Genomic DNA, 72,089 nt, shown 5'->3' on the forward strand with positions numbered 1-72,089 from the left:
TTTGAGATGCTAACAAGTACAGGGATCCTGGGATGGGTAGAGAGTAATTAAAGGGAAGTTCTAAAGCACACCTAGTGTCTCTGTGACTTGGTGGGACATGGGTGGGACTGGGTGTGATTTGGGAGGGTGACCCCTCCCTGTTTTATCAGCCATCTCAACCACCCATACCCATTACCTTTGATCACCTCTCTTCCCCCAGCTCTCCTGTATAAAACTAGGAGTTGGGGACCACCATTTTGTGTCTTTGCTCCCATTTCCTGTATGGAGAACAGGAAATATCTTTCTCTTTCTCTGCTCCAACCCCATTGCTCTCACCGTAGAGACAACCCACTGCTTTCAGTCAGCTGAAAGTGTGTTCCTCTCCTAAAAAGCTTTACTGTTACTTTTACTGAATCTACGCATCTTGCTTGAATTCTTCTCCTGACAGATGCTAGAACCAAGGTAATTTTCAAGGCCATTTTTCCAGTAACACTATGTATGCTACAAATAGCATAAAGATGCTAGAATAGCAAAGACAGACAAGCAAACAAATGTCATCAAAGGTGGTTAGCTGGTTTTATTTAACCCAAAGCAAGCTTACTACTCACTGTTTTCCTTTCCTGAGAAACACATATATTTCAATCCCACAGTGCCACAGGAGAGAGAGTTAAAGAAACTCAAAATATTTCATTACTACTAGTGAGGCAGGAATAGCCAAGGCAATACTCAGTCAAAAGAACAATGCAGGAGGTATCACAATACCTGACTTCAAACTATATTACAAAGCAATAACAATAAAAACAGCATGGTACTGGCACAAAAACAGACATGAAGACCAGTGGAACAGAATAGAGGACCCAGATATGAAGCCACACAACTATAACCAACTTGTCTTTGACAAAGGAGCTAAAAATATACAATGGAGAAATAGCAGCCTCTTCAACAAAAACTGCTGGGAAAACTGGTTAGCAGTCTGCAAAAAACTGAAACTAGATCCATGTGTATCACCCTATACCAAGATTAACTCAAAATGGATCAAGGATCTTAATATCAGACCCCAAACTCTAAAGTTGGTACAGGAAAGAGTAGGAAATACTCTGGAGTTAGTAGGTATAGGTAAAAACTTTATCAGCAAAACCCCAACAGCACAGCAACTAAGAGATAGCATAGATAAATGGGACTTCATAAAGCTGAAAAGCTTCTGTTCATCAAAAGAAATGGTCTCTAAACAGGGACTTGTTTCTCTAGAGCGACTTTATGCTAAGAGAAAGAACACCTGTCGCATCATCCATCCATGTGAGATATGCAGAACAGGCAAATCTATAGAAACACAAAGCAGATTAATACTGAAGAGCTCACTTAAGACTGAAGTTTGCAGGAAGCAGAGACTGATTGCTGATGGATTTGGGGGGACAGTGAAAATGCTCTAAACTGAAGTAGAGATCACTTAACTGTAATACGTTAAGAAGAATGTGCTGTACTCTGCATTGGGTGGATCGTGTGACATATGAACTGTATCTCAATGAGCCAGTTACAATGGAAAGAGGTCATTGGTGTCCTTGAGAATATCTGCGGTGATCATGTCTGTCCTCTGGAGATGATAGAAGACAGTGGGACAGGTTGCCCTGGAAATGGCTTCCCTAATCTCGGTGAGAATACTGGGGGGGGGTCTCAAAGTGGGAGAAGCTAGCTGGAAATATTTGTACACCAGACCGATGGACACCTTTAACCAGTAAGCCAGGATCAGAATAATAATCAGAATATCTTACCTCAAAATTCAAAAAAAAAAAAAAAAGAAAAGAAATGGTCTCTAAACTGAAGAGAACACCCACAGAGTGGGAGAAAATATTTGCCAGCTACACATCAGACAAAGGACTGATAACCAGAATATAAAGGGAACTTAAAAAACTAAATTCTCCCAAAACTAATAAACCAATAAAGAAATGGGCAAGTGAACTAAACAGAACTTTCTCAAAAGAAGAAATTCAAATGGCCAAAAAACACATGAAAAAATGCTCACCATCTCTAGCCATAAAGGAAATGCAAATGAAAACCACACTAAGATTCCACCACACCCCTGTGAGAATAGCCATCATCAGCAACACCACCAACAACAGGTGTTGGCGAGGATGCAGGGAAAAAGGAACCCTCTTACACTGTTGGTGGGAATGTAGACTAGTACAACCACTCTGGAAAAAAATTTGGAGACTACTTAAAAAGCTAGACATCGATCTACCATTTGATCCAGCAATACCACTCTTGGGGATATACCCAAAAGACTGTTACTCCAGAGGCACCTGCACACCCATGTTTATTGCGGCACTATTCACAATAGCCAAGTTATGGAAACAGCCAAGATGCCCCAGCACTGACGAGTGGATTAAGAAAATGTGGTGTCTATACACAATGGAATTTTATGCAGCCATGAAGAAGAACGAAATGTTATCATTTGCTGGTAAATGGATGGATTGGAGAACATCATTCTGAGTGAGGTTAGCCAGGCCCAGAAGACCAAAAATCGCATGTTCTCCCTCATATGCGGACATTAGATCAAGGGCAAACACAACAAGGGGATTGGACTTTGATCACATGATAAAAGCGAGAGCACACAAGGGAGGGGTGAGGATAGGTAAGACACCTAAAACACTAGCTAGCATTTGTTGCCCTTAACGCAGAGAAACTAAAGCAGATACCTTAAAAGCAACTGAGGCCAATAGGAGAAGGGGACCAGGAACTAGAGAAAAGGTTAGATCAAAAAGAATTAACCTAGAAGGTAACACCCACGCACAGGAAATCAATGTGAGTCAATGCCCTGTATAGCTATCCTTATCTCAACCAGCAAAACCCCTTGTTCCTTCCTATTATTGCTTATACTCTCTCTACAACAAAATTAGAAATAAGGGCAAAATAGTTTCTGCTGGGTGTTGAGGGGGTGGGGGGAGAGGGAGGGGGTGAAGTGGGTGGTAAGGGAGGGGGTGGGGGCAGGGGAGAGAAATGACCCAAGCCTTTTATGCACATATGAATAATAAAAAAATAATAATAGTGAGGTAGGCTAGAATTAGAGAAAGTTCGGGACTCTTCTATGACTTAATATTGTAATTCAGGTTGGACTTCCTCTCCTTCGCTGAGCCTTTTCCATTGCAAATGTGTGTAGGTTATTCATATCCTGGCTCTAGAACAAGTAAAACCACCTTCACCTGGCCCGGGACCACCAGGCCCACCCCCATTCATCAATTATTGGTTGGGAATCACCAGGTTCTTCCCATCCCACAGGCTAGCAAAAGTTTTAAAAGTACCTGAAAAAGAGAAATACACTCTGCTTGTAGCTTCCACCTGGTCCCACGAAGGCAGGCTAAGGTAGGGCAGGTTCAGACCCATAGAAAAACATTACATCTTAGATTAACCATGCTTTGGCTGAAGAACCACCCTCACCTGGCCGGGAAATCTGACCGTTACGCTAGTCCTTAAGCGTAGTCTTGTGCCAGTGGTTAGGAATATTTTGCAAGGAATTCCTGCTTTGGATGACTGGATCCTGCCAGGATCACTAGCTACCTTTTAATTTAGACATAGGTTGTCCAGGGGGAGGTAGGAGAGGCAGGGAAGTGAAATGGCCTTGTTCTGTCCCATTTCCTTCCAAGGGGAGAGAAGGGGCTGTCATCTGTGAGGTTCACAGTGCAAAATTAGCACAGGTTACCAGAGGCCAGGTGAGGCCTGTGTTCAGTCTTGGGTGTTCCTTACGTCTGCACACTCAATCCCTCTTTTTGTTTCAAATCAGCACAGTGGGCGTATTTTCAACAAATATTATTCCTGCCCTGAAGTGGCTGTCAACCCAGGGAGAGAAATCAGACCAGCTCTGGCGAGAACCACCCTGGCTTTGTTCATGAGGTCAGATGCCTCGGCCAAAAGTATACAAATCTACTTCCTTCTCTGCCTGCAGAAACCAGTGTGAAATGCCCTTCCCTGAATCCCCCGGACTGGCCCAGCCACCGTGGGGCTGGCGGAGCCAGTCTGAAAGCAGACTGCCCCAACTGGAGCTTCTGCTGAGTCCTTGCAGCTGCTGTGCCCTGCCCAGGTCTGTCTGCCTCCCCTGGAGGCCACAGCCTTCTGAGCTGCCAAGCTTTGTATGCACATATGAATAATAAAAGAAAAAAAAAATTGGGTTATTGTGATTTTGGTGTGGGGCATTGTATCTTATGTTTTGCTACTGAGTTATAGTAGTTTTTATATATTTTAGAAATTAACCTCTTATGTGATATATGGTTTACAAATATATCTGTCTGTTGCCTGTCTCTCTCTCTCTCCCTTTTTTTTTTTTTTTTTTTTGCAGGACTGGGGTTTGAACTCAGGGCCCCACACTTGCTAGAGTCACTCTGCCAGCCTGCTCTGGTTATTTTGCAGATGGGAGTCTTGCGAACTATTTGCCCAGGCTGGCCTCAAACTGCAATCCTCCCAATCTCAACCTCCCAAGTAGCTAGGATTACAGGTGTGAGCCATGGGTGCCCATCTCATTTTTGCTTTTTGTTATTGTTGTTTCTGATTTTGGTGTTGTATCCAGAAAATTATTGTCAAGAACAATGTCACTGCCAGGCACTGGGGATTCACACCTGTAATCACAGCAACTCAGGAGGCAAAGATCAGGAGGATCTTGGTTTGAAGCCAGCATGGGCAAATAGTTTGTGAGACCCTATCTCGAAAAAAACTATCACCAAAAAAATAGGACTGGTAGAGTGGTTCAAGGTGTAGGTCCTGAGTTCAAACCCCAATTCCGCTAAAAAAATGGACTGGAAGGGTGGCTCAAGCAGTAGAGTGACTGTGTAGCAAGTGCAAAGCCCTGAGTTCAGTCCCCAGTACTGCCTAAGAAAATATTAGTATTTTGGGCTGGAAGTATGACTCAAGTGATAGAGCCAAAAAAAATTCTTTGTCAGGCACCAGTGGCTCATGCCTGTAATCCCAGCTACTCAGGAGGCAGAGATCAGAGGATCATGGTTCGAAGCCAGTGGGACAAATAGTTCATGAGACCCTGTCTCAAAAAACCCATCACCAAAAAAAGGGCTGCGGAGTGGCTCAAGGTGTAGGCCACACACACAAAAAAAAAAAAAAGAAAGAGAAAGCCAGCATGGGGAAATAGTTCATAAGACCCTATCTTGAAAATATCCAACACACACCCCACCCCCTAAAAAAAATAATAGGGTTGGTAGAGTGGCTCAAGTATGCAGCATTTGAGGCCCTGAGTTCAAACATCAGTACCAAAAAAAAAAAAAGACTTGACCAGGCAAAGAAGATGTGTAGATGGCCGCAAGCACACAGAACAAGTCTGAGTATCTCTAACCATCAGGGAAATGAAAGCAAAGCCACCTGAGTCGCCGCCTCACTGCTGTAAGATGGTTTTTATCAAAAGTCAAAAGCTAAATGTTGACAATGATGAGGGATTGGTAGTCTTGTGCACTGTTTGTGGAAATGCAAAAATGGCGCAGCTTCCCTGAAAAACAGTATGAGGATTCTTTAACAAATTAAAAATAGAATTACAATACAGTACGGCAATCCCACTTCTGGGCATTTATTCGGAAGGATTCAAATGAGGACCTCCGGGAGCTATTAGCATTGCGATGTTCATTGTGGCATTCATTATTCACCACAGCCAAGATGGAAACAAGCGAAATGCCCATCAATGGCTATAAATGGATAAAGAAGGTGTTGTGTCTTCATACGATGGAATATTATGCAGCTTTGAAAAAGAAGGAAATCTCCATATATGACAACATGAATGAACCTGGGGGATACTATGGTAAGCCATCCATAGGGAAAAACACTGCTCTTAAGACGCAGAGGGGAGAATGGTGGCTGTCGAGGGCTGGGTGTGAGTGGAAGGGGAGGGTCCTAGGTAATGGGCAGAAAGGCTCAATTATGCAAGGTGAGTGCATCCTCGAGTTAATTGTACACTTACACTTTATGAAGAGGGTAGGTCTCATTTGAAAATCCTTAAAAAGTTTAAGTTCCGCTTGTTCCTCGACCCATTTGGAAGTCTGTGCTCTCAAGCAGATTCTGTTGAAACCAGAAGGCAAGGTTCTGCCCTCAGCGAGGTCCTAGTCTTCCGGGAGAGTCCTCTGGGAACATTTTCAAACCAGCGAGGCTGACTGACTGTTTAAGTAGCGGTGAAAGTGACAGCCGCTGTGGTCCTGTTGCCTTGCACATTTTGTGACACTGTCACTTCACTTCCCGATTTCCCTTTGACGTCCTCTGGATGTACTTTTGAGGATGATGTCTAGGGACATTTAAAACAGTGTTTTGCTGAGCATAAGCCAAATCTATTCCCAGAATTTCTGTGCCGATCAATTATTTATCCCCTACAAATGCTGAGATCAAAAATGAAAAAAAAACTGTATAGTTCAGCTTGACAGGAGGTCTTGGGAGACCAGCAGGAACAGAAACTTGCAAGTCTAAAATGAGCAAAGAGGGTAAAAATGAGCTTCCCAAATCCACTATGCAAAATCTATCAAGGCCAAGGTTATTTCTTTGCCACGAGGAGTTAACAACAAATGTGTGACTTATGAGAATTTGTAGTTACGTGGAATGTCTTTTAACAGGAGGAGCTTTGGGATTCTCTAACGTAACTGTAAAGTGCTGTGCTATCTGTCACGTCTCCCCTCCCTTCTGTTCAATTCAAAAGGTGAACAAATTCTCTGACTTACAACTTTAAATAGCATCGCTTTATCCTTAAGCTTCTCATATTTGTATGCATGCATAAGTGATTAAAAAACTTTTTTTTATTGTACTGGGGTTGGAACTCAGAGCTTCACACGTGTTAGGCAGGCGCTCTACCACTTGAGCCACTCTGCCAGCCTTTTTTTGTGATGGGTATTTTTTGAAATAGGGTCTTATGAACTATTTGCTCGGGCAGGCTTCGAACCGTGATCCTCCTGATCTCTGCCTTCTGAGTAGCTAGGATTACAGGCGTGAGCCACCAGTGCCTGGACTTTATTTTTTACAACGATTTTGCATTCACAGAAGAACTGAGGAGTTCCCACGTATCAGACACCCAGTGTCACTTATTCACATCTTACCTTGGCGTGATAGATTTGATAGGTTTAATACACCAATCTTAAGCAGCACGTATTGCTAACTAACATCTATACTTTGCTCGAACATCCTTCTGTCCCGCCAGCATCCTTCTTCTGTTCTAGGACCCCATGCGGGAGGCCATGTCACGTTTCGTTATTGTGTCTCTTTGGGGTTCTCTTGGCTGCAATGCTTGTACCTTGTTTTTGATGACCTTGGGCGTTTGGAGCTATTTTCTAGGACGCCCCTTCACTGGAACTGGTCTGAAATTTTTCTCAAGATTAGACTGGGTTTTGAGGAGACCACAGATGTGCTCTCACTTGTCATGTCAAGGGTACATGCCATCTGCACGCTTGCTCACCTGGCTCACCTGGCCGACGGGGTGCTTGCCAGGTTTCTGCACTGTGAGGTCAGTCTGTCCACACTGCGTTGTTTGGAAGGAAGTCACTGTGCACATCCCACACGTAAGGAGGGGTCATGCTCCACCTTGACAGCTGGATACCTACGTAAGCTATCTGAAAGCCTTCCGTGTCAACTTCGATTATTAATTTATTAATCAATTACGATTAAGTTACCCCATCACTTACGCACATAGGTCTGAAACCGAGGATACTCACCTTACACTTTGGGTGGTAATCAGTGTGCTTATGTCATTGTTCAGGCCATCCATGTTTTGGCCGTGGCCCCCGGGCACGTGTGGCACTCCTCCATCACTGCGTGGACTTCATCCCATGCTGTCACTGAAAGTGCCCCAGGCTGGCTTGGTGTCCTTCCTGGTAAAGTCGGTAGGTCAAAAACCCTGCTTTCACCTTTGTCGCTCTGAAGTCGTGCCAGGCCTGCTTCAGGATCCAGAGCAAAAGACCACCATCTTTACCATAAGCTACTTGATGGTTGCTGGCCCTAAACGTGATCCTCTTCCCTTGTAATCCCTAGTAGCTGGGATTAGAAGAGAGCACCACCACACCTGGCCATTTGTTTTTTACTCTTTTTTCTGTTACAAGCAGTGATGTAGTCCACATCACTGCACACGGCTTCCTAGACACGTGTCTGAGTATTTCTGATGGATGGGGTCGTAGGAACGGAGGGACCTGAGGAAACTGGTTGTGCTCTTATAAATCTAGGAGTAAAGATCTGACAAATTGACAGTGGTGAATCTATTTTGTCAGCCGGCTCTTATTTGATTTTTGACAGACTCTTCAGTGCTTAGTTTACTCACAGTCCATCATGGCTCTGACAATTCTGTGATGCAGGGAACTTAGCATTCTGGGAGACTTATCTTTCTCTGGGCCCGTTCTCTTATCTCCCCAGACAGTTTTAGCTTTTCTCTCTCTCTCTCTGAAATCCTGCTATTTTTAGGTCTAGGACACCATCCGAATGGACCCGGGTTTCCTCTAAGATACAGTCATCCCTGCCCCTTTCCACTTCTCAGAGGGAGGTTTTATGTGGCACTCTCTGCAACAATTTGATTTCCAACACAGCGAGGAAGGGAAGAGCTGACGCCCTGCTTTCAGCAGTGAGGCATCCATCCGTGAACAGAGAGGCCAAGTCTGGCCTGGTTCCTGGGCTGGTTTTGCATCTTGTTTTGGGAAAACCTGGCTCTTTTTTCCCGTGTAGGTTGGCAGTCTGTCTCCTCACCCTAACTGTAAGCCTCCCCTCCCCCACTTCTGCTTTCCCAACAGCTTCCCAGCATCTCCTCTCTACTCTATATTTCCAGAAATAGTGCCTATGTTTTTGACAGAAAATACCTGTTCACCTCTTTCTTTAAATATAGATAGTACTTTGAGAGGTGGGCATGGTGGCTTACATCTGTAATCCCAGCCACTTGGGAGATGGATATCAGGAGGATCATGGTTCAAGGCCAGCCCAGGCAAAAACTTAGTGAGACCCTGTCTCAACAAGCAAGCTGGATATGGTGATTCAAGTCTGTAATCCTAGCTGCATGGGAGGCATAGATAGGGGGATGGAGGCTAGAGGCTGACACCAGGCATAAATGAGAGAACCTATTTGAAAAATAACTAAAGCAAACAAGGGCTGGGGGAGTGGCTCAAGTGGTAGCATGCCTGACTAGCAAGTGCAAGGCCCTGAGTTCAAATCCCAGCACCATCTATATAGAAAGAGCTATCCTTCTAGACCCTGTTGGAGTATATCATGAATTCCTATGCTGCATCCGGTCTGCTCCCATGTTAGAAATATAACATCTGAGCCCACCAGGGCTGAAAATTGCCTCTTTATACTTTCGGTTTCTCACACACAGACTTGGAAATCACCAGAAATATTGTCTCCTTTACAGCAGCTCGGTCACTGTGACCAGCAAGCGCTATGCTTATAGTGAGATCACCAAATCATGTTGAGGGATTTTTCTCCTTCTGTGAGCCATTCCTCCTCCTCCTATTACTATTATTATTACTATCATCATTATTATTATTATTTGTGCCACTCGAGTTTGAACTCAGGGCTTCATGCTTGCTAGGCAGGAGCTCTACCACTTGAGCCACTCCACCACCCCATTTTTGTATTACGTTTTTTTGAGACAGGGTCTCAGTGAACTGTTTGCCCAGGCCAGCTTCAAGCCTTGATCCTCCTGATCTCTGTCTCCTGAGTTACTAGGATTACAGGTGTGAGCCACCAGCACCTGGCCTAAGCTATTCTTAAAAGTATGTTTTTTATGTTGACATGTCATGTCAATTGTAGAAATAATTTAATTTCTCAGTTTAATTCATAGTAAATAACAATAGATACAATTCATATTAAACCCTTTAGTAATTTTTTTTTTTTTAGCAGACCTGAGGATTGAACCCAGGGCCTCACACATGCAAGGCAAGTGCTCTAGCATTGAGCTACAATGATAATTTTTTTTTTGGCAGTACCAGGGCTTGAACTCAGGACTTATCCCTGAAGTCACTCCACCAGCCTGTTTTTTTCATTAGATATTTTCAGGATAGAGTCTTGAGAACTATTTGCCCGGGCTGGCTTTGAGTCGAGACTTTCCTGATCTCTGCCTCCTCAGTAGCTGGGATCACAGGCGACAGCCACTGGCACCCAGCCCCCTTGATAATTTTTAAAAATTTTTGAGGTTTCTGGCCCCAAAAGTTTGAGAACTGCTACACTGAAATGATTATTCAAGTTCAATTTGGACGGTTTTTATACTTTACAAAGACAAGAGAAGTCTGTTCTTTCCATGCAAACCTATACAATAAGTTTTATTTTAATGACAATTGTTATTTATGTCCATGAGTAAAAATAAATGAAAAAGAGAACTAAGCGCTTACCATAAAACTTCAAAGGGACACACAAGCGGATAGAAGAGCTGTCTCTAAGAAGGGGAAAATCCGGTACAAACTGAAGGGTGTATAATTGTGGATAGAAAGAATTTTAAGCTGGGTGTGGTGACGCTTGCTGTAATTTCAGCTGCTCAGGCAATGGCAGTCAGGCAGAACAAAGTGCAAGACCAGTTGGGCAAAAACATTAGTGAGACCCCATCTCCACTCATAGGTCATGTGTTGTGGTATGACCTGCAGTCAAGCTAGGTGGGAGGCTTAGGCAGAAGGATCATGGTACAGGCCAACCAGGCAAAAATGTGAGACTCTATCCAAAAAACAACCAAACAGCAAAGAGGAGTGGGGTTGCTGCTCAAGTGGTAGAGCATCCGCCTAACAAGCAGGAGGCCCTGAGTTCAAACCTCACTACCGTAAAAAAAGTTATAACTTAAAAATATGACCCTTTTAAAAAAGGGTAATGTACTGGGTGCCTGTAATCCTAGCTACTCAGAAGGCAGAGATCAGGAGGATCACAGCTTGAAGCCAGCCTGGGCAAATAGTTTTCAAGACCCTATCTCTAAAAAACCCATCTCAAAAATAGGGCTGGCAGAATGACCCACGGTGTAGGTCCTGAGTTCAAGCCCCAGTAACGCAACAAAAAGAAAAAAGAAAAATAATACCCTTCCTCTATTTCTTTAATTACCCTTTTTCTTATTGAGACAGGATGCGACCATGTATCCCAGGCTAGCCTTGAACTAGAGATCACCCTGCCTTGGACTCCTAGACACCGGGATTATAGATGTGTGCCACCACGCCTGGCTTTACTCTTTTTTTTTTTTCTATTCATATTAGTGAGGCAGCATGGATTTTTATTTTATGTGATGGATTCTAATCTGTGTCATTATTTATTTTGATGCTCAAACTGTTCTAGGTTTAGTGAGCCGGAAACTCTTCCTCTGGTTTTTGTGTCCCTTTCAACACCCCCATTATTTTGGGGATATGTCTTACTTTCTGGCACCACAGATCTTCTAAACTGATCTTGTATTTCCTGCCCTGCATTTTCCCAAAAAGTCCTAGTTTTTTTTAATATATAAAGCCTAAGGACAACTTTGTTGAGATATTGTTTACATACAACAAATGCCAGAAATCTCAAGTACTGTGTACAGTCCCATTGCTGGGTGCTGGGATGGAACCCAGGGCCTCGTGCATGCCAGGCAAGCACTCTACTACTGAGCCACTTCCCCCGCTCCCTGTTCTTTTTCTTCTTTTGGTGTAAATTGAGGTTTGAACTCAGGGTTTTGCACTTGCAAAGCAGGCACTCTAACCCTTGAGCCACACATCCAGTCTGCTTTGCTCTGGTTATTTTGGAGATAAGGATCTCTCAAACTATTTTCCTGGGCTGGTCTTGAACCAAGATCCTCTGGATCTCAGCCTCCCAAGTAACTAGGATTACAGTCATGAGCCCCCGGTGCCTGGCTCCCTCGTTCTTTTTAATGGCGCAAGGTTCTTAGCAGCAAACTCCGACTACTGGCTGTGCACACCGACACTGCAGTGCCACGGTTTTCAGGCCTTCTTGGTGGACAGAGCAAAACGATGTGTGCACGTGTGTATCTGTGCCGATTTCATTATAACTAGCAGTTCTTACTGATACCTCATATTCTAATCTGAGACGGGCTCCTTTCTTTCTTTGTAATTCCCATGGACAGTGAGAAACTTGGCTCTCATTAGCTATGGAACATTTATTTATCTGCTGTATTTTATTTTATTTTTGCCATGTTGTGCTGCTGTGGCTCATACATGAGACCTCCTACATGTTAGGCAAGTGTTTTACCACTGGTTACATCCTCAGAACAGTTGCTCAATTTTAGTTTTTGTTATTTTTTTTTTTGGGAGGACTAGAATTTGAACTCAGGGCTTCTCACTTGTAAAACCAAGTGCTTTACAATTTGAACCATACTTCCAGTCCATTTTTCTCTAGTTATTTTGGAGATGGGGGGGAGGTCTCCCTGGGCTAGCCTCAAATTTTGATCCTCCCAATCTCAACTTCCCAAGTTGAGATTCCAGGCGTGGTGCCTGGCTTACATTTGCTCAATTTTATTTTATTTATTTATTTTTTTAAAAAGTTTGGAAAAAGTACTTAATGGCAATAAAATATTTATCACAAAATATTAAAAGAACAAAACAGAGTAATAAAATATATGATTCAACATATTTTTTCCGTATCTACAGATTTTTATTATATTATTTATTATACTGGGGCATATTGTGACATTTACAAAAGTTCTTACAATATATCATAGCATTTGCTCATTTTACTTATTTATTTATTTTTTAAAAAATTTTTAATCATTTTTACATTTACTTACATGTGTATACATTGTTTGGACCACCTCCTCGCCCCCCCTGCACAAAGTGAGGTGCTTTCAAATGGTTGTTTTTCTCTTTTTTTTTTGGCAGCACTGGTGTTGAACTCAGAGCCTTATGCTAGCTAGGTGGGCGCTTTCCCCATGAACCACTCCATCAACCCTCTCAATTTTAGAACATTAAAAAAAAAATTACATAGGCTGGAGGTGTGGCTTAAGTGGTAGAGCGCCTGTTTTGCCATCATGAGGCCCTGAATTCAAACCCCAGTCCCACCAAAACAAAACAAAACCCCAACAATTACAGAATTGCTAACACAGGTCTGGAGACTTGGCTTAAGTGGCAGATCTCCTGCCTAACGAGCATGAGGCCCTGAGTTCAAACCTAGTACTGCCCAAAAATAAATGAACAAGAACAACAAACCCACTGAAATCTGTCTGCCATGGAATAAAATGTGCTTACAGCTCCCTTGCTTGTCTTTCATCTTGGAGCACGGGGCAAGCTGCAGTGTCCCAGAGTTACCCAGTTCCTTCCCTCCCCTGCCCCCAAGGTTATGCTGGACTTCTTTGTTTCATCTTAATTCTTCTCCTGTCCTTGCTGTTTGTTTGTTTGTTTCACCTAGGTTGGTCTTGAACTCCCAATCTTCCTATCTCCCAGTGGGCTTGTTTTTAGTATGTGAAATGGTGACATTATTCTCAAAGTCAGGACTATTTTTGAACAAGTTATACTTAGAGCAGTGTCCCTCACCACATCCCTTTAATCTTACTACCCCCCCTCCCTTTTCCAGCACATTCCTTTCTGTCCTCTACAGATAACTAATCTTGGTGCTGCCTGATCTATTCCTCCAGTGTTTCTTTTTGCCCAAGTGAACAAAACACGTTTCATTTTCCTTTTTTTAGTACTAGAGTTTGAACTCAGGGCAAGTGAACAAAACACGTTTCATTTTCCTTTTTTTAGTACTAGAGTTTGAACTCAGGGCCTACACCTTGAACCACTCCACCAGTCCTTTTTAGTGATGGGTTTTTTTGAGATAGGGTCTCACAAACTATTTGCCAGAGCTGGCTTCGAACCGTGATCCTCCTGTTCTCTGCCTCCCGAGTAGCTAGGATTACAGGCATGAGCCACGCACCTGGCTGTTTCATTTTCTTATTTCTCCTTCCTTCTTCATGAAGCTAACAAACACTAGAGAGGCCTTCCTCTTCGCTTTCCCCCTCAACACTAACCTGGGACTCACTCCACGAAAATGCATAGAGCCCTTCCTTGTTCTGTTAGAGCTGCAGAGTGGCCACGGTGTATTTCCATTCTCCCACTTTGGGACTCTTAGGTCATTTCTAATGTTTTACAATTAATTGTGATGCTGCGTGGTGCTTTTCTGCATGTTTGTTTTTGAAGTGTTCGAAGTGTGATTTTAACATAAATTCCTAGAAGTGGGATTGCTGAGTCAAAAAGTTCATGTGTTGTTTTGCCAGCTGTCACCAAGTCCCCTGCAAAAGGATTCTACCATTGCATTTCTGCGTGCATTCATGAGAGGGTCTCCGACAGCCTTGCAAACCAGGTGAGACGTTTCCAGAGCATTCAAACTGAAATGCCTTCAAGCAAGCCACGTGTGGCAGATGGTCCACGTGAACTTAATGGGCTAAACCTGCTCCGCTGACAGGCAGCCTTCATCAGGACGGGCGTGGGAAATAAGCTGAATGCAGAGGACCACAGCCTTCTGTCTCCAATATTCACTCGCTGAGCTGTGAGGAAGGATCTACTTTGTATAGGAGTGGAACAGAGGAGGGAGGCGACCTAATGCGTGTCCTCATCACAGGGGGTGTAATGGAAACAGAAGTTGCCTCTTTCGCTTCTCTTGCTAACCGTGTGGGTTTAGGTGTCACTGTCATTTATGTTATATACACTTTTCCACAAAGGCTACACATTTTGAAAGAATTCACCTGTACCCCTTCATCTAGATGTGGAGCATAAGGCTGAGGACTAAGCTAAACAGCCCGATTTCATTCCTTGTCACGTTTATGTCTCAAGTATGGACACAGTCCTAGAAGGGCCAAGGTGGAGCATATAGTCTGACGTAAGAAAAAACAAGCTAGGTTCATGTTTGTCTAATGGAGCCTTTCAACTCAGCTCCCTCTGAAGCGTGTCTTGCCTCTGGACTTCCAGCATTGAGACTCAGTACAGTCCATTTATTGTCTAAATAAATCAGCATTGGGTTTTTGCTGGCTTGCAACCTGCATGTCACCCATGAAAAATGCACTAGGTTTTGTAGTGAAAAGTATGGATGGGTGAAAAATACAAATGGAGGCAAGAAGTTTTTCATTTGTCATCTTTGATACTGATGGCCAGTGCTCCTACAGCCACACATCACTTAACGATGGGGTATGTCCTGAGATCCGTGTTGCCACGTGATTCTGTCATTGAGCAAACATCAGTGTCCTTACAACATCCTCGTGGGGGAGGAAAGCTCCATGCAAACAAACGGTCCTAAAGTACAGAGCCTGAGGTGTGATCTAGGCAAGTGCAGCAGGTGGCTTTCCTAGTTAAAATAAGTACTGCCATATTAGAAGAATTCTGTGTATTACAATGAATCAAGGCTGGGGACATTGGTGGCTCGTTCCTGTAGTCCCAGTTATTCAGGAGGCAGAGATCAAGAGGATCTCAGTTTGAAGTCAGCTCAGGGAAGTGAATTTTGAGAGGCCCTCTCTCAAAAACCCAACACTTTTTTGCGGGGGGATAGTACTGGAGTTTGAACACAGGACCTCACCTTTGTAGGCAGGCACTCTACCACTTGAGCCACACCCCAGCCCAATCTGCTTTCCACTTAAAATTTTAAAAAAAGTTCTCAGACTAGAATTTTTTCAACTTTGAACCCCTCACCCTAGAATTTATCTGCAGCTGTGTCTGTGCTTTTTTTTTCAGTTCCGGGGAGGGAGTCCAGCGTCTCAAGCATGCCAGGCAAGCATTCTACCACGTAACCTATGCCCCCAGCCATTTATTTATCAGAGGCACTCGGGTTTGAACTCAGGGTCTCACACTTGCTAGGCAGGTGCACTTACCTCTTGAGCCACTCCACCAGCCCATTTTTTGTGATGGGTTTTTTCAAAATAGGGTCTCCTAAACTATTTGTCCAGGCTGACTTTGAGCTATGATCCTCCTGATCTCCTCCTCCTGAGTAGCTAGGATTATAGGCGTGAGCCACCAGCACCCGACCTTGTTTTTGTTTTTGAAACTGGGTCTCCCTTCCCTTTGCCCAGGCTGCCCTGGACAACTCACGATTCTGCTGCTTCCACCTCCTGATTAGCTGGGATTATAGGTACACACTACCATTTTGACTCACCACCTATTCTGACTCCTTGTTTCTGGTCACAGTAGAAGAGATTTCCTCTCTTATCAAAAACGGATTCCCATACTTTCTTCTTCCCAACTCTATCACATATCCTTTCTGAGATCATGTTTGTAGCCATTAAATCTCTAAAGTTCTTTGCTTTCAGCATTTAAATATACCCCAATCTTTGCCTTTATTATTATTTTTTTTAAATTGGAGGATGTAATTTTATTGTCAGTGAAAAGTGTTGATGTTAATAACGAGCATTAAGTCTCCAGTTCGGTTTAAAAAGATGAAAATCCCGGCAGAGACCCTGTACTTTCGATTTTGCTTCTCTGCCTCCCTGCTCTGCTCTGCTTTCAGCATTTAAATATACCCCAATCTTTGCCTTTATTATTATTTTTTTTAAATTGGAGGATGTAATTTTATTGTCAGTGAAAAGTGTTGATGTTAATAACGAGCATTAAGTCTCCAGTTCGGTTTAAAAAGATGAAAATCCCGGCAGAGACCCTGTACTTTCGATTTTGCTTCTCTGCCTCCCTGCTCTGCTCTGCTTTCAGCATTTAAATATACCCCAATCTTTGCCTTTAAAAACAAAAACAAACAAACAAAAAACCCCAGGCTAGGCATGATGATGCAATCTGCAATCCCCAGACTTGGGAGGCTGAGGCAGGAGGATTGTGAATTGAATTTATTTTTCAATATATAAATATATGCATCTCCAGATCCTGTATGTGTGTGTGTGTGTGTGTGTGTGTGTGTGTGTGTGTGTGTACTCAGGGCCTCACACTTGCTAGTTTAGAGACTGTGCATTGGAGTCACGCACACAGCCTTTTTTGCTTCAGCTATTTTCTGATAAGCCTCTTGCCTTTGCTTGGAGGAGGGCTTTGGACTTTGATTCTCTTATCACCACCTCCCAAATGGGTAGAATTTCAGGCAGAGGTCAACATGCCTAGTTCCTACATACATTTTATTATTTATTTTTTGGTGGCATGGGGGTTTGAACTCAGAGCCTCACACTAAGTAGGCTCTCTTACCGCTTGAGCCATTCTGCCAGCCCCTGTTGTTTTTGGTGGTGGTTTTTGAATTCAGGGCCTACACCTTGAGCCACTCCACCAGTCCTTTTTTTGTGATGGGTTTTGTTAAGATAGGGGAGCCCAGGGCTGGCTTCAAACCATGATCCTCCTGCTCTCTGCCTCCTGAGCAGCTAGGGGTAGCTAGGATTACAGGCGTGAGCCACCAGCACCTGGCTTTTTTTTTAATTGTTGTGCTGGGTGGGGGTACACTGTGGCTTTTACAAAAGTTCTTAAAATGCATCAAATCATCATACTTGAATTCACCCCCTCCACCATTCTCCTTTATCCTCCCCTCCCCATGTACATTTTAAAATATTACATTATCTCTTTCCTTTCACAGCCAAGCTTCCTTAAGGAATTGTTTGTACCCATGGCTTCACTTCCTACTTCCTGTTTTTCTGCCAACATAGGAACAGGGGTCCAAATTGTGCCTGAGCTTCCTCATGTGTGAAATGGGGACACCAGCACCTATTTCGCAGGCTGTGAGGACTAAGTGGATATTAGCTATAAAGCACTTAAGACACTTGCCAGGTACATACAAAGCTCTATTAAGTGTTACCTCTCATTATAATCACTAGTTCTTAATTACCCAGCTGCAAGACTGTAAAGACAGGAAGAGCGCCAACCTCAGTTTTGCTCAAGTAAAACACAGGTAACAGCAGATGGAAGAGTAAGTTTTTAGAACAGTTCCAGTAAATGACATAATAGATTGTAAATTCCACTCAGGCATGTCTCCTATGTTGTTACCAGAATTTAACACAAGACTGGTATTTGGTAAATACACTCTCTCTCTCTCTCTTATATATACAATACTATATTTTATAATGGGTATACATATGTACATTTATAAAGATAAGTATGAGCCAGGTGCTGGTGGCTCACGCCTGTAATCCTAGCTACTCAGGAGGCAGAGATCGGAATTGAGGTTCGACACCAGCCCAGGCAAATACTTCTGTGAGACCCTATCTTGAAAAACCCTTCACAAGAAAGGGCTGGTGGAGTGGCTCAAGGTGAAGGCCCTGAGTTCAAACCCCAATACTGCACAATAACTAAAAGAAAATTAAAAAGAAAAAAGTGTACTCCAGATTCCTCGTTCTGATTTCTTTTTTTTTTTTAAGCACCCTACATGGGTTAAATCGTATATTTCTTTTCTTTTTTTTTTTCATTTTTCTTTTATTATTCATATGTGCATACAGGGCTTGGTTCATTTCTCCCCCCTGCTCCCACCCCCTCCCTTACCACCCACTCCGCCCCCTCCCTCTCCCCCCTCCTCAATACCCAGCAGAAACTATTTTGCCCTTATTTCTAATTTTGTTGTAGAGAGAGTATAAGCAATAATAGGAAGGAACAAGGGTTTTTGCTGGTTGAGATAAGGATAGCTATACAGGGCATTGACTCACATTGATTTCCTGTGCGTGGGTGTTACCTTCTAGGTTAATTCTTTTTGATCTAATCTTTTCTCTAGTTCCTGGTCCCCTTTTCCTATTGGCCTCAGTTGCTTTAAGGTATCTGCTTTAGTTTCTCTGCATTAAGGGCAACAAATGCTATCTAGTATTTTAGGTGTCTTACCTATCCTCACCCCTCCATTGTGTGCTCTCGCTTGTATCATGTGCTCAAAGTCCAATCCCCTTGTTGTGTTTGTCCTTGATCTAATGTCCACATATGAGGGAGAACTACGATTTTTGGTCATTCAGGTTTCTTGTTGCTGTATCACTGACCATGGTTTTGATTTTCTTGATCTCAACACTTTGATGCCACAAATGGGTTATTCCTGATGATAGGCATTATTGGTCTGCTGTATCCTCATTTTAAGTTTATTAATTGGAATATTTGTATGTCAGGGCTGTCGTAATAAAATACCACAGATTAGGTCACTTATACAAGAGTAGTTTATTTTATCACAGTGGCTGAACTGAAAGTCCTCAGTTCTACACAAAAAAATACAAGTTATAAATGTTCTATGTATGCATCTATATTAACAAATGGCCACTTGTCAACCAATAGTAATAGATTTCTGTCCCCCCCCCCCACACACCACCCCCCTACCCCCTCCCATCCCCCGGGTCAAAGAACTTGACAAACCCACAAGCTCGGTATATACGGGTTTTTGTTGTTGTTGTTTTGGTGGAGCCGGGATTTGAACTTGGGGCTTCACGCTTGCAAAGCAGGCGCTCTACAGCTTGAGCCACACCTCCAGTTCCCTTTTTCTTTTTTTAAACAAAATTAGTACGAATTACACATATAGCAGTCGGGGTTTTTAAGCCAAGAACAGACAAAGGAGAACTGATTGTTGGAGGGAGTTTCGCCATATTTTTTGACCAGCGTGGTCTCGAACTCCTGGGTTCAAGGGATCCTCCCTCCTGCCTCAGCCTGCCGAGCTGCTGGCACCACAGAGGCGAGTCACCATGCCCAGCTCAGTAAATTTATTATTAAAATGCACTCTTAAATCCCTTAAAAATAAAAATGTGAAGAACAAGCGATGCTAATTTTGCCTAATTCGAATGAACCTAAGCTCGTAACAGAAACGAAAATGAACGCACTAGCTCGCTGGTGTCTCTACCGAGACGGAAGAGAGACCGATTGGGGTCGCGGGATACTGACGTCACCGGGAGGGGAGGGGGGGGCGTTCCCACAGGCCTACTGCGCATGCTCACCGCCTCTCCGGCCGCGGGGCCGGCGCAATGCGCATGCGCGCGCTCCGCGTCGACGGTCGGCGCGTCTGACTGGCTGCGTCTCCCGCGCTGTTGGTAAATGGCTTTGGTGGCGGGAAAGTTGAGTTTCCCGTACGTTCAGTCTTCGTGGCGATGTGTAGTGACTTCTGTAGGGCTGAGTCTGGGACCGAGGTGAGAACCGCCGGGTGGGAGCGAGGGAGATAAGAGCAAGGCCGCTGCGGGCAGGGGGGCGAGGAAACTGGGACAGCCCGGAGCCGCGCGGCAGCCTGCCGGGCTCCCCAAGGACGCCAAGCTCTGCCCACCCTCCCATCCCCACCCTCACCCCCTCTCCTACTCCCACGCCTCCCACCCCCTCCCCGCTCTCCCAGGTGCTCCCAAGGGCGTGGCTCCGAGGGCTAGGAGGCCGCTAGTGACAGCGCCTGAAGGCCTCGGCGGGTGCAAAACGCGGGAGCTCCGCCCGCCCGCGAGGATGGCGGCCTAAAACCTGCAGGTAATTAACTGCTGTTAGATAGAGATGGCAAGAGAAGCCAGGATAAGGCAGGGCCTCCGGGTGGAGCGCCTTTGGAAGCTTTTCTGGAACAAGCGAGATTGGAGCAGATTGCTGCACCTCTCTGCAATCCGCGCGTCCCTACCTGTGTGTGGCACGGGGACCCGCAGGGTCTCTCCGGCCTACGGATCTACACAGCCACAGGAGCCATGTGGTTCCCTGCAAGCATGCTTTCAGGAATGGACCAAGCAAGTGTTGATCCCTTACTGTGGGTCAGCAACTGGCTAAGGAGTAGGAGTGAGAGACGAAAGACACAGCTCTGCACCAAAGAATTAGTAATTGCACCTAGTAATCCAGGCCGCCTGAAAATTTACAGCATATAGTAAAAGCATGCGGTCCAAAAGAGGGGCGCTGACACTATGGAAGATTAATCTCAGGAGGAGATGACTGACCGAAGTTTGATTTGTGTGTTTGTTTGTTTTGGCGACACTGGGACTTGAACTGAGGGCCTCACGCTTGCTAGGCAGGCGCTACCACTTGAGACACTGTGCCAGCCCTGTTTTTCTTGGTTTTTTGGTGGGACTGGGGTTTGAACTCAGGGCTTCGTGCTTGAGTTCTTGAACTATTTACCTGGGCTGGCCCCCAAACCGCAGTCCTCTGGATCTGAGACTCCCAAGTAGCTAGGATTAACCACATAGGCCACTGGCATCCAGCAGTTTTCTTTTAAAAACATACTGGATGACTTTGCCAAAGGCAAATATTAAATAAGACAAATAGTTATTTTTTCATTATTTTCAGTGCTGTGGATTGAAACCAAGGCCTCAAGCATGCTAGGCAGGCAGTCTAGCACTTGAACTATAACCCCAAACCCTGAATTTTGGGGTTTTTTTTTTTTTTTACATAGAGTCTTGCTAACTTTGCTGGGGCTGGCTTTCAACATGCAGTCATCCTGCCTCCGTCTCCCAGGCAGCTGGGATTACAGGTATGCTCTACTATGCACAGCTTGGTTAGCATTTATTGTGTAATCACAGACCTAAAGCAATGCTTCTATCTTCACACAGAGTAGAATCCATGCTCCATCGTTACAATTATTTCATTGTGAAAGCTGTCAGTTTCCTTGCCTCATTTGCCTCTAACCTACTTAACCTAACCATGGTTAAACCCAACTATCAGTCTTTATTGTGTCTCTGTCCACTTAGCTGATTATTACTATAGAAAATCACAGGTAGGCAGATTGATTTTGCTTTATAATCATCAACTTCAAACAGGAAGCCAATCCAGTATATTTCGTTTGTCGAATATTTCAGTTTTTTACTGCAAGACTGACCTTATCCCTGAAATCCAGACACGTGTTCTATTTACTTCTTGACATGTCTACGTGTATGTTTAGTAGATATCCCAAACTTGACCTGCTCACCCTTGATTGAATATGGATACAAGAAAACTGTCAAGAAGTATGTATTAGAAAAGAACATTGTTTCTGTTCGTGACTGACATTTGTAATGTGACTATGCAAGGGAATATCTTTTTCTGAAGATACTTAGGAAAGTATTTGAAAGGAAATGGATCAGCAAAAAAAAAAATGCTAAAGCAAATGTGGCAAAATATTAGCAATTAGTGAATTTAGGTGAAGGTATATGGGTGTTCTTTGTAACATTCTAATAATTTCTCTGTAGGTTTGAAAATTTTCAAAATTAAAAAAGTGGGCAGCCAGGCACTGGTGGCTCACGCCTGTAATCATAGCTACTGGGGAGGCAGAGTTCAGGCGGAATCGTGGTTCAAAGCCAGCCTGGGCAAATAGTCTCTGAGAGATCCATTTGAAAAAATCAGTCACATAAAAAAAAGCTCATAGGGTGGCTGAAGTGGTGGAGCACCTGCCCAGTGAGCATGAGGACTTGAGTTCAAACCCCAGTGTCTCCAAAAGAAAAAATAAAGTGGGGGAGAAACTAAATGCATCCTAAACCACCACATGGCTACACCCCAACCTGCTTCTCACATCTTCCTATCTTGTTAAATGGTGATTTCATTCCCTGTGGCAGAAGTCAGACGCCTGGAATCATCCTTGAATCTGCTTTTTTCTGTCATGTCTCACATCAGTTCCTGCTCAGTTCATTAGCAACTTCTGTCTCCTTACACCTTCAGAGAATGTCATGGGTTTTATCATTGTTAATACCTTTACTGTGACCATTCCTGTTCCTAGTCACCTACTTTATTGTAGTGACCTAACTGATCTCTGCTTTTAGCCTTTCTGTTACCCTAGTGTATTTCCCATGTGGTGTCCAAAGTAATCCACTTAAAATACAAGCAACCTCTGTTGCTCAAAGTTGTCCAGGCTCCTGTATCACTGACAGATCAGAATCCTATCCTGCACTTCCTGACTTGCTCTTCAGTCCCACACATAGCTTCTGATCTCATCTCCCATCCTTGTGATCTGTCTACCACCTTCTCCCCCCTCTTCTTCAGCTACAGTTCCTTAATTTTCCAGTAAGCTTCACCTTTAGAGTCTGTACCTCTGTTCACACTGCCTGGATTGCTAGTGCCTCAGGACTTCATAGGGCTCCTTTCACCACTTTTTCAGCTTTCTGCTCAAACACCAGCTCACAGAAGCCCTTTCTGATCATCTGTTTTAAAGCAGCACTTCCTACTGCCAAGTCTTTCTTCTTTCACCCTGCTGCTGCTTAACACTTATGTGGTGTTTTCCTTCCCACCTCCCACCCCCGCCATCACAGGCTCCTAGGAGTAACATTTGTTGTTGGTTGGGCTTACGCCTTTAGTGCAGTGTCTAGAAAATATTTAGCCCTCAGTAGGCACTCAGTATTTGTTTGGTGGATGACTTTCATGCCCTCCTTCTCTTCCTTCCTCTCCACTTCCTACCTTGCTTCATGTGTCACTGAGAAAATACAAGAAATTTGGTAAGAACTCCTTTAATTTTTCCTGTTTCTATTTCTAGTTTCAATTATGGTCAGAGAGAACACTGTATGCTCTCAGATTTTAAATTTGTTGAAGTTTGTCTTATAGTCCAGAACATTGTCCATTTTATTGAATTTGTTCCATGGGTACTTGAAAAAATTGTGCATTCTGCTACTAGGTAGTTTGTTCTTTGTGTTTATTAGAGCCTGTTGGTTGCATATGTTGTTTAGATGTTTTGTATGCTTGCTGATTTTCTGTCTAGTAGTTTTCAGTTGTGGAGAGTGGCTTTCACAGTTCCAACTATAATTACGGATTTGTCTGTTTTTCATTTTAGCTGTATTAGTTTTGCTTCATGTATTTTGAGGCAGTGGCTGGGAATATATCTCACTGGTAGAGCATTTGCCTAGCATGTGCAGTGCGCCCAGCACTGAAAAATTAACAGAAAAAGTTCCTGCAATTTTGATTTTGTGCTTTCCCTGTTCTTTTTTTTGGCGGGGGGCGGGGGCGGGGTCGAGGCACTGTGGTTTGAACTCAGGGCATCACACTTGGTAGGCAGGTGCTCTGCTACTTGAACCACTCCACCAGCCCCATTTTTTGTCATGGATATTTTCAAGATAGGGATTACAAACTATTTGCCTCCCAAGCAACTAGGATTACACGTGTGAGCCACCAGCACCCGGCTCAATTATTCTCTTGAATTTGTACATGTTTTTTTAGACGTTTAACAGTTATTTTATGTCAGATGCTCCATCTTGTCTATGAAAGTTTTTCTGTCTTATTCTTCAAGCTGGACTCTAAAACTTCTAATTTTTTCTTTTTTGGTACTGGGATTTGAACTCAGGGTCTCTACCTAGAGCAACTCTACCAGCCCTTGTTGTAAAGGGCTTTTCAAAATAGGGTCTCATGAACTGGTTGCCCAGTCTGGCTTCATACCACGATCCTCCTGATCTTTGTGTCCTCAGTAGCTAATATTACAGGCATGAGCCACCGGCACCCAGCTCATAATTTTTTTTTATCTTAAAACTGCATAACCTAGCTACTCAGGAGATCAGGAAGATCGCAGGTCCAAGCCATCCCAGTCAAACAGATAGTGAGACCCTATCTTGAAAAAACCCAATATAAAACAAGGCTGGTGGAGTGGCTCAAGTGGTAGAGTGCCTGCCTAGCAAGCCTAGAAAGTATGAGGCCCTGAGTTCAAACCCCAGTACCACCAATAAAATAAAAACTGCATTACATATTTAAAAGTTAAAAAGATGGATGCCAGTGGCTCACATCTGTAATCCTAGCTACTTGAGGGGCTGAGTTTGAGAGGATTGTGGTTCGAGGCCAGCCTGGACAAATAATTCATGAGACTCCCCCACCAATCTCTAAAATATGCAGAGCAAAATGGATTAGAGGTGTAGCTGAAGCAGTAGAGTATCTGCTTTGCAAGCATAAAGACTTAAGTTCAAAGCTCAGTCCTATTAGCAAATAAATAAGAGGAGGAAGAGGGAGAACCCAGCCTTTGCCTTTTTGTTCTACTTGGACCCTTGAGGGATTGGACAGTGCCCATCCACATGAATGAGTGTGGATCAGTTTTCACTCAGTTCATTGATTTCAAATGCTAGTGTCTTTAGAAAGAGCCTTGCAGGCATACCCAGAAACAGCACTTTGCCAGATATCTGGGCATCTTTTTGCTAACACATGTTGACACATAACTAACCATCATAGGAATGGGGCTTAGCTCCAGTGGCATAGTGTTTGCCTAGTTAGTGTGAAGCCCTGAGTTCATTCCCTAGTACTACTGGAAAATAAATAGCCATCACAGCCACCTTCAAGCTCAATAAGTCACACAGAACTCACTGAAAAACTGTGACAGTTGTGGTTATGGTTTACAGCAGTGCAAGGATTAAAATGAACCAAAGAAGAGATATAATAGGACCTGGTCCAGAACTATTCCAAACAGAGCTAATTGCCCTCTTCCAGTGGAGTTGTCACCTAAGCTAAATTCTAGCAACAATGTTTGTCAGTGGACAGAATGTTGCCAAGCAGGGAGCCTTTCTTTGTGCCTTGCCATGTGGACAGCCTACCTCAGCCTCCAGTCCATCAGATAGTCAGCTTGATACCATGTGGCCTAAACCTCAAATCCCCATAAATCACATTCTTAGCCTGTTTGGTGTGGCTCAAGGCCAAGGCCACTTACCAGGCAGGACATTCTTTATGCATTACCTGCCAGCAGACATGCACAAAGACCAGAACTTTTTTGGGGCATAGTTAAATTATTTACTACACAGTATGCTTCCCAGGTCATCACAAGGAATACTTTGTTCCTTTCACATTTTATTTTACTTATTCTCTTTTTTAAGTTAATTTATTTAAAAAATTTATTACATTATCGCATTGGGGATATGTTGTGACATTTACAAAAGTGTTTACAATATATCTTAGTTAAATTCACGCAAGGAATTTTTTAAAAGTATACCCAAGCGTTGTCATTTAATAACACTAAACATTCTTAGTAAAACTCATTTCATTTTATTGTGAGTGAATAGAATTTAGTGTATGCTTATACATTTCATTGCCACTGACTTGATTGCCTGAGGTGCTATTTTATACCATCAGTGTACAAGTAGTGTCTTAGTGCTTTTACCTTTTTCTAAGGACAGTTTTGACTGCAGATATGCCCTCAAGAATCTCCACTCTAAACAGGGCGCTGGTGGCTCACGCTTGTAGCTGATCAGGAGGCAAAGATCAGGAGGATCACGGCACAAGGCCGGTCTGGGCAAATAGTTCACAAAAGCCTATCTTGAAAAAAAATGCAACACAAAAAGGTCTGGAGGAGTGGCTAAAGGTGTAGGCCCTAAGTTCAAACCCCAGTGCGGCAAAAAAAAAAAAAACAAAATCTCCACTGTAACTCTAAGCACTGTATCTTCACCCTCTTTGGTACTACAATCTACAGGACACAGACTAGCTTGCAAGTTCTGTGAGAGTGGTTAATTGTCTGCATCTTTGTAGTCTTCATTTTAACCTGGCATAGGTAGATACATTTGTATTTGTAGGAGATGTATTTGCTTTGTACACAATACCATTCAAATATTAGTGAAATTAACATGTAGAACCTTTCATCACTTCAGTAAATCTTTCCAAACCTTGGCTTCAGTTAAAAAAAAAAAGAAAAAGGCAAATAAAGGTGACTGTTTTAATTCCTATTTGTGATATGCTATATTTTTCTTTCTTTTGTTGTACAGAGAGGTGTTGTCAAATCTGCTGATTTGACTGCAGAACTAGCTTTAATTACATTTCCTTCATTGACATTTCTCTGCTTTGTCATCTTAGCTACTTTTGTCATGGTGCAGACACTCCTCCAGACCGTGAGACAAACCAGCCTTTTCACCTTAACTGGTTTTACTCTCCTCAAATCTGTCCCCTAGTACAGATTGTCCAGAGGATGATGTTTGAAATGCAGACACTAAGAACACCTGATTACATAGTGCTTACTTCTATGCCAAGCGTTCTTAACACTTCTTATCCTTAACAAAGGAAGCTCTGTTAGCCTTACTTTGCAGAGAACTATGGGACACAGGAAGGCCTAGCAGGCTGGTTCTGGAGTCACTACTGTCTGCCCTTACCTATAGGAGACTGCTTCTCACCGCTTGGTTTTAAACCCCTTGTTTTGTCTATAAGCCAGCAAAAGCTCCTAAACATAGCACCTAAGACTTTCCATTCTGTGACTGTTGGTCTCTTTAGGGCTTCACGTACTATCTCCCTCTGTTCATGCCACAAGCTCTTGAACTCACATTAGCTTACAACTTGTCTACAAACACTGCTATCTATGACCTCTGTGCTTTGCTACCCTTGTCCCACGTGTCTGGCACACCTACCTGTGGCCCATAGATGGAATCCATGATGGATTCTTACTTACCTTGAAACACAGCTCAGCTGGCAGCCTTTTCCTTTTGTCCCCCACCACCCCCCAGGTGAAATGGGGCAAATTGAAGCAGGTAAGTATATAACAGGTGCAGTAAGTCCTGTGAGAAAGAGGATTATAAGGCGTATCGAAGGTAAATGCTCTGCAATTAGCAGTTTGGACTGATGTCTTAAGTTGCCTATCCACTCCTTCAAGGGCACAGACTCATTTAAAACCCAAAGTTTTTCATACGTTAACAAAACATGAAATGTTTTAGGAGTAGATGAACATAATATCTCTCCGAAGTTGTATTTCCCCTTTCATATTTTCCTCCAAATCCTCAAGGGTATGAAGTCTTTCTTACAAATTTTGGAAAATCATATAAATGTAGACTTCTCGGATTTTACTTTTTTAAGTAATGAGTTTTCCTTTCTTTTTGTTTTGAAGCTTCTTGCCCGACTTGAAGGTAGAAGTTCCTTAAAAGAAATGGAACCAATTCTGTTTGCTGATGAAGATTCTCCAGTGCAAGGTAAAAACACAACTTTAAATAAAAAGTGTCATGAATGCAGTTTTATAAAGGAAGTTTTTGTCTACATGCGTTCATATGTGTACTGTGTACATATGCTCCAAGTAAGAGGTGATACAGGTTAAACTGAACAATTAAAAAATTAGGAGCAGGTGTGGTGGCACATGCTATGTGTGCAATCCCAGCAAATGGGAGGCTGAGGCCCAAAGGATTCCCTGGACTATTGCTAGTGCAGCAGAGCTGCTACTCAAAAAGTGCTAAAATATCAATAATAAAAGACAAGTTTGATCAAATATGTTAGGAAAAAACTGCCTTTGTGTTTTCTCTATAGGAAAGCATATTATTAAGATGAACCTTATAAAACTGACATTAATATGTTAAAAGAGGGGTTTATAGCACAACTTCTACATAAGAATATTGTGTATATTATATATATCATGGGGACATGGCTCAAGTAATAAAGCATCTAGCAAGCACAAGACCCTGAGTTCAAACTCTGGTTCTATGAAAAGAATTTTATGTTACAGAAACTTTGAAAAACACTATCATATTTAATCACTAACAAAAGAGTTCACTTAAGTGAGAAGCCCTGAGTTCAAACCTCAGTACTGCCAAAAAAAAAAAAAAAGTTGACCCTATCATATATCTTAGAGCTGTGGAACTAATTAGACAAATACCCCTTTGGAACAATAGCAGATATAAAACTGGAATTATAACCATGTAAGGGGATACGTGTCCATAATCCCAGTTATTCAGGAGGCAAAGGCAGGAGGATCAGGTGTTCAAGACCAGCCTCTGCAAAGTCAGGGAGACCCTCTCTCAAAAACAAAATGCTAATGGGCGGAGGGTGCATGTCTTATGTAATAGAGCACTTGCCTAGCCTGAGCAAGGTCCTGGGTTTAATTCCTAACACAATAGGGAGAAAAAAGAAGACTGGGATTATATGATTAGTAACATTAGTTATGGGAATTGTTAAAGGGAAGCTTAGGTTGAAGCAGTAAGATGCTCAGGGGTTCCAGGAGTCTCTAGTGCCCAGTAAACATTTTTGATGCTTTTTTGGATAGTAGTTATTACCATGTACCAATTCATACTTCTTCAGCACTATCATGACTATAATTTGCAAATTAAATGTATTTGTTACATGTTTCGTAGGCTGGTACCAAGATGATGTATTTTTTGGCATTTCTTTCCTTATTTTGAAGGATCTTTAGATTCATAACTCTCCTACAATCTGTTACCCTGACTCCGTACAGCATCTATTTGTAAGAGTAACTGTCAGGGCCAAACATTCCAGATTTTCTGAGTTAGTTTCATTTTTTTCAAGTGCCAAACTGTAGAGATTTATTTTTTTAACTCTAAGTTACCATATTCAGTACTTTGACTGGACAGGGGTGCTATTTTTTGTAACAGCTTATCGGAACATATGAGACAGTGACTTTAAATAAAGTTAAAAGGACCAGGGTCCTCTCCATAGAACATAATGTCTGAGCCCAATTTTTTATCTTACTGAATAGTACATGTTTATAAAACCAGTAAAACTAGTTTGAGCATCATTAAGCATATTTGTAGGGAATTTAGTTCGAGGACTTTAATAATAATATTTATATATAACTTGTAAGTTTGCAGATTATACTTCCCCAGTTGTATTTTTGTTTTTTTGTTTTTGGTGGGACTGGGATTTGAACTTAAGGCTTCACACTTTTGCAAAGCAGGTGCTCTACCACTTGAGCCATACCTCTAGTCAGTCCATTTTACTCTGATTATTTTGGAGATGGGAGTCTCAAGAATTATTTGCCTAGATCTCAGCCTCCCAAGTAGCTAGCTAGGTTTACAGGTGTGAGTCACTGGTACCTGACTTTTTTTTTTTTTTTTTTTTTTCATGGTACTGGAGTTTGAACTCAGGGCCTCACACTTGCTAGGTAAGCTCTCTACCACATGAGCCAAGTTTCCAGTCCCCAGTTATGTTTTATACCTGCTTTGTCATTAATTGTTATCTATGAATTAATCTCTCAACCGAGGATTTAACCTTAAATTCTTTGCCTCAAGTTCAGTCATGCCAAACCAAGGTCTAAAGAATGCATGTACTTACCTCAGGTATTTCTTAGTTAATGTATGGATTTAGAAAGCCTTGCTAAATCACTTAGGTACGTGCCTTTGGGTACTTCTTTTTTCCATTTTTTTACTTTATATATTAAATTGTACATAATAAGGGTTTCATCATGACAGTCCAGTCTTTTCGAGTTGTGTGCATGATCACCACTGCTCTTCAAGAAAATAGTTGGCGGGGGCTGGGATGTAACTCAGCATTTACTGGCATAAGCCCTTGGTTCAGTCCCACCACTGCAAATAAACAAATCTTTGGCAAAGTTTTCATTGTTTCCCTATTCTGAGAATTCTGAAATATCCAAAGATGTCTCACAGTTTCCTTTTGACCAGTTTCATGTATTTTTCTTTTTCTCTTTTTTTTTATTTGGAGGTACTGGGCATTGAACTCTGGGCCTACAGCTTGCTAGGCAGGTGTTTTGACACTTGAACCACATCCCTATATCCTTAACCCTTTGTTTTGCTTTGGTTGTTTTTTGGGTAGTGTTTCAGGCCAGCCTCAGATGGTGATTCTCCTCCCAGGTCCCTACAAATCACATGTGTGTGCCACTACACTCAGCCTGTAGGTTGAGATGGGGGTGTCTTGCTAAATTTTTCCCCTTGCTGGCCTTGAACTACTATCCTCCCAATCTCCACCTCCCAAGTAACTGGAATTACAGGCATGAGCCACTGTGCCCACCTTTAAGTAATTTTCTTTTCCTGTGGAGTTCCTCCCTATTCACCTAGAATTTGTTATGTTTCTTAAATTATTGTTATTGGATCCTCTAGTTTCATGAAATTACTACTGAAATTTTTTTTTTACTTTCAAAATAATGAATATGGGAGGAGGGGGGATAAAGGAGAATGATGGAGGGGTGAATTCAACTATGATATATTTTAAATGTCACAGTGTACCCCCAATACAACAATATATTAATTTAATAAACCCAAAATAATAAATATGATCAAAGTACATTATATGAATGTATGGAAATGTCTTTATTTGTCTAATTAACACACCCTAATTTTTAAAAAAGAAGTAATGGATCCACTGAACTAGGGTATAGTTCAGTGGTAAAGCACTTGCCTAGCATGTGTGAGGGCCTGGGTTCCATCTCCAGTCCAACAAAATAATAATAGCAATTCATAATAATAATGATGAAAATAATCCATTCTATTCACTTTCTAACTACTCGTGTATTTTAAGTTTTATTATTTATGTAAATAAATGAAGATAGACAGTTTTGTCTATCTTCGGCTGACTCTGTGAATGTATACCAAGACTTGAGTTTTTGGTATTTTTCGGGGAGGCAATACCAGGGTTTTAAACTCAGGCCCTTGTGCTTCTCAAGTAGGCGCTCTACCACTGGAGCCATGCTCCCATCCCATGACTTTTATTCTTAATTTTGGGTTCATACCCTCCCGTCAGAGAGTCTTCTGTTCTCTCTGTATTGTTTCTGTGTAAGTTGTTCCCATATCACTGCATCCAGCCTCTTAAGTCTTTAATCCTAGTGGCTGTAAGACATTTTTATTATGTGACACTTAGAGATACATTGACTATTTTGAAAAGCAAAATCTTTGTTACTTTTTTGTTGCTGTTGTTACTTTTTGTAGTGCTGGGAATTGAACTGAGGGCCTTGCGCTTGCTAGACAGTCACTATACTGCTTGGGCCGTGCCCAGCTCCTCTTTGTTACTTTCCATGTCTCTTTCTTTTAATTTGGCTTATAAGGACTGTGCATATTTATGGAGGACAGTGGGATACTTTGATACGTGTACACAATGTGTGAGATCAAGTCAGGGAAATTAGCGTTTCCATCACATCAAACATTTGGCATTTCTTGGTGTTGGAAATGTTCAAAATCCTCTCTTCTACCTATTTTGAAACCTATAGATAAGTTATTGTTATCTATATTCATCCCACTGTGCTGTAGAACACTAGACTTAATCCTATCTGATTGTATTCTTGGAGCTGTTAACCAGCCCTTTACCCTCTTTTCCCCTTTCCTTCCCAGCCTCTGGTAACCACTATTCTGCTCTCTTCTTCTGAGGTCAACATTTTTATCTTCCACATATGAGTGAGGATGTGCAGTGTTTGTCTTCCTCTGCCTGGCTTACATCACTGAGCATGACATCTAGTTCCATCCATATTGCCACAGAAAACTAAATTCTTGTCAGGATTGTGTGTAAATTCGTGTATGAGTTACAAGAATTAAAAATCCCTACTTCATGTATGTGTTTGATTTGTATAGATACTTCTAGCCTATCCCTGGGATTTACCATTACAGACACAGTGGCTCATGCCTGTAATCTCAGCAATTTGAGAGATGGGGAGGATTACAGTTCAGAGCCAGCTCAGGACCTGACACATCCTAAGTGTGGGAAGCGGGGCAGGGGGTAGGCCAGCACTAGTTTGTTACTGTTCTTTTTTGTTGTTGGTAGTGGGGTTTGAACTCAGAGCTTCACATTTTCTGGCAGGGGCTCTACCACTTGAGCCACTCTGCCAGCCCCTGTTCTTGCTGTGCTTCCTGTGCTGGGTCTTTGTGCCAACCCTTAGTTGAGGGCCTCCATACCTGCAGGAATCTGCTAAGCATGGCCACACTTGCCACCTGGGACTCTCTACCAGGTCTGTTTCCTTTCAAAATTGACTTAGACCTTTATCCATCACCAGCTACAGCTTATGTTTTCCTTTTTATTTTATTTTTGTTTTTTATTTTGTTTTGTTTCTTGGCAGTACTGGGGTTTGAACTCAAATCCTTGTGCTTGCTAAGCCGGTGTTCCACTAGAGCTACATCTCCAACCCTTTTTTGTGTTGGGTATTTTCAAGATAGGGGCTTGCAGACTATTTGCCCAGGTCCTGAGTAGCTAGGATTACAGGCGTGAGCCACCAGCACCTGGCCAGATTGGGTCTTGCTTTTGTCTGGGATGGCCTCAGACCATGATCCTCCTACCTACATCTCCCCTTGTACCTGGGAATACAGGTATGTACCACCACATCCCACTTATTTGTTGAGATGGGGTCTTGCCAACTTTTTGCCCAGGCTAGCTTTGAACCACAGTCCTGATCCAAAATGCTGGGATTATAGGCATAAACCACTATGACCAGCCTTCCATTTTCCTTCTTTATATGTCTTTCAAAAGAATCTGAGAGAAGAAAGTAATCTGATAAGATCCATTCAGAAGATACTGTGTTATGTGCTGGGGTTAGAATATTCAAGTTCTAATCATAAAGAAGCTGATGGGAAACACAGCCAAGAAAATAAGCAATTATTATGCAGAGTGGTAGTGTGACCAAGAAGAACGGTGAGGTTTGCTTCTTCTACTGCAGAGTTCAGACCACATGAGTCTGGTGTGAAGCAGCCTCTCTCGTGGGAAGTGCTCTAGGAAGGCCAGCCTCTTCTGGCTTCTTTAGGAGAAGGAAGAGAAGGACTTGGTGCAGTTCTCTTTTGGCTTCCCCTCGTGCTTCTGTATGGTTCACTGTCACAGACCACTGTCCATTTCCTCAGTGCTGTGAATATTGGTGCTGTTAACTCTCCATATCCTGTGTACTGTTTCTGGAACATGGAGTAGGAAAGACTTATTAGGGGAGGGTTCTCCTTAGTTCCTGGTAATACAGTAGGAGAGAGTCATCTGAACATGCAGCTTCACATGAAGTCTTCGTCAGTATGTTCAGCGGTTTTGGTTTTTGCGTTTTTTAAGGAGATGGGTCTTGCTGTGCTGCCTAAGCTGGCCTCAAACTCAAGTAATCCCCTCACCTCATCCTCACAGGTTAGTTGGTGCTGTGGACACGTCACCACACAGCTTTGCTAAAGTTAATGAGAGTACTCAGGAACAATCACTAATGTAAAATTACTCCTTGAGGCGGGATCATTTTTTAAAGTTCTTTTCAGTGTAAATTTGGAGTTGCAAGCTGTAAGATTATATTAGAAATTGGCTAAAGTGTGTGTGTGTGTTGGGGACCACACCCAGTGCCTCACACATACTAGGCAAGTGCTGTACCACTGAGTTATATTCCTAGCCTTGGCTGAAGTTTTTTTGTTAGTTTGTTTTTGGTGGTACTGGGGTTTGAACTCAGGGCCTGAAACTTGCTCTGCCGTTTGAGCCACTCTGCCAGCTCTGACTGAAGTTGTGTGTACTTTCTTATGGTATAATGTTAACTTGCCAGATTGTTCATTAAAAAAAATTTTAGCTGTCACATAATTGTACATATGTATGGGGTACAATATGCTATTTCAGAACATTTGTACCTTGTGTAATGATCACATGGCAATTTGCCTATCCATCACCTCAAACATTTATCATTTCTTTATGGTAAGAATATTCAAAATCCTTCTAGTTATTTTGAAATATATAATATATTGTTGTCAACTGTAGTCACCCTCCTGTTTAATAGAACATTACAATTTATCCCTCCTACCAAATTGTAACTTTATACCCTAGGTTTCTTTTACATTACTTGTGAATGTTCAATATCCAATGGTTTGTTAATAATAATAGGTTATAGGTTGGACAGGGTGGGTCAAGCCTGTAATCCTAGCTATGTGGGAGGTTGAGACCAGCCCAAGCAAAAAGTTCTTTAGACCTCATCCTGAGCAGTGGCTGGGTGTGGCAACAAGCACCTGTCATGACATAGGGAAGCACAAATAGGATTGTGGTTCAGACTGGCTTGGGCATAAATCAAGATCCTGTCTCAAAAGTAACCACCACATTAAGAAAATAAAAATAAATAAATAAAAATAACCAACACAGCTGGGTGTGGTGGCTCACCCCTGTAATCCTGGCGACTCAGAAGGCAGAGATCAGGAAGATCGCAGTTCATAGCTAGCCGAGGCAAATAGATCACAAGACCCTATCTCAAAAAAACCCATCATAAAAAAGGGCTGGTGGAGTGGCTCAAGGTGTAGGCCCTGAGTCCAAACCTCAGTACTGCCAAAACCCCAAAAAACCCAACATAAAACAGCTGGTGGAATGGCTCAAGTAGTAGAGTGCCTGCCTAAGAAGCATGAGGCCCTGAGTTCAAACCTCAGTACCTCCAAAAAAAGAAAAGAAAAAACCAGAATCTGTATTTTAAACAGTGTTTCCAGTCAGGTGGCTCAGCCGTAAATTAATAATGACAGATAGGAAGATTTAGAGTATTAGTCTTCAGAGCGGATTTTGCAGAGCTCTGGAAGCAATAGTTTCCCAGGTGGTGTGCTGTGTAGCTTGTGCTGGCCTTAATGAGAGCTTTTAGAACCTAGATAGAGATTTGGAGTAGTTGGCTTTAATTTATAATTCTAGGAGCATAATTTATAATGTAGTTGAACACAGTTTTCAAGAGATACTCTTTTTTTTTTTTTTTTTTCTGGTGGTGGTGGGGATCAAACCCAGGGCTTCATGCATGCCTTGCAAGTGCTCTCCAACTGAGCTGCACCCCAGCTCCCAAGAGATGCTGCAGTAGCAGAGCATAACTAAAGGCACTGTGGACATGAGTGAGGGAATTTTGAGTTGAAGGGGCACTGTTGGCATATAGGGGCCTGAGAGCCATAGTGAGAAAACTGCACACTCACAGTGTGCAGTTCACACTCACAGTGTTAGCAGTGTGAGAAACTATGCAGGGGCTGCTTCCACCATGTGTATCAGAGGTCCAAACTAGGGCCTGCCCAGGGATGGATGTGTTCTCTCACTGGTATTGAGACAGGCTGTGTGTAGCTGCTATCCCAGGCCTGGGCACCATCTGTCATCTACTTCACCATTCTCAACGGCACCTTTCATCCTCACTGTTTCAAGATGGTTGCTTCACCTCCATCAAGGAACAGCAGGGCAGAGTCACACCTAAATAGCATGCACAACTTAGACATCAACTTGCATCTCAGCGGCTACACCTATATTACCTGGGCACGGCTCTTGACAAGAGAGGCTAAGAAAGGTGGTTTTTAAGGTGGAGCCCTTGCCTTCTGCCACAAATCAGGAGTCTATGCTTTACGAAGAGGAAAAAGTGGAACTATACAGTCAACAGCGGTAGTGACCAGCAGAGTTTTGAATGGCCCTGGGTCTGTAGCACTGTCCTTCCTCTAACATCACCAGGTTGGTGAAGTGCACATGCTCCCTGCCAGGACACTGCCCTGGGCCCCACAACCTTCTTACTCGCTTTTTACATTTTCTTGATGGTAGGTAGTAGCTGGCTGCTGGGCTAGGTCTGTGTAGCTCAATGGTAGAGAACCTTCCTACCTCATGCAGGGCCCTGACTTTGATCCCCAGCACCAGCAAAAATTTTAAAAACAGACTCTTTTTCTCAGAGATGAAATAATAATTTCTTTCTTTATTTTTATTTGCTTGTCAGACCCATTTTGGCAAGTGAATTTAGATTTTCATCCACACTCCAGTGAATGTCTTTCTAAACCTTTTTGCAATCTTTTCATTTGGTAGCCTATTGTTGTGCTGTTGACTGACATTTTAAAACTTTATACAGGTGACATTCTCGAATTTCATGGTCCAGAAGGAACAGGAAAAACAGAAATGCTTTATCATGTAACAGCACGATGTATACTTCCAAAATCAGAAGGTGGCCTGGAAGTAGAAGTCTTATTTATTGATACAGATTACCACTTTGACATGCTTCGGCTTGTTACAATTCTTGAGCATAGACTATCCCACAGCTCTGAAGAAACAATAAAACACTGCCTTGGAAGATTGTTTTTGGTATACTGCAGCAGCAGCACCCAGTTACTCCTCACGCTCTATTCACTGGAAACAATGTTTTGTAGTCACCCCTGTCTCTGCCTTTTGATTTTGGATTCCCTGTCAGCATTTTACTGGATAGACCGAGTCAATGGAGGAGAAAGTGTTAACTTACAGGAGTCTACTCTGAAGAAATGTGCTCAGCTCCTAGAGAAACTTGTCAATGAGTATCGCCTGGTTCTTTTTGCAACAACTCAAAGTATAATGCAAAAAGCATCAGTCTCGCCAGAAGGACCTTCTGCCTTTAAACATCCCTTTGACACAGATGTGGACTACAGACCCTATCTCTGTAAGGCGTGGCAACAAGTGGTAAGGCACAGAATATTCTTCTCCAAACAAGATGACTCTAAAAGCACCAACCAGTTCTCATTAGTTTCACGTCATTTAAAAAGTAACAGTTTAAGAAAACACTTTTTTATTATCAGAGAAAGTGGGGTTGAATTTTGTTGATACATATCATGAAATAGTCTTTTACAAGCTATAATACAAGTTTTAAAAGGTCTTTTATAGACTAAAGTGATTTGATTGTAAAGTTTTAAACTCACAGCATTTCTACACAGAATAAATTTCTTTTTCTTTTTTTTTTCTTTTTGTTTTAGTGGTACTGCACAGAATGGATTTTTTAAAGTAGTACAATACACTCAGACTGTTTTGTTTCTTGGCCATTGAAGATTGATAACAAACTTGGTACTAAGCTTGTTTTGAAACTAAGTAATTTACACATTCATACTAAATAAAATGAACATTCGTAACTGACACATTTTTGGAATTCAGGTGAGCACTCATTTGTTTAGGAAAGTTTAAACGCATTTCTCATCTGTATTCTGCAACTCCTTTAGGAGACTGACTTTGAAAAATGTGTAGAATTGGGTTTTCGGTTTTTGGGGTTTTTTTTGGCAGTACTGGGGTTCAAACTCAAGGCTTCATGCTTGCTAGGCAGCACTCTACCACTTAAGCCACTCTGCCAGCCAGCCCTTCTTTGTGATGTGTTTTTTTGAACTCTTTGCATGGGGCTGGCTTTGAACGCTGATCCTCCTGATTTCTGCCTCCTGAGTAGCCCAGCTTAGCTATCATTTCTATATAAGGAAGGATATAAGGAGCCACCTGCTAATCTGCTACCTTTTTGCCTTCCAAAACTGTGCAATGCCAGCACTTTTTGTTACTGTTAAAATCAGGGTCTCAAGCTGGGTGGTGGTGGCCTACACCTGTAATCCCATCTACTCAGGAGGATCGTGGTTTGAAGCCAGCCCAGGCAAACAGTTCACAAGACCCTATCTTGAAAAAACCCATCACAATACAGGGCTGATGGAGTGGCTCAAGTTGTAGTCCCAGAGTTCAAAGCCCAGTACTGCCAAAAAAAAAAAAAAAAAAGACAAGTTCTCACTATGTTGTGTATGTTGCTCAGACTGACCTTGAACTCATGATTTTCCTGGCCCAGTCTCCCAAGACTGTGCCCAGCCAACTGGAGCATTTTGATCTATATCACACTTGCAGGGTGGGTGTGCATAATGGTTGGGTTTTGTAGAATTTTCCAACACAGGGAAGGTAGCTTATTTAAGGAACTCTGTGAAATGTTCATCCCTTCCTCATTAAGTGATAAACAAATCCCGAAACTATCTTAGAACTGCGTGTTACTAGTTTAGAAGAGTCAGACATACCTTAAAATGAGTTATTTCCAACTGAGAGCTGGGGAAGACTGTACACTTTGGTCTAGAAAGGCCAGAATAGCAAGCGTGCACCTCAAGAAGTACACAGGTAATACATTGTGGTGGAGGAAGCAAATTTTGGAAATTGGGTTTATGTTTTATAATCCCAAGATGAGCTAATTGTGTCAGTACTTGGTGGTCAACTTGACCCCACAGTGTCCTTAAGTCTACATGTCAAAATGCTGTATGTTGGGGGAGAAATGACCCAAACATTGTATGCACATATGAATAAAAGGAAAAAAAGAAAAAAAATGCTGTGTGTTACCTATGTATGTGAGTTACTCTGTGGAAGAAGTAGACAGTTATGCTATTGTGGGTTTGTTCATTTATATATTACCTATTCAGTTGAATGTAAATTCACTCATCAAACAATGGTATTGGTTTGGGGTGGGGGGGGGACTGTGGTTGAACTCAGAGTTTCATGCTTGCAAAGCAGGCACTCTACCACTTGATCCAGTCTTTTTTCCCTCTGGTAGTTTTGAAGATGGGGGTCTTGTGAACTATTGCCTGGGCTGGCCTCCAACCAAGATCCTCCTGATCTCAGCCTCCTAAGTGTAGGATTGCAGGTATAAGCCACCATCACCCAGCTAACAAAGATGTTTTTTAAGAGTTAAGAATCCTGAACACCTGTAAATCCCAGCAGTCCCAGCTCTTGAGGATTGCAAGTTCAAGGCCAACCTCGGCTACATATTGAGACCCCCATCTCACATAAAAGACTCCTGCAAAGAAATCAAGATTGAATATTAGTGCAGGCATAGCAGATGTAACTTGCTGTCTGTGCTCCACCTGTTGGCTCAGGGTCTGCTGTAATTCACCTGCAGTTTGCAAAACCCCAGGGTTTCTGAGTTGTCTTCCGGAAGCCAGAGCCAGCTGGGCTGCTTGTGGAGCAGGCTGGGCAATCACTAACCCATAAGGGCAGGATTTGGTTCAAATACTCTGCCTTCCTGAGCGCTTGGTGATGGATTCCCAGTTGCTTTAGGCAGTGATCATGAGCATCCTCCTCCCTTCCCTCACTTCCCCACGCTCTCATGGGGCCTCATGGGATCTTCCTCATCAAAGAGAAATCCTGCTCTAGGAACTACTATTAAGGGCTGAGGAGAAACCATACTGTCAGCAGACAGTAAAAAGTCAGACCAACATCCCTTGTGCAGTGTTTGCCTTCAACCACAAATGATAGTCTAATTGACAGTAAAGCTAGATGTGTTCACACCTATGCATCCACAGGCTCTCACTAAGTCATGTTAACTAATTTCACCATTAATACAATTTGCATATTTATTACCTGTAACACTGTTGCACGTAAGTAATTTATAGATATTTTTAAATTGGGGGAACGTGCTAATTTCCCCTCAGGTCATGATGTGTGATCCATACAATCTGTTGTTTTGCTTTGGAATACTACTCCTTTTAGCTCATAAGCCATATGAACAAAGCCCTAGAGTCTGGGGAAGGGTGTGTGACTTCAGCAGAATTCTAGCCTTAAATAGGATAGGAGCTTCCATTTCTCTTTTGTACAAATGAAGTGTTAATTTAATGGATTGTTATTCACAGATTTATAACTTACTCTTCAGGAACATGATTAAAAAATAATGAACTTTTGTACTGACTTAAATTATCAATTGTATATTAACGTGTCAGACCAAAGACTTCATTGTCTTAAAAAGATTTGTTATCTGACCTGATGGAAGGAATTAAAAATACTGGTTAATAAAAAATTCTTTTACACTAAAAGTTGTACGAATGGAACTTTGTGAACACTGTAGAAGTTTTAATACTTGTAGACACAATCAGGTTGAAAGAGAGGAATGGCACAGCAGATTACATGGATGGCAAACCCAGGGATGCTGAGCAGGACCAAAGGAGCAGTGGAGAGAGTGATGACAAGTCCTAGAGATTTAGCCTGTCCATCTATCCTACCTACCTGCAGAAAATGGCATCTTAATACACTTTTCCCACAACAAACTTTTCTCGGGGTCCTCATGAGAATCTAGTAAAAAGATGCTTGTGAAACATAGCTCAGACCTGCATTTAATCTATATAAAATGAAGTAGAGCTTACCTTCTCACTTCTTCAAATGTGTAGTTTTCAGCTTTCTACTGATTTCCATCAGCAATCAAAAAGTGTTGATGCAAGGCAGGCTCAAGGTCCTGAGTTCAATCCCCACTACTGCCAAAAATAAAAAAGCCTGTAGCTCAGTGGCAGAGTGCTTGCCTAGCATGTGCCAGGCCCTGGGTTCCATCCCAGCACCAAAAGAAAGAAAAAGTTGGTGCAGAATTCTGATATATGGCTTATCAAAGAGGGTGAAATTAAGATATTCGCACATGAACAAAAACAAAATATACCAGCAAAGTTGCCTCACTAAAGGAATTTCTGAAGATAACACTTTAAAGAAGAAATTATCTCAGAAAGTTTGAGATGTCAGAAGTTATAGTATAAATGGAAAACACTTCAAAGAAATGTTGACAGAGTAAGGTAGTAACTAATTTGTGGCAGGCAAAAACATAAAGTAAAAATTCAAGGTAACCTATGGCCTGTGTAACCTAGAGCACGTAAGATAGATAATTGAAATTACTCCATCTAAAAACCTTATATCTTTCTAAAAGATTAAAAAGATTTATCAAATTTACCCTTGATTAAGTATGATCTCAACAGTTTGAAGAGCTGCCTCTTGGAGCCCTTCACACAATTCATTGTGTGCTCCAGTACAGTGCTTTCAGGAAACAAAACGGAACTGATAGAACCAAGGTATGAACAGTGGCACAGAAGAGGAGTGGCTGTAACAAACAAAATAATCTGATAGAAGTAAATCTGGTTGTAAATGGATTGAACTCTCCTGCAAAAAGCACTGGGTCATTGGACGAGATTTAAAACAGTCCTCTATGTGCTATTTAAAGAAAAACACAGATAGTAATGGTGAAATCCAAAAGGTGAGAAAAGATATCAGAGAACTATCAGTTGTATAAATAGACTTTGCTGGGCGCTGGTGGCTCACTCCTGTAATCCTAGCTACTGAGGAGGTAGAGATAGGAGGATCATGGGTGTTTATGAGGCCCTATCTCAAAAATACCCAACACAAATAGGGCTGGTGGAGTGGCTCAAGGTGAAGGTCCTGAGTTCAAGCCTGAGTGCCACAAAAAAAAAAAAAAAAACACATTTCAAAGAATCAGTATCATTTTCTTGATCGTAATACAGTTGTGAGAAATCAACAAAAGATAATGAGCACAAATTAGCTAGAAAAAATTCTAGTTAATGGGCTAAGAGGTAAAATTAAGAATCAGCATCAAAATTAGAAAATACAAATACAAAAGAAAGACGAAGTGCATAAGAGGAAATAGGGTAGACATTAATTAAGCAGGAAACCAAAAGAGAACAAAGCCAAAAGTTGGTCTACTTATAATTAAGAAGAAAAAGAGTTCAAATAAATAGTTTTAGAAACAACTAAGAGGACAGAAGTATAAATAGAAATATCTTTTATAATCACAAGTTTCTATCAAATTTGAAAACATGTCTTACCATAAAGCTGTTTCGTTTTTTTTAAACCCAATACTACTCTAATTACAACATGTGAGTTAATTTGCTTTCTCCACACAGCTGTAGCCAGAGCTGAGTACTAGGGTCTCCTTTCTGTTTGTTTGTGGTGCCGGGGACTGAAGCCGGGGCCTTGTGCGTGGTAGGCACGTGCTGTACCACCGAGCCACCTCCCAGACATGGTCTCGCTAGGTAGCCCAGGCCGGCCTCCTGCTCACAATCCTGCCTTCACCTGCCAAGTGCTGGGATTACAGGAATGCAGCACCATACCTGGCCAGAACACATTATTTTAAAGCATGCTCATACTATGGCTTTAGAGACTATATACCAGCAATAAATCTCTGTCAACAAAATCCAAAAGATTGAAATCACAGAGAAAGTTACTCAGTGACATTACAATTAAACCAGAAATCGTTGACAATTAGAAAATCTACATACATTTTGAATTAAAGAATAAACTTCAAAATAAAATGTGTATTATAGATACTACAATGGATATTAGAATTTTTTGGGGGGGTAGGTACTTGGGTTTGAACACAGGGCCTACACTTTGAGTCACTCTGCCAGCCCTTTTCTGTAATAGGTATTTTTCAAGATAGGGTCTCATGGAACTATTTGCCCAGGCTGGCTTTGAACCATGATCCTCCTGATCTCTCTCCTCAGTAGCTAGGATTACAGACGTGCGCCACCAGCACCTGGCTAGAAAATATTTTGAACTCACTGATGAAAATTATATCAAATTTAAGGGCTGGTGGAATGTCTCAAGTGGTAGAGTGACTGCCAAGCAAGCTCAAGGCCCCAAATTCAAACCCCAGTACTGCCAAAAATAAAACAAAATCAAATCAAATTTGAAATGAAACTTAAGAGGAAATGTGTAGTCTTAAACCTTTCTACTATATAAGCAAAAAAAAGTTAAAAATAAGCTAAGTAAATATCAAATTTTAAAAAGAAAATTAATAGCAAATTAAATCCCCAAATAGAAGAAATGTAATAAAAGCAAAATTAGAATTGAGCATGGTGATACACATCTATAATCCCAACACTAGGGAGGCTGAGGCAGATCACAAGTTTGAGGCCAGGCTTGGCTAATTGTTCAACCCCAGCATGGGCTTCAGAGTGAGACCCTGTCTCAAAAAACCATAATAATAAAAGCAAAATTAATGAAGTAGAAAACAAAAGCATAAAAAGATCGATAAAGCCAATTTGTGATTATTTAAAATGACTGAAATAACCAATATCATAAGTAAAAAGGGTATACCACCACAGATTCTATTGACCTGCAAAAGGTAAGGCATTAGGAAAAACTTTATGCTGAAAGTTTTTGAAAACTGAGGAAAATGGACAAAATAATAGAAAAATATAGCCTGCTAAAACTAGCACAAGAAATGAGGCACAGTGACTCATGCCTGTAACCCTAGCTACTTGGGAGGCAGAGGTTGGGAGGATTACAGTCCAAGGCTAGCCAGGCAAATAGTTTGAGAGAGAGCTGGAGACATGGCTCAAGTGGTAGAATGCCTGTCTAGCAAGCACAAAGCCCTGCATTCAAACTCCAGTATTGCCAAAAAAAAAAAAGTTCAAGAGACCCTATCAATAAAAGCTGTGTGAGGTGGTAACATGTCTATCATCCCTGTTTGTGGGAGGCATACATAGGAGAATCGAGGTCCAGGCTGGCCTGTGCCTAAACAAGACCCTATATGAAAAATACCTAAAGCAAAAAGGACTGGTGGAGCACCTGCTTAGCAAGTGTAAGGCCCTAAGTTCAAAACCCAGAATTTAAAAAAAAAAAAAACTAGCACAAGAACCTGAATAATCTAAAACTATTAAATCAGATAATTTTATTTTTTTTTTTGCAGTACCAGGGCTTGAACTTAGGGCCTTCATCTTGAGCCACTCCACCAGCCCTTTTTGTCTCAGGTATTTCCATTTTGTCACAGCAATGGAAAGCTGACTGACACAGAGAACAGATCAGTAGATACAGAAAGGCATTTAATAAAATTCAGTATCTCTTTATGATGACTCTTACCATTAAAGAGGATATCATTTCCTAGAACAGATGAAAGGCATATACAAAATATTGTATTTTGTATTTATGCAAAATAATCCCATATTGAACATTACTTAGCAGTGAAGTGTTAGAAACACTCCCTTCAAAACCATGTCAACTGAACACTTTGTCCCTGCAGGTTATATTCTTCTCCTGAGAGGGAAATACTGGTTTTTGACACTGCAGATGCTACCGTTGTAACTACTAGCTTTGGTTATTTGGAAATTGTTGGCCACTGTTCTGTCCCCACTGCTGTCTGCTTGGCAGTGTGTAGTTCAGCCTGGTTCTGCCAGTCATCCCAACCCATGTGCTGTGTACAAGAACCCTGCACCTGGTGCTTAGCCCTAATGAGCCAATGTGCACTCTGTCACCCCTCAGTGTGCACACACAAAACACTGAGTGCTGTTGGAACAAATGTAAAGTAAAGTGCAAGACCATGAAAGGAGGTTATGGGGAGTGTATATGGCATGAGCAATCTGGAAACAGTGCCATCAATATCCTTTTACTGACTTATCAGAAGAACACTATCCTGTTAATAGCATGATGTCAGGAACAGATTCTTCAACTGAGAACATCTGAGAGTCAAGTTGTTCAGTTAAATGGAAAATGAATAAAAGAGGTTGGCGGTAAGGTTCAATGGTAGAGTGCTTGCCAAGCCAGCATGAGGCCCTGAGTTCAAACCCCAAGACCACCAAAAAAAAAAAGAAAGAATAAATGGATAAAAGGCACAGGATTACTGGGCTGGAGGCATGGCTCAATGGTAAAACACTTGCCTAACCTGTGTAAGGCCCTGGGTTCAATCCCCAGCACTGTAAAAAAAAATTGTTTAAAGTTTGTGTAATTGTATACATGGAAACCCAAAATGATACAAAAACAGATTATTAGAATTAACAGTTTAGCAAATTTGTAAGTTAAAAGATTGACATTAAATTTTTCTAAATACGTAGAATTAGAAAGTGGAATTTTAAAAATACACAATTTTCAATCATAATTAAAAGTATAAGGTTCCTGTAAATAAATCTAACAACAGTATGTATGACTGTTTTGGAGAAAATCACAAAGCTATTTTGAAAGAGCTCTTTTTTGTTTTGGTAGTGCTGTGACTTGAACTCAGGACCTCATTGCTCACTAGACAGGTGCTCTACCACTTGAGCCACTCCACCAGCCCTTTTTGGTGTTGGGTATTTTTGAGATAGGGTCTCACCAACTATTTGCCTGGGCTGACCTTGAACCGAGATCCTCCTGATCTCTGCCTCCTAAGCAGCTTTTGAAAAAAAGCTTTAAAGAAAATCTAAATGAGCAGAGCAAGGTAGCATATCTGTGACTGGGAAAATCACTCAGTTCTTTGAGTGAGCAATTGATGGAATGCAATTCCTGTCAAAATCCCAACAAAAGTTTTTTTGTTTTGTTTCATTTTTGAACTTGACAGTCTGATTCTTAAATTTAGTAGAGCACAGAGCCAAGAACACCCAAGCCCCATCCTCCAAAAAGCAGATGCCAAATGTGCTTAGAAACACAAGATGTGACACCCAGGATGAGGCAGGAACAATTCTTACTGGGTTAGGGCTGACACCTGTGGGGAGGAAAGGTTGCAGGGAAGAACTCTCAGCACAGCTCCTGGCCTGCCAACTGGGAGTTCCTGTGCAGGAATGTCTGTGTCAGGCAGAAGTGACCAGCCTTGGTCCCCTGCCTTGCTTAGGCATCACCTGCCTGGGAAATGCATGACTTCACTGCTGATGCTGTGGCAGATCCCCAAGACACTGTAGCTGGAGGCTGTCAACTCACCCTTTGTGGCAGAATCACTGTGAAAGGGAGCTCTGAGTTGAGCATATCTGTAGCTGCTACATGTTCTTAGAGAAGACTGAGGTAGAAAGACTTACTCAGTTATGTGTAAAGACATTATACAGTAATGTAAGTAGAATGCGTTGTTGGTAGAAGGATAACAAATAGAATATAGAGCTCCAAAACACACCCACACATGTGTTGAGCTCAGTTTATTTCAGAACTGGGAAATCAGTTCCACCCTTGTGGAAGGGTAGATGCTACTGTTACAGTGAACCAAGGGGAAGCCATGTTAGGATCAGACCCCCACCCTTGCAGGCAGCTTACTGGAAACACCCCACCACTTTCTGAAATGATCACACCTAGCCTCAACGGAATGACAAAACTCACATTGCACAGGGGTTAGAGCTGGCTGAGCATCCATGTGCTCTAGCTTCCCCTAGCATTTGTTGATCCTGGAAAAGTTTCCATGCCCAGCTAAACTTCCCCTCCAGACCCTCCTCTGTATCTACTCCAAGTCTGTAAGTGGCGCCAAATTCTGGCTTTTAGCTAGATACCTCTTTCCGCAGGGTCTCTTCCCGAATAAATCCAGGGCTGGTGTTGGCACCGTCTCCTGCCTATCCATTCTGTGCCTCTTTCAGTCTCACAGCTATACCCTAGATCCTCACATAATACTGTTTTAAAAAATTCATCCCTGTGGCTAAAGGCATAAGTGTAAAAGCAAAACATGAAAAACTACAGATTATATACAAGAATAGATTTGTGATGTTAGAGTAAGGAAGTACTTAAAACTAACAGAAGGTTGTCATTGAACACAGGGCAGATTTTGGGATTTCTGGATTCTTTGCCAGCAGAGCCAGGCCTACATGCAAGCAGCCATGTCTAAGGGAACTGTAGTCAGCACTAATCTTGGTGGCACCTGCTATTGTGTGGATGTCTTCTAGCACAGACAAGTGGAGATGTTTGCCGGCAATCAGGGAACCAACCCTACTAAGCTATATCACCTTTCCGGACACTGAGAGATTGATGGGTGATGCCGCAAAGAATCAAGTGGCAATGAACCCCACCAACATGGGTGGGAATTTCTGTACTTTTTAATTATGATACGTTAGTTGTACAGGGGGGTTTCATGGTGACATTTACATATGTGCTTACAATACATCTTAAAATCACTGCCTTCATCTTTCTCCCTCATCTCCCTTCCCCCTCTCAACAATTTCAACAGGTTTCACTGTTCTGTTTTCATGCACGTATACAAAGTACATCGACCATATTCACCTTCCTTTACCCTCTCCCAGGCAGGACCTGTTTTACCTTCCTGTCCTTCATTTTTTAAAATGTGTATATTGGTTGTTGAATGAGGTTTGCCATGGTATATGGTACATGTATATATCATACTTCAATCAGATTAACCCTCTACCACTTACTCTTTCTCTGTAGTCCTGCTCCCCTGTTATTCAGCTGCACTCAGTGCATGTCATTATATTATCTTCATACACACATGCAATGTATTTCAGTATTATTCACTATCACTCTCTTTTCCTTTCTCTCCTCCCCCTAAGGCCCTCCAGCAGACCCACTATTACAATCATCTTCTCTCTCTCTAGATATAAATAGACAGACAGATAGATTATGTATATATATATATATATATATATATGATCATATCTGGATTTACATATCCATTTATCTTTTAGGTCTATCTTCCACATATGAGGGAAATCATGCTATCTTTGTTCTTCTGACCCTGGCTTACCTTACTAACAGTTCCATCCATTTATCTGCAAACAGCATAACTTCATGCTTCTTTATGGATGAATAATTATCCATTATATATATGTATACATATATGTGTAAATATATACTACATATGTATGTCCATTAGATATGTACATATATATCCATTATATATGTATATACATATATATATATGTATATATACATCTTATGTATCTCCATTTTATTTATACATTCGTCAGTTGTAGGGTGTCTGGACTGTTTCTAAAACTTAGTTTTTGAGGGACCTCCATACCACTTTCCATAGTGGTACACTGATTTACAACATTGTGTAAGGGTTCCCTTTTCACTGCATACTCGCCAGCATTTGTTATTTGTGTCCTTGATGATAGCCATCCTGACTGGAGTGAGGTGAAATCTCAATGTCATTTTGATTTGTGTTTCCTCTGTAGCCAAGGGCGTTGAGCTTGGCAAGTTTGAACTCACAGGCATGCCTCCTGCTTCTGAGTTAAGTCACTCTCGATTTTGATGCAAACGGTCTCCTCAGTCTGTCTGCTGTACATAGGAGAACAGGAAAAGAGAACAAGATTGCTGTCACTGTTTGAGCAAGAAGGCCTTTGAGTGTGTGGTCTCCAAAGCTGAGAAATACAGAACTGAAGATGAGAAGCAGAGGGACAGGGTGTCATCAGAGTTCACTGGAGCCCTCTGCATTCAACACAAAAGCAGCTGCTGAAGATGAGAAACTTGAAGGCAGGATCCATGGTGAGGAGAAGCAGATTCTTGACAAGTGTAATAAAATCCATTGGCTGGAGAAGAACCAGACTGCAGAGGAGGAAGAATCTGGACATGAGCAGAAAGAGCTGGAGAATATCTGTCCCCATCACTGTCCAGCTGAGCCAGAGTGTGAAGGCAGGACAGGAGGTGACCTGGGGCTTCCCTGGTGGGGTGTGCCTCCCTCAGGGTGCTTCCTCCAGGACCACGTTAAAGAGGCTGATTAAGCCAACCCAGGACTAGATGTGGTTGTCCACACAGTAAAATACTGGAGGAACCAGATGCAGCAAGTTCTAAAGCAGTTTAAAGTCGAGCTGCTACAATAAATTCCTGGGCCTTCCCACTCAATACTTGAATGTGGAGCATGTGCAACGATCTTACTCTGTTCATACTGCACTGTAAGTGGAAGATGCAGTTTCCTAAGTGAAAATTGTTAAAATTGGCACAAAAACACAGAAAGGCAGTCACAGTGACAGGGAGAAACTGGACTGAGTTAATACGTGGAATTTTTATTCCTCAAAAAGATATCAAAGTGAAAAGACACAACAAATGTTCTGTATTCGAGACAAAATAGTTCCTGGTATAGTGGTGCATGCCGGTAAACCCCAGGCTGAGGCAGGAGGATGGTGAGTCTGGCTACATAGTGAGACCTTGTCTCAAAAAAAGTTTCAAGGGCTAGCCAAGTGGCTCAAGTGGTAGAGCACCTGCCTAGCAAGCATGAGGCCCTGAGTTCAAAACCTCAGTACCACCAAAACAGAAAAAAGAAATGAAGGCACTACTGTAAGATGTGTAAACATTAGATAAATCTCAGAAATATCACAGTGAATTTTCCTACAAGAAATTTTACGGTATCTTCACTGTAATACCTTCCTAACAGCCTTATTCAGGTATTTTTCACACACCATAAAATCCACTCATTTAAAGTATACTGCTAGGGATGTAGTTCACTGTTAGAGCACATTTAGCGTGTACAAAGCCCTGGGTTGGGTCCCCAGCACTACCAAAATGTAAAATAAAGTACGCTACTACTCGGTGGTTTTCATGTACCCTGAGATGTGCAACCATTTAATTTCAGAACCTTTTTATCTTCCTGAAAAGACACCCTGTTCCTTGTTAGCCATTGCTCTGTTAACCTCTCCCCAGCCCTGGTAAACCTCTGTGTTTTCTACCTGTACACACTGGCCTGTCCTGGACATTTCAGATACAGGGAATCATACAATATGTGGTCTGCTATGAGTCTTCTTCCAGTTAGCATACTGTTTCCAGTATCTATGATGTCATAGCATGGATCAGTAGTTTCTTTTTATTGTCATACAGTGTTCCCCTATATGAATATTTCATTTTTTCTTTCCTTTCCTTTTTTTTTTTGGTGGGACTGGGTTTGAGCTCAAGGCTTTGAGTTTGCCAAGCAGACTTTCTATGGCTTGATGGCTTGAGTCCCACTTCCAGTCCATTTTGCTCTGTATATTTTAGAGATGGGGGGGAGGTCTCACAAACTATTTGCCCAGACTGACCTCAAGCCTCAATCTTCCTAATCTCAACCTCCCAAGTAGCTAGGATTCCAGGCAGGAGCCGTAGGCACCTGGCTTAGTTTTTTGTTTTTGTTTTTTTGGTGGTTCTCAGGTTTGAACTCAGGGCCTTGCACTTGCTAGGCAGGTACTCTACCACTTGAGCCACTCCACCAACCGAATTGCTTAATTTTTTTTTTTTTTTTTTTTTTTTTGGAGGTAGGTCTTGCTATGGAGCCCAGGTGATTACAGGCATGCACCACCACCACACCCAGCTCTATAATTTCTTTTTAAAAATAGAGTTATGGAGTAGTTTCACTGCAACCTTTTCGTGTTCTCACATGTCTCAAGTTTACACCTCCTTCCACTCCTGCTCCCAGTGGAGGAGGGCACCAGTGTCCTCACACTCATCAAAACCAGCAAGCTAATTTCACTGAGCTCTTACACCTTTGTTGTGTAACTATATTCATTCAGCAAAACTCAGAAGTGTAAGTCAGCCATGATCTCTCATCCAGAGGTCCCTCCGTCACCACCTGGAGTACATCAGTGGACGCTAGTCTGTATTCCTGCACACACAAGTTTTCCATGTTTACTTCACACTGTGTGGACATCTGTCCTCATCAATATATATTTATCTAACCACTTTCAAAGCTCTGTACACCCACCTCTATTAATGGACATTTAAGTTGTTCATATTTTTTCTGACTCCTTATGCACAGAGCTTGGTGACAATCTAGTTCTTTTCTTTAGCTGAATAAAGAGCTATTGCTTAGTTAAAGGTTGTTTCCGTCTTTGGAGTTTTCAACATGTTCACATGTACAATTAAAGGCTGGAAGAAAAGGCAGGTCAGTAACAAAGGCATGGCGTGGGCAGCATCCATGGATCAGGACCCAATTCTTGCATTTTTAATTGGTGAGAACTGAGGAGTTTACATTTTTGCATAGGCTAGAGAAATTTGTAATTTGTCATTTCAAATTCTCTCTAAAGTGAGAGTCACTCTGCCATACCTATTTTAGTATTTCAGAAACATAAAACTCAGGGTTTGGCTGTGATGGGAACCACAAAGTGGTATGATCCATACAAATGCCAACAAATCATTCAAAATTTAGGAAGTTTGTACCTGATCTGTGTAGTTATGTCTAAGTTAAGAATATGGGTTAATATTTGGAGTATTCCTACCCTAATTTATTATATTACATTGCATCCAAAGTCTGGAATTGACATGCATTAACCTATACATCTTTAAATATTTGTAAAATTGTACTTTCTGTGAGCTTGTTATAAATGACCATATTACAATTCAGAAACTGAAACATGTAGTGAGAGTTGCTATGGGAACCTTAATGTCGTATTCCCTTGCTTTCATTTAAATTTCATTTTTAATATTGCATTAACATTTTTGCATTTAATGGGTAGATATTTGAATTAATATTGAAGTGCTCTCTAATATAAATAAAGTATTAGAAACGAAAGTGTGATTTTTCTTCTAAGGAATAAATGAATGTATAATCCAAGGTCTCGTAAAAATAACAGCACTTGAGTTTTAAATTACTGGATTCCATTCATTTATTTTGAAGTTTCTTAAAGGATCCTTTTTAAAAGATTAAGAAATATTTGTAGATAGTCGTGTGACTCATATTTAACATTTTAAACATAATTCAGAATTTCCTGCTATTTGGTGGAAATTCACTGAGCCACAGTTTCTTCAGTATTTTTCTGGCTAAATGATCTCTAAGACCACTTAGGTCTCTAAGCCCACATAGAGTAATAATCACTTACAGGATGATGCACTTAATCTTACCTAAAACAGTTATATTACCAAATAAGGTTTATCTATTTAAATCCATCATATAAAAATCTAATGCCACAGATCAATTGTAGAGTATTATTCATTTTGGGGGCAATCGCACTGGGGTTTGAACTTAGGGTTTCACACTTACTAGACAGGTGCAGTACCACGTGAGCCACGCCTCCATCCCATACGATGCACGCTTGACTATCCCAAGTGCTCAACGTCAGGTTATTGTGACTAGAACATTGAAAATACAAGTCTATAAAACTTAAAGACAACGGGATCTGTGATGGAAGGCATTCTCGGGCATCAGGAGTCTTCAGTTTTTTATTTATCTGTTGCAGTACTGGGTTTGGACTCAGGGCTTCTTGCTTGCTAGGCAGGTGCCTCTACCACTTGAGCCATGTCTCCAACCCAAGGAGTCTTCAGTTCTTGCAGAGAATTATTGTAACATTACAATAACTAGATCTGTGACTGTCAGCAAAGCCTTTATTCTTTTATATATAAAATAAATTAAGATGACTGGGATTCTTTTGTATTCACACACTTCCTAGAAGAAATTTGGAAATTATGTATACCTTTTGACTTTTTCAGACTTTTCATTCATAAGTTTAGTGCAAAGTATTTAAGTTCTGGCATATTAGCATTTTGAATAAAATTTCATTAAACATATCTAGTAAATCTACAAGTCAGAGATGGGAAGTGGAAGGGTGACTGCCGGGCCAGGGAGGGGCAGCGGGAGAGTTGTTTGATGAGTGTATGTTCAACATGTGCTCACCATGACTTACTGGTTAACATAATAAATGCTATGTGCATTTTGCCACAATTTTTTTATTTTTTTTTTATTTTTTTTCATTTTTCTTTTATTATTCATATGTGCATACAAGGCTTGGTTTATTTCTCCCCCCTGCCCCCACCCCCTCCCTTACCACCCACTCCACCCCCTCCCGCTCCCCCCCTCAATACCCAGCAGAAACTATTTTGCCCTTATCTCTAATTTTGTTGTAGAGAGAGTATAAGCAATAATAGGAAGGAACAAGGGGTTTTGCTGGTTGAGATAAAGATAGCTATACAGGGCATTGACTCACATTGATTTCCTGTGCGTGGGTGTTACCTTCTAGGTTAATTCTTTTTGGTCTAACCTTTTCTCTAGTACCTGGTCCCCTTTTCCTATTGGCCTCAGTTGCTTTAAGGTATCTGCTTTAGTTTCTCTGCATTAAGGGCAACAAATGCTAGCTAGTTTTTTAGGTGTCTTACCTATCCTCACCCCTCCCTTGTGTGCTCTCGCTTTTATCATGTGCTCATAGTCCAATCCCCTTGTTGTGTTTGCCCTTGATCTAATGTCCACATATGAGGGAGAACATACGATTTTTGGTTTTTTGAGCCAGGCTAACCTCACTCAGAATGATGTTCTCCAATTCCATCCATTTACCAGCGAATGATAACATTTCGTTCTTCTTCATGGCTGCATAAAATTCCATTGTGTATAGATACCACATTTTCTTAATCCATTCGTCAGTGGTGGGGCATCTTGGCTGTTTCCATAACTTGGCTATTGTGAATAGTGCCGCAATAAACATGGATGTGCAGGTGCCTCTGGAGTAACAGTCTTTTGGGTATATCCCCAAGAGTGGTATTGCTGGATCAAATGGTAGATCGATGTCCAGCTTTTTAAGTAGCCTCCAAATTTTTTTTTTTTTCAGAGTGGTTGTACTAGTCTACATTCCCACCAACAGTGTAAGAGGGTTCCTTTTTCCCCGCATCCTCGCCAACACCTGTTGTTGGTGGTGTTGCTGATGATGGCTATTCTAACAGGGGTGAGGTGGAATCTTAGTGTGGTTTTAATTTGCATTTCCTTTATTGCTAGAGATGGTGAGCATTTTTTCATGTGTTTTCTGGCCATTTGAATTTCTTCTTTTGAGAAAGTTCTGTTTAGTTCACATGCCCATTTCTTTATTGGTTCATTAGTTTTGGGAGAATTTAGTTTTTTAAGTTCCCTGTATATTCTGGTTATCAGTCCTTTGTCTGATGTATAATTGGCAAATATTTTCTCCCACTCTGTGGGTGTTCTCTTCAGTTTAGAGACCATTTCTTTTGATGAACAGAAGCTTTTTAGTTTTATGAGGTCCCATTTATCTATGCTATATCTTAGTTGCTGTGCTGCTGGGGTTTCATTGAGAAAGTTCTTACCTATACCTACTAACTCCAGAGTATTTCCTACTCTTTCTTGTATCAACTTAAGAGTTTGGGGTCTGATATTAAGATCCTTGATCCATTTTGAGTTAATCTTGGTATAGGGTGATATACATGGATCTAGTTTCAGTTTTTTGCAGACTGCTAACCAGTTTTCCCAGCAGTTTTTGTTGAAGAGGCTGCTATTTCTCCATCGTGTATTTTTAGCTCCTTTGTCAAAGATAAGTTGCTCATAGTTGTGTGGCTTCATATCTGGATCCTCTATTCTGTTCCACTGGTCTTCATGTCTGTTTTTGTGCCAGTACCATGCTGTTTTTATTATTATTGCTTTGTAATATAGTTTGAAGTCAGGTATTGTAATACCTCCTGCATTGTTCTTTTGACTGAGTATTGCCTTGGCTATTCGTGGCCTCTTGTTTTTCCATATAAATTTAACAGTAGATTTTTCAATCTCTTTGATGAATGTCATTGGAATTTTGATGGGAATTGCATTAAACATGTAGATTACTTTGGGGAGTATCGACATTTTTACTATGTTGATTCTACCAATCCATGAGCATGGGAGATCTCTCCACTTTCTATAGTCTTCCTCAATCTCTTTCTTCAGAAGTGTATAGTTTTCGTTGTAGAGGTCTTTCACATCTTTTGTTAGGTTTACACCTAGGTATTTGATTTTTTTTGAGGCTATTGTAAATGGAATTGTTTTCATACATTCTTTTTCCGTTTGCTCATTGTTAGTGTATAGAAATGCTAATGATTTTTCTATGTTGATTTTATATCCTGCTACTTTGCTATAGCTATTGATGATGTCTAGAAGCTTCTGAGTAGAGTTTTTTGGGTCTTTAAGGTATAGTATCATGTCGTCTGCAAATAGGGATATTTTGACAGTTTCTTTACCTGTTTGTATTCCTTTTATTCCTTCTTCTTGCCTAATTGCTCTGGCTAGGAATTCCAGTACTATGTTGAATAGGAGTGGAGATAGTGGGCATCCTTGTCTGGTTCCAGATTTTAGAGGGAATGGTTTTAATTTTTCTCCGTTAAGTATAATGCTGGCTGTAGGTTTGTCATATATAGCTTTTATAATGTTGAGGAACTTTCCTTCTATTCCTAGTTTTCTTAGAGCTTTTATCATGAAATGATGTTGGATCTTATCAAAGGCTTTTTCTGCATCTATTGAGATGATCAAGTGGTTTTTGTCTTTGCTTCTGTTAATGTGGTTTATTACGTTTATTGATTTTCGTATGTTGAACCACCCCTGCATCCCTGGGATGAAGCCTACCTGGTCGTGGTGAATAATCTTTTTGATGTGTTGCTGAATTCGATTTGCCATTATTTTGTTGAGGATTTTTGCATCAATGTTCATTAAGGAGATTGGCCTATAGTTCTCCTTTTTGGAGGTGTCTTTGCCTGGTTTTGGGATAAGTGTAATACTGGCTTCATAAAATGTGTTTGGCAGTTTTCCTTCCCTTTCTATTTCATGGAACAGTTTAAGGAGGGTTGGTATCAGTTCTTCTTTAAAGGTCTGATAGAATTCAGCAGAGAATCCATCAGGTCCTGGACTTTTCTTTTTGGGGAGACTCTTGATTGCTGCTTCAATTTCATTTTGTGTTATAGGTCTATTCAGGTGATTAATTTCCTCTTGGTTCAGTTTTGGATGATCATATGTATCTAGAAATCTGTCCATTTCTTTTAGATTTTCAAATTTATTTGAATATAGGTTCTCAAAGTAGTCTCTGATGATTTCCTGGACTTCCATGGTGTTTGTTGTTATCTCCCCTTTTGCATTCCTGATTCTACTAATTTGGGTTTTTTCTCTCCTCATTTTAGTCAGGTTTGCCAGGGGTCTATCGATCTTGTTTATTTTTTCAAAGAACCAACTTTTTGTTTCATTACTTCTTTGTATGGTTTTTTTGGTTTCTATTTCGTTGATTTCAGCTCTTATTTTTATTATTTCTCTCCTTCTATTTGTTTTGGGATTTGCTTGTTCTTGTTTTTCTAGGAGTTTGAGATGTATCATTAGGTCATTGATTTGGGATCTTTCAATCTTTTTAATATATGCACTCATGGCTATAAACTTTCCTCTCAAGACTGCCTTAGCTGTGTCCCATAGGTTCCGGTAGGTTGTGTTTTCATTTTCATTGACTTCCAGGAACATTTTAATTTCCTCTTTTATTGCATCGATGATCCATTCTTCATTAAGTAATGAGTTATTTAGTTTCCAGCTGTTTGCATGTTTTTTGTCTTTACTTTTGTTGTTGAGTTCTACTTTTACTGCATTGTGGTCAGATAGTATGCATGGTATTATTTCTATTTTCTTATATTTGCTGAGGCTTGCTTTGTGCCCTAGGATATGATCTATTTTGGAGAAGGTTCCATGGGCTGCTGAGAAGAATGTATATTGTGTAGAGGTTGGATGAAATGTTCTGTAGACATCTACTAGGTCCACTTGATCTATTGCATATTTTAGATCTTGGATTTCTTTATTGAGTTTTTGTTTGGATGACCTATCTATTGATGATAATGGAGTGTTAAAGTCTCCCACAACCACTGTGTTGGCGTTTATATATGCTTTTATGTCTTTCAGGGTATGTTTGATGAAATTGGGTGCGTTGACATTGGGTGCGTACAGATTGATGATTATTATTTCCTTTTGGTCTATTTCCCCTTTTATTAGTATGGAATGTCCTTCTTTATCTCGTTTGATCAATGTAGGTTTGAAGTCTACTTTGTCAGAGATAAGCATTGCTATTCCTGCTTGTTTTCGGGGGCCATTGGCTTGGTAAATCTTCTTCCAGCCTTTCATCCTAAGCATATGCTTATTTCTGTTGGTGAGATGAGTCTCCTGTAAGCAACAAATTGTTGGATCTTCTTTTTTAATCCATTTTGTCAAACGGTGTCTTTTGATGGGTGAATTAAGTCCATTAACATTAAGTGTTAGTACTGATAGGTATGTGGTGATTCCTGCCATTTAGTTATCTTAGTTGTTTGAAGGTTTGATTGTGTGTACCTAACTTGATGTTACTCTCTACTGTCTTGCTTTTTCTTATCCTGTGGTTTGGTGCTGCCTGCCTTTTCATGGTTAAGTTGGGTGTCACTTTCTGTGTGCAGGATCCCTTGCAGAATCTTTTGTAATGGTGGCTTTGTGGTCACATATTGTTTTAGTTTCTGCTTATCATGGAAGACTTTTATTGCTCCATCTATTTTGAATGATAACTTTGCTGGGTAGAGTATCCTGGGGTTGAAGTTATTTTCATTCAGTGCCCGGAAGATCTCACCCCACGCTCTTCTTGCTTTTAATGTTTCTGTTGAGAAGTCTGCTGTGATTTTGATGGGTTTACCTTTGTATGTTACTTGTTTTTTCTCTCTTACAGCCTTCAATATTCTTTCCTTAGTTTCTGAACTTGTTGTTTTAATGATGATATGTCGTGGAGTAGTTCTATTTTGATCTGGTCTGTTTGGTGTCCTGGAGGCCTCTTGCATTTGTATGGGAATATCTTTCTCTAGATTTGGGAAATTTTCTGTTATTATTTTGTTGAATATATTACGCATTCCCTTCGCTTGCACCTCTTCTCCTTCTTCGATGCCCATGATTCTCAAGTTTGGTCTTTTGACGGAGTCAGTGAGTTCTTGCATTTTCTTTTCACAGGTCTTGAGTTGTTTAATTAATAGTTCTTCGGTTTTTCCTTTAATTACCATTTCATCTTCAAGTTCTGAGATTCTTCTGTTTGTTCTATTCTGCTGGATTGGCCTTCCGTTTTGTTTTGCAGTTCTGTTTCGTTCTTTTTTCTGAGGTTTTCCATATCCTGGCAGTTTTCTTCTTTATTGTTGTCTATTTTTGTCCTGAGTTCATTTATCCATTTATTCATCGTGTTCTCTCTTTCACTTTGGTGTTTATACAGTGCTTCTATGGTTTCCTTTATTTCTTCTTTTGCTTTTTCAAATTCTCTATTTTTATTGTCTTGGAATTTCTTGAGTGTCTCCTGTACATTTTGGTTGACCCTATCCAGTATCATCTCTATAAAATTCTCATTGAGTACTTGTAGTATGTCTTCTTTTAAATTATTCTTGTGGGCTTCATTGGGTCCTTTGGCATAGTTTATCTTCATTTTGTTGGAGTCTGGATCTGAGTTTCTGTTCTCTTCATTTCCCTCTGGTTCCTGTACTAATTTTTTGCTGTGGGGAAACTGGTTTCCCTGTTTTTTCTGTCTTCCCGTCATTGTCCTTGGTGTTGTTACTGTCCCTGTACTGTGTGTAATTAGGTATTTTCTAGCTTGTAATAATAACAATGGTAATATTGAGAATGGAAGAGTGAGCTGAGATGGAAAGCAAGAAGTTAAAGAAAAGGGGAAAACAAATATACAGACAAGAGGGAGAAAGCAGAACAAGGTATCAGACAAGAGAGTTTCAAAGGTATAAACAGGGAGTGTTAGTGTACTAATCGACAGTAAGCTGAACAGACAATAGAGAGACAGAGAGAGGATTGAAAATCAAAGATAAAAAAAATAAAAAATAAGTATATGAAAGTAATATCTATATATAAAAATGAATTAAAATAAAATTGAAAATAGGAAATTAAAAAAAAAAAAAAAACCAAAAAACTTCCAAGTTTATATGCAATGCAATTTCAGTCTTAATAATTTGGATGTCCGTCTCAATCTCCAGTCCTGGAGTTGGTGCCTCAGATGTTGTTCTGTAGTTGTCTCATCAAAGGGGATGCATAAAGTAGAACAAAACTACACTCACACACACACAGAAGAAAAAAAAAAAAAGCCCCACCAAGTGTCCCCAGTTCAAATGCAATACAGTTTCAGTAAGTTTTTCGGCTTGCAGGTGTAATTCGGTTGTTCTCTCATCAAAGGTAGGGAGAAAAAGAAAAAAAAAGCGTCTGGAGGCAGTTCTGAGAGTGGTATCTGCAACTGTGGCTTGCCTGCCTGCTGCTCTCAGCCTGTAGCTGGTGACGTTATTTATGCAGATCTCTGGGGTGAGCTAGCACTCAACCTGGTCCCACAGGCTTTGTTTGCTCAGAGTTCTCCTGTGCGGGAGCCTCTGCTACAGGCTTTCCCCTTCCCAAGCACTGGGAAAGGTGACACTGCCCCGCTTGTCAGGCCTGCGTGTTTATTTACAGTTCACGTGGGAAGTGGGTCTTCCCTCCTCTCACAAGCGTCCCCGCTCCTGGTTGCTGGGCGCACCCCGCTCCCGCCAGAGGCTCTCCGGCCCGCCCGGCTCGTTTATTTACAGTCCCGGGAAGGATTCCCCTCCCCCAATCTTCAGCGCTCAGGGCGCCCCACCCTCTTTCCAGCGTGTCTTAACTGTTCTTATTGCTTAGTACTCAGTTTCTCTTTTTTTCCTGGGTGGAGGTCAGTCTGTCCAGGGGGCTATGCTGCTCTGGCCCAGGCTTGTCTGTGGGAGTACCGCGGTACCGCAAAGCTCACCTGGTCCGCATCTTCCCAAGCCATCTGGGCGCTGGTGACTGGTGGCCCGGGGGCCCTCCTGGTTTCTTTGTTTAACGTGACGTGGAGATTCTTTGCGCCAGCTGGAGATGTGGAGGAGTCAAAGTTATGCCTTTTCTCGGTGATTATGCCTGCAAAGTGTGTCTCCAGCGTCTCTCCAAGATTTCACTATAGGAGGGTCGCTTTCTGCTTCCTCCCTCTAGCCGCCATCTTGGAATACCGAGACATTTCCCTGAAATGCATTTCTTAATTAGATTTATAAGCTGTCTAAATATAAGTACATAATAGGACTGAGTGAAGGAAAAGAATTAGCTGATTAGTAATATCAGGAAGGAGACTTGCTGCAGTTTAAAAATAAATAGAGGGACCCAGGCACCAGTGACTCATGCCTGAATCCTAGCTACTCAGGAGGCAGGGATCAGGAGGATTGCAGTTCAAAGTCAGCCCAGGCAAATAGTTTGTAAGTTCCTATCTCGAAAAACCCATAACAAAAAAGGCCTGGGAGAGTGGCTCAGGGTGTAGGCTTTGAGTTCAAGCCCCAGTACCGCGGAAAAAAAAAAAAACCCAACGTAAAAAAGGACTGGCAGAGTGACTCAAATGCCTAGCAAGCGTGAGGCCCCAAGTTCAAACCCCAGTACCACAAATAAATAAATAAAGGGGTTGGGAGCATAACTCAGTGGAAAAGCACATGCTTAGCCTGTGTGAGGCCCTGGGTTCCATCTGTGCATCAGTAAATAAATGGATTTTAATAGCCAATAATCTACAAGTTGATGAAAATAAAATATCAACATAAAAACTTAACATTGATTTGTTTCTTTCATTTAAAGTGGTAGAGTTGATCTATCAAAAGAAAATTTGGGTCCTTTCCTTTGGGCGATGTGCAGCGGCTAGATGGCGGTGCAGATTTCCAACAAGAGGAAGTTTGTTGATGGCATCTTCAAAGACTAATTGAATGAATTTCTTAATCGGGAGCTGGCAAAAGATGGTTATTCTGGAGTTGAGGTCCAAGTTACACTAACCAGGACAGAAATCATTACTTTAGCTACCAGGACACAGAATGTTCCTGGTGAAAGGGGTCACTGGATTTGGGAGTTGACCGCAATAGTTCAGAAGAGATTTGGCTTCCCTGAGGGCAGCGTAGAGCTTTGTGCTGAAAAGGTAGCCACAGGAGGTCTGTGTGCCATTGCCCAGGCAGAGTCCCTTCTCTACAAACTCCTAGAAGGGCTCGCTGTGTGGAGGGCCTGCTACGGTGTGCTGCAAATCATTATGGAGCGTGGTCCCAAGGGCTCTGAGGTTGTGGTGTCTGGGAAACTTCCAGGACAGGGGGCTAAATCCATGAAGCTTGTGGATGGCCTGATCCACAGTATCACACTGACACAGCTGTGTGCCAAGTGCTTCTCAGACAGGGTGTGCTGGGCATCAAAGTGAAGATCATGCTGCCCTGGGACTCGAATGGTAAGACTGGTCCCAAGAAGCCCTTGTCTGACCATGGCAGCATTATGGAGCCCAAAGATGAGATCCTGCCCACCACTCCCATCTCTGAACAGAAGAGCAGGAAGCCAGAGTCACCTGCTATGCCCAGCCAACCCCTACAGCATAGCAGGGTCTCCGGCATGTGTACCTGGAGTCTGGGTGAGGTTCCATTAAAGCCATTTAATAAAATCCTATACAAAGAGAAAAAAAAAAGAAAGAAAGAAAGAAAACTTGGAAGCCAGATTTGGTGGCACACACCTGTAATTCCACATCCTTGAGTAACGGAGGCAGGAGGGTTGAAAGTTTGAGGCCAGCCTGGGAAACTTAGAGACCCCATCTTAAAATAAAAAGAAATTTGAAAGTGGGGAGAGGGCTGGCTGGGCACTGGTACCTCATGCCTGTAATCCTAGCTATGTGAGAGGCTGAGATCTCGGGGATCTCAGTTCAAGGCCAGCACAAGCAAAAAGTTCTGAAGATCCCATCTCCAAAATAACCAGAGCAAAAATGAATTGGAGGGGTGGCTCAAGTGATAGAGTGGCTGCTTTCCAAGTGTGGAGCCCTGAGTTCAAACCCCAGTCCCACCAAAAAAAAAAAAAAAAGTGTGTGTGGAGGGGAGGATGTACCTGTAGTTCAGCTGTATAGTGTCTGTCTAGCACGTGAGAAGCCCTGGGTTCATTTCCCAGTTTCATCCCTCTTAGAGTCATGCAAAATATACAACCCTGGCACCCAGAATCGATCATACTAACCAAGTTCTCTCCCATTTTCACAAATTCTGAAAATACAGAGAAAGTGTGTTTTGTAAGAAATAAGCATTTCATATAATGTTATAGACACCTCTTGAACATTTTAGCTATTGGATGGATGGATGGATAAATGGTTGGAAGGTGAGATGGATTAAATAGTCAGCAGACACCAGTATTTCAAAGTGATTGCCCCAACTTGTGGTTTTGTTGGGTTTTTTTTTTTTTTGCCTTCAAAAATTCTACCTCCAGTTTGTGTCTCTGATTATAAGATTTGGCCCATGGGGCTGGCAAAGTGGTACAAATGGTAGGGCATCTGCCCAGGGAGCATGAGGACCTGAGTACTGCCAAAAGAAAATTCTGGTCTGAGGGAGAAGTATGCCTTTGTTGTGTGAACTGAAGATGTTTTTTGATGCTCCCATGCCCACTGACAACTATAACTGAGTAACCAAAGCCCCTGTGCCTGGTGAGGGCAAAGCACTGAAGGGCTCGGCCTCCTGGAGTTGAGAATCTACTTCATCAATCTGACAGGCAAGCATACCCACCACCATGCTTGGCTGGGAGTGGGGACAGTCCCAGATGGATGGAGGAGAGGCCACAGCAAGTACCAGCTACAACTGGGCTGGCTGCACAACCCAGTACAGCATCCTGCTGTGCCACCAGCAGGGGACAACTGGCCATGACTATTAAGTGTTCATTTTCATTTCTCCTGTGGGGAAGAAGGGTTGCATCTTACTGTCATGTGAGATTCAGATCATAGAGGATCCAACTGAGTAGATCTGAGTGGTGCAAAGGAAAATTGTCCTGTACTGTGTTGCGTGTTAACCCAAATCCACAGAGTCAGGCCTGGTCCTCACCCTCAGTCCCCTTCACTCCTAGACACGGTACCTCCAATGAGTCCCCTGGACACCCATGGGGTCAAGTCAGCTAAATGTGAGAAGGTACTGGAACCATCTCTCCTGAGTCCCCCTTCTTTCTTTCACCCCCAATTTCCTGGGATTCCACTCGCAATTAACATGTAAGCTTTGCCTTCTGTTCCTTTTCTGGAGAACATGGGCAAAGATGGTGCATATGCAAACGTCTTCATGCTTACCTGTGATTACTTCCTCAGATGAAGTCCCTAGAGGGCTGGGGCCAAGGCTTGAGTGGTGCAAGGCCCTAAGTTCAACTCCCAGTACCACCAAAAAAAAAGCAGTGTGAAATTCATAGAGGTGTTACTGCTACTTTTTAAGACAATTTTGCTTATTTGTAAATAATTATATATTTTATATTATGATTTAAAAATCATCCATGTTTATTGCAAACATTTTACAGAACAAAGAAAAATTTAAATGTTATTAAGCTTATTGATATATATACTTTCAGATTTTCTTAAGCATTAGAATGGGTTAAAACGATTATTTCACTGCCTGATTCCAGAATTCTTTCTAAGGAAGAAAAAAATTAGCAAAGTCCCAAACTGTCTGCCTACGGAATCAGCCACCCCGTAAAGAAAGTTGTGAGTTGGATGATAACTTAGCTAATACTGCAGGGAGCTTTTGTTAAGTGAGGGTAGTGTCTAAACACAATCTGGAAAGAAACAGGAAAGCAAAGACCGTTTTTCATTTTCATAATCAAAGTTGTTTTCTCACTTAATTTTTTTTTTTTTTTTTTTTTTGCCGTACTGGGGTTTGAACTCAGGGCCTACATCTTGAGCCACTCTACCAGCCCCTTTTTGGGATGGGTTTTTTTCGAGATAGGGTCTAACCATTTGCCCAGGGCCAGCTTCAAACCACAATCCTCCTGATCTCTGCCTCCTGCATAGCTAAGATTATAGGTGTGAGCCATGGGCACCTGGCCAATACTTTGAAAATTTTTACCGTGAAAATTTTGATTATGATTTTAATGACACGTAACATTTCTTGAGTCTGTAACCTATTCAACATCAATCCTCAATTGTTAGACATTTCTTTCTTTGCTTTTTCATTTTAGAAATTGTTCTCATTGTTTTGATGACCTTTATATAAATATAATCTTTGCACTACTGTCAAATTATTTTCATAAGGTAAAGTCCTACCAGTAGAAACCCATTTCTAATAGAAAAGTTGTACTAACTCATGCTCCTGCACTGTATGTGAGAGCACTAGTTTCTTTATAGACTAGCACACCACAAGTCTTATTCCTTTCTTAGAATCTGGTTTTTGTTTCTTTTCTTTTTTTAAATGGGTAGAAAGGCATGGTGGAGCAGAGCAGCTCCCACCATGGTAACCAGGAAACGCAAAGAGAAAGAGATGGAGAGACAGACCAGAGAGAGAATTGCATGTCTGTGCTATGGGCTTTATCCTTTATCCCTTTTATTCTCTCAAAAGTCCCAGGCCTGTGGGATAGTTCTACCCACATCCAGGCCAGTCTTCCTTAGTTAATACTCTCTGGAAATGCCCTTATAGACACCCAGAGGTGTGCTTCACTAATCTCCTAGGTACTTCTCAATCCAATCAAGTTGATAATCAAAATGGACTATCACAAATCCACTCAATGCTTGCCAACTTTACACCCAAACACATCTGCTTAACCTGTAACATTCCACCTCTACCCCACCAAAAAAAAAAAAAAAAAGTTTATGTCTATCTCTTAATGCCAAATGAATCCAACCCATATCCAAGAATTCTCATTGTCTTAATTCCAACATCATTCAAAAGTCCAAGTTCAGTCTCCTCTGAGATTGAGGACAAACTCTTAGCTGCAAGACCCTGAAAAATCAAAAAGAAAATTACATACTTCCAAGACACAATGGCACAAAATAAACATTCCCATTCCAACAGGGAGGAATGGGGAAATACCAGGAAAGGATCAGATGACTGTGAGAGCAAAACCCAGGAGGACAAACATTAATTCCTTTAGATCCATGTCTAGCATCTGGGGCACATGGTGGCATCATGTGAGCTATGAAGGACTTGGGCAGCCCAGCTGCTATGGCCTTGCCCATTGCAGCCCACTTGGCCTTTCTCAGGCTTTCTACATCTTTCTGTAGGAAGCAGACATTTCACATTCCTGGCATTTTTAACTTCCTGGGGTATCACTGTGCTTTCTGTTCCACCCTCACAGCTTCATGCCTTGTCTCTCAGGGGCTGCCTGCAGGGATTTTGATCCTGTCATACATTGCCTGGCTTCCCAGGCCTTCCTTTGAAAACTGGGTGGAAGCCTCCTGACCCCATAATTCTTACATTCTGCGTGCCTGCAAAGCCAGCATCATGTGGATGGGGTGCTGCAGTAGCCTCTGAGTGCCTGGGTGACTGAGCATGATGAACTGAATCCTGAGGAGCAGGGAGCCCCTTCTCTTCTCAAGGGAAAGTCTTCCGAAGAAGTTTACTCTTTCATCCCCTTAAGCCTGCACTGGGTGGGGTCTGGCCAATTCCTAAGATGCCTTCAAGGCATCTTCCCTATTGTCCTGATGAAAAGTCCTTTGCTTCTTTTTAACTGTGCTAGTCTCTTCAGAAACCATGACTTCCTCAGCACCAACTTTATATGAATTTTTCTGACCAAACTACATGTTTTTCAGGTCTTTATTCTCTGTTTTTTTTCCTCCTGATTTTCTGTGTAATCTGGGTTGAAAGCAACTGGCAATATCCACACCAAAACCCGAATGCTGGACCACATTGAAATTTCAGATTAATGTGTTTGAACCTTTAAACTCAGCCTCCCACAAAGTCTCAGGACAGAGCAAAAATGTAGACAAGTTTTTTTGCCAGAATATAACATGAATGACCTCTGTCCAGTTCCCAATAGAGTCCTTATTCCCATCTGAGGACTCATAAGCTGCCCACATTCGTATTGGTTTTCTCATCTTCTGAATTCCTAGCAGAATTATCCATTAAGCTCTGCTTACAGCTTTATAGGGCTTCTCTAGCCCACCTCCCCATGCTCTTCCAAATCCCTCCCCAAACCACTCCCAAAGATTTAAGAATCATATGTCAGGTTTAGTCACAGCAACAACTAATACCAAATAGGGACCAATTTTCTGTATTAGTCAGACTTTTGTGTCACTGGAACTTGATGCCTGACAACAACTTAAAAGGGAAGAAGATTACGTTAGCTCACAGTATCAGAGGTGTCAGTCCATCATGGCAGACTGACATGAACAGAGCAGAGCCAAGCACATCACAGCCAGGAAGCAGAGAGGTAAGAAGCCTGCCCTCTCTTAAAATCTTTTTTATGCTTCTCTGCACAAACTGTTATCTCATTTTACTTTGCATTTGTTTATTAGCAAGATCAAGTACGTTGTGAATGTTCATTGGCTGCTTCTATATTTTTGTGAATTGCCCACAAAATGGGTCTTTTTAAAATATTTTGCTCTCAGTCTGTCACTTGTCTGTCTTTGTAGTATCATATACATTTTTCCACATAATTGAAATCATTTTGAGAAAAATGTGTCACAGCAATCCTTTATTTACCCACAACCATTCCTTTTAGAGAATTTTCTAGTCAAATGCATATTAAATCCTTCAAGGCCCAACTCAGTGTCCTTTCTCCCTGGAGGTTTCCTGGCTTCCTCCAACTCAAGCCTGACTCAATTGTCCTTCCTCTGGGTTCCCACATGTATACTTGGCTCTGTATGCAGACTTTCTTGTATTACATATGTTCACAAATCTATCTCCCCCATTATATATGCTTTTGGAAGCAGAAACAGTATCTTACTCCTTTTAAACAACTCAGGCCCAATAATGTATCCTGCACAGAGTATATGTTTAATACCAGGAATTGATTTCTTATCTCTTTATTACCAATGCTTTGGTCTGGAGCAGTAAAGCACTGCCTAGCAAGCATAAAGCTCTGAGTTGAAACTCTAGTACACCAAAAAATATATATATAGGATCGCCAGTGCTTTTAAAGTTTAAATATTTCATAGAAGTATTTCTGAATTTTGTATTTGCAAACTTCTTGGGGGTAGGGGCAGTACTTGGGTTTGAACTCGGGGCCTCACACTTGCTAGGCAGGCACTCTACCACTTGAGCCACTCAGCCAGTCCTTTTTTGTGTTGGGTATTTTCAAGACGGAGTATCATGAACTATTTCCCAGGCTGGCTTCGAACTGCAATCTTCCTGATCTCTGTCTCCTGAATAGTAGGATTGCAGGCGTGAGCCAGCAGCACCTGGCTTGCATACTTTCCTATGTAAAGTTTAGTGAAAAATGATTTAGGATTTTTGAAAATTGACATTTCTTTTTTTTTTTTTTTTTTTTTTTTTGGTACTGGGACTTGAACTCAGGGCCTTCACCCTTGAGCCACTTCACCAGTCCTTTTTTGTGAAGGCATTTTTCAAGATAGGGTCTTGTGGAATTATTTGCCCAGGCTGGCTTTGAACTGCGATCCTCCTGATCTCTGCCTCCTGAGTAGCTAGGATTACAGAAGTGAGTCACCAGCACCCAGTGAAAATTGACATTTCTGTGAAGATGATTTGTAGTACACTACTGTAAGACACTGAAACTTTCCAAGGCTGAGAAAGCTTTCGGCCATAACTAAATGGTCTTGGGTGCATATAGATTATACGTTCCTTATACAGCTGTTCTCTGACTGTGCCTAGCATTTTTCCAGATGAATGAAGTTGCTAGGAGTAAGTCTAAAACTCAACTTAAATACCTTTACATTTATATCTAGATTGGCAACTCTCAGCTGGGTTTCAAACCACCAAAGTCAGAATGTAAAGGACCTCTCCACTCATTATTATTCACTGGAATAGTTTTTGTGCCCTACTTTGTGCCTGGTCATTACATAGTCAAATCACATTTCCTCAAACTGTACAGAATTAATATTGCTCTAACACTGTTCTTATTTTATTTTCTGCTCTTAACATTTATTACTGCAAAAATACATAAAATTCTATTTTCTACCCCCAGACGTTTAGAGTCTGAGGAAGGGGGCTGGGTAGTTGCCAGCCTTAAGTGTCTGGTGATATCTAAAAGTCAGGTCCATCTCAGGAGGAAGGAAGATGAGGAACACTGCTCTCTTATAGTGGGTACAGTGTCACCTTATTATGATATTGGACCTTTGAGAACCTCTTCTGGGTGTCAGAAAAATTATTCAGACCATGGAAATAGAAATCACTATGTGTTCTTTGTGCGTTGCTAGCTTTCACCATTGGTTGTCCAATGATGACTCTGTAGGAACAGAGGTTAACTTGCAGACTCCTGTCCAGTCAGAGGTGTAAAAAACTTCTGTCCACTGGGAAAGAAAGATAACCACACAGGCTGTGTTTTGTGGCCCTGTAGGACATTAACTAGCTTTATATCTCACCTAGTGATCTTATCCTGTCATTCTTTTATTGTTATAAATACCTGCCTCCTCAAATCCTCATTTGAACCACTTCCTTCATTAACTAATGAGTTGAATAAAATGACCACATGTTAATTTTATATATGTATATGTTTTTTACCTTTTGAAAATTGTCTTTTTTTAGCATATTATTAGAGACCTCTTTTTTTTTTACTTTAGTTTCCAAGTAGGATAGGTTGATTGATAAACAAAAACATGCTGCTACTACTATTATTATTACTGCCACTGTACCACTGCCATTGCACCACTGCCACTGCACTAGCCAGTAATCAAATCCCAGACCGTTTTACTTGTTCTTTCACTGTTGAGTTCTTCTTCTTGAAACCTAGAATAGATGGGCTAAGTGAGCTGTCTGGCAGCAGCATTTACTGAGTCCTGTGTGTGAAGAGTATGGACCCAGAGGGCACAGTGAACCCACATATTACAATGAGAGTGCTCAGCATAGCTTCATGTTGTTGTTTTCAACTAGAATTCTGCTTAGCCAAAGCAGGAGCAAAGAAATGCCCAAGGATAATGAAATGACGTTAGTATGCTAGTATTTGCCAGGGAAATAGACAAAGCTTCCTGCAGCATTAGTTATCTTCCAAAGATGATGGCTTTCTGTACAGGATGGCTAATACCTGAGTAAGACATACAGATTTGGACTTTGGAATCAGACCTCTGCTATGCAAGAGTCATAGGAAAATGTTTCTTCTGGGAAAAACACTGCTGGGTGGGTGAGGGGAGGTATTTTCCTCAGAACAGCTACTAATTCTATCATAAATCTAGATTGAGCTGCAAGACCCAGCTCAAGTCCTCATGCTCTGTGACTCCTCGCTGATCATCTAAGGCCAGACTTAGCACAGCACACTTACTTTTGTTCTTTACTTGAGACCTGTGCATTGTCTTGACTAATATTTTTACGTGCCTCTACCTCTCTCGCAATCTGGACTGTAAATTCCTGGAGAACACGTGTCGGATGCTCTGCTTTTGCCTCTGTCACATTCTGGCGTGTAGTAGCCAACAGTAATGACCTGGCTTGTTCCTAAGACAGCACAGGAACAAGAGTGTGACCTTTTAAAAGATAACTGAATTCATTGGCAAGCTATACAGTTTACTCCTCTGAAGCGTGGGCACAGTCCTCTAGATGGTGTCTTTACAGCCATCCACTGCATTGTTTCTGTTTTCCTTATAGAAGACTGTGCTTAAAATTGAAGTTGCATCAAGAAATGGAGGGCTCCTGGAGCTATTCTTAACTTTTCAATGTAGTAGTTAAGTTTGATTCATCTAATGTATGTTAGAAATAAGACCCCGAAGACCACTGGAGTCACAATTGAAGACACAAAAGCAGAGAATTGTCTCAGCAAAGGAAATTTACTTCTGCAGAAGGGTGTATGGGCACACGGGCAGCAAGCACATGGAGTAGACCGCAGGTCTGCACTTTTCTCCCTGATGGTGCACAGTCTGCTCACGATTGCCTAACGCTACACTTGGAATTTGGGGTAGGGTAGGTAGTAATTTTGATGCGAAAATGGAGCTCAGTAAACAAGAACCCGGAACTGCAAGCAGCTAAGATGGTGACACACTTTGGTAGAAAGACTGTTCTCCTCACATGAAGAATAGGGTGTGCAGAGACAAAGAACAAACCTAATTCCATATCATAACATTCATTAGTTGACTTTAACATTTACTAAAGCAATGTGCTTTATTTCTCATGGCTCCTAATCGTGTTAGCATCTAAAAAGTTCTACTAAAGTATTAGACAGGCATGGTAGGCTTGCCTGTAATCCCAGCACTCAGGAGGCTAAGACAGGAGGATTGCAAGTTTGAGGCCTCCCTGGGCTACATAGAGAGACCCTCTCTTGAACCCTCCCCCCAAAAAATTAATGTATTAGCAGCTGGGGATGTGGCTTAGTGGTAGAGCACCACTTGACTAGCATGCACGAGGCCCTGAGTTTAATCCCTAGCATCACAAAAAAAAAAGGTATTAGAGTCTAATGGGATGATATCCGGATTATTTCTTCTTTCAACAATGATCTGATGGCTGGTGGAGTAGCTCAAGTGGTAGAGTGCCTGCCTAGTAAGCATGAGGCCCTGAGTTCAAACCCTAGTTTAAAAAAAGAATAGCCTGAGTTCAAACCGTAGTCTTCCCCCTCCCTGAAAAAAAGAAAAAAAAAAGAATAGCCTGCTCCTAGTCACGGAAATTATAATCCTTTGCATGGTTCAAGTGGTTGAACTCAGGTTCAAGCCCCAGTACTACCAAAAAAACCCCTCAAAATACACACACTGTCTTAGAACCTTGCTCACAGGAGTTTATTAAATATTTCTTGACTGAGCCTTTATGTTCAGCAAGAGCTAACACAGAGACGACTTTACCCTACATGATCATGAACCCCATCCAAGTACTTCTAAGGCCAAGTGCATTTTAGGGTGACTCTGTTATAAGAATCCTAAATAAGGCAAGACCACTAGGGCACAAAGGAATAAAACTCTTGGTGTTTTCCCCAGTACTTCTTAATGGTAATGCAAATCACCAGGTAATCTTATTAAAATGTGTATTTTGTTTAGGTCAATCTGGGCTGAGACCTGAGACTCTGCTTTTATGACAGCCTCCCCAGTGGTGCTGTATATGTTGATCTGGGTTTGCATTTAGAGAAACAGAGCCTCAGACTCATTGCTGCCCTATAATCCACCCTCTTTCTCCTTCTTTGTGTTCTAGCACACGGGCTATCACATCTCCTCCTTACCAGTCATCACTGTTACTTTACCAACGTAAAATAGCACTCAGCCCCCCTTCTCAATAATAAGGTATTTATGATAGAAAAACAGAGCAAGATTAGGAAGTGAAATATTAGATGCTCTGCAGACATGAGTTCACTGCATTTAAGATTATTAAAACCAACCAGCATTGGCTGTTTCCCATTCCAGGCATATTCAGCAGCAGGTAGAGATATGAAACACCAACCTGGAATTTTATCCCACATTATGGCTTTATTCATGTACATATCTGGAATTCTTGGAGGACAGTAACCAGAGGATCACCTGCCCTTTTGAATTGTGGCTCCAAATGTAAATTTCAAATCATGTTTTAAATGTGAAGTAGATAGGAAAGACAAGAAGAAGAGTAGCAATAAATTGCCTTCAGCTAAGCAAATACTTTCCAGTACAAATGTAGGTTTCATTTTATGCCTCCCCAAACCTAAAAAGCTTTCTAAGTGGTTTGCACTGTGATCCTTCTTGTTTTTATTAAAGACAAAAATGAAAGGCTGGGGTGCTGCTGCTTTCACATAAGGTATAACGCACCTGACCACAACAGGCACCCCACTTCAGTTCTAATGGTTTATGGGATGACCTGAGTTAACACTGCCATACAGAACAGTGTACCCATAAGACAGTGGCTGGTAAAATGAGAGTGTTCTCCCTTTGCCATACAAAACTCAGTGCTGCCTAGAAACAGACTCAGTCCTCGCCTGATACACGCTTCACGCGGGTGAAGCTGTGCTGGTGTCAGAGGCGGATCCTGTGCCTCTTTACCCAACCTGTCAGAACTGTCTTAACATAATTTAAAGCATAAAATTGCAACACTCATCTAAATACAAATGAACACATCAGAGATTTTATTAAACTCTTCAACTAATGAGGGAATCAGTGATGTCATAACTGGTCCAAAGGAGAACTCCAAGACCACACAGATATACAGGCAATCAGAAATGCAGAGATGAGGACTGGCAGAGTGGCTTAAGTAGTGGAGCACCTGCTTAGCAAGCATGAGACCCTGAGTGCTGCCAAAAAATTTTTTGAAAAAAAAATGCAGAAATGAAGCAAAACTGGTCAGCATCCTACAAAGCAGTAATTACTCCTCCATAGAAAAAGTTCATTTGCCTTTCTACAGACAACAATCACTTGTGCTTCTGTCTCTCTGTCTCTCTCTTTTTTTTTTCAATTTACAAAGTTGAAAATAATGCAGAACCAATGAAAGTCTGCGATAACCTGTGAGAGGTATGGGAAAGGACACTCGTTTCAGAGTTGCACATGTTTCCTGGCTGTCTGGTGGGATGACTGATCTCTTTCTACCTTTGCCACTGTCGTCCCTACCAAAGCCAGCAGCTATCTAGGAGCAAAATTTGGTCTTCCTTTCAAACACATTAGTTGTAAACCTGCCACAAGTGAGGAACAGGAAGCTTCAAGGTCTTTATGCTTCTGGACCACCTGCCCAGCTGGAATGAGAAGGCTGTGCCTGTGACAATTACAAATCCTGTGCCTCCTCCATCCAGTTTCCACTTCCCAGCTACCTCTTGCAATAGCAGCCACTCACTTCTCTCCTCTTCCATATCTGATGTCCATGCTAAGTCTCCTTATTCATACAGATTTTCTGTTCTCTGCCCCTTTCTCTCCAGTCTCCAGTGTGTGTGTTTAAGGAGCCATGTGCCATGAACACTTGCAAGATTCTCTACATGAGATCTTTTATAACCTCCCCTCTCCTCCCACCAAGCAACTAGTAAGGACAGTGTTGCACTTTACTTGGTATGTGATAATCTGAGATTCAGTGATTACCCAAGAGCATCTCTAAAGTCAAGTTCAAATCAAATGTAGATCCATTTAAGTCTAAGCACTAGCAGAAGAACCTGACAGTCATCTTACTCAGTGCAGGTTGCTGTAACAAAATGCCATAAACACACGGTTATGAACAGCATAAATTTATTTCACACAGTTCTGGTAGCTGGGAATTTCAAGATCCAGTATTGACAGG

The 72,089-nt window shown here is 41.6% G+C and overlaps 1 protein-coding gene and 1 pseudogene across 1 annotated transcript; both read left to right on the top strand.

The window, feature by feature from the left end:
• The first annotated feature begins 19,726 nt into the window (after window positions 1–19,726).
• Window positions 19,727–37,705, top strand: Xrcc2 (X-ray repair cross complementing 2). The gene is made up of 3 exons (XM_020167384.2): window positions 19,727–19,894; window positions 27,454–27,535; window positions 36,061–37,705. Exons 1-3 carry the CDS (start codon window positions 19,856–19,858, stop codon window positions 36,777–36,779), a joined length of 840 nt encoding a protein of 279 aa, XP_020022973.1. The 5' UTR covers window positions 19,727–19,855; the 3' UTR covers window positions 36,780–37,705.
• Window positions 37,706–57,962: 20,257 nt separating this feature from the next.
• On the top strand, window positions 57,963–65,323 carry LOC141418615 (small ribosomal subunit protein uS3-like; annotated as a pseudogene).
• Window positions 65,324–72,089: the final 6,766 nt, after the last annotated feature.

This window comes from Castor canadensis, chromosome 2, assembly GCF_047511655.1.
Source record: "Castor canadensis chromosome 2, mCasCan1.hap1v2, whole genome shotgun sequence".
Taxonomy (NCBI): domain Eukaryota; kingdom Metazoa; phylum Chordata; class Mammalia; order Rodentia; family Castoridae; genus Castor; species Castor canadensis.

Bases quoted from the DNA above. Each gene is read 5' to 3' on its own strand.
- Xrcc2 (XM_020167384.2), top strand. From the start codon at position 19,856: ATGTGTAGTGACTTCTGTAGGGCTGAGTCTGGGACCGAG. The intron at 19,895-27,453 runs GTGAGAACCGCC...TTTGTTTTGAAG, and splicing joins GGGCTGAGTCTGGGACCGAG to CTTCTTGCCCGACTTGAAGG. The intron at 27,536-36,060 runs GTAAAAACACAA...AACTTTATACAG, and splicing joins TGAAGATTCTCCAGTGCAAG to GTGACATTCTCGAATTTCAT.